This window comes from Argiope bruennichi, chromosome 4, assembly GCF_947563725.1.
Source record: "Argiope bruennichi chromosome 4, qqArgBrue1.1, whole genome shotgun sequence".
NCBI lineage: Eukaryota > Metazoa > Arthropoda > Arachnida > Araneae > Araneidae > Argiope > Argiope bruennichi.
The window spans coordinates 45146020-45206967 of NC_079154.1; the positions used below are offsets into that span (position 1 = coordinate 45146020).

Sequence of the window (60948 nt, forward strand, 5' to 3'; positions counted from 1 at the left end):
GCACCCAAAAAATCGAATTTGTGTTTCGAACGCGTTCTTCCCAACCGACTGAAACAAAAATTTGACATAAAACTATATTTAAGGTCGCAAAATCATTTACCAAATTTGATATATTTGAATTATTGTGTTTACATACTTTTTAAAGTACAGACCGACAGATAGCCATCCACTTGTTGGATTTCGTTCAAAATTTGATGTGCGTCTGTACTAAAGGTGTTAAATATGTGTACCGAATTTTATCTATCTAGCCATCTTCTTTTTGTAATTATCACACTAAATATTCGAATAGCCGGACAGACAGAGCACTCTCAACGGATTTTGCTCAAAATTTAATAGAAATCTATAAATTTGGTTTTAAGTCTCTATATAAAATTTCATCTTTCTAGCTCAAAGCGTTACAGACAGACGGACAGACATTTTCCAAAAATGTATTTTTCGAACTCACGGAGGTCTATGTGGAGATTTGTCAAAATCTCCACACTTTTTTCTACAACTACTATACTTTATACTTCATATAAGAGAAAGTAAAAAATAATAACGATGACAATAATAGAGCATATTTATTTTCAAATAATGCTTTCAGTTATTTCGCACTAACTGTAACTGAGAAATTAAAACATTCCAATGAATAGACATAGTAATTCAAAAATTGTAATTATAAAATATTGACCGTGCAATAAAATTACCCAGCAGAAATATATTCCTCTCGATTTTCTCATGTATTCAGACAACATACCCACGTTGTTGTTCTATATATATATATATATATATATAATATGCTCTTTATAAAAATCTGCACCCCCTGAACATATCATAATGTTAAGAATGAGGAGAAAAGAAATAAACTTCCCAGCGTCATGACAAATTCACAAAAACAAGTCCCTGATCCAAACCAACATTTACATTTCACAGCTCAATATACAGCGTTTTGAGTTCCATCATATGAAAAATGTCGAGTATGATTTTCAAAAACTTTCCTTTCAAGCGACTAGGTGTAAATTTTAATATAAATCAAAATTCCGGTCTCAAAATGGCACACCGCATTTCATTTATCTAAGTCGCTGCATTTGTTGAGTTATTGCGTACACATACATGCGAGTGCACAAGCAGTCCAATGGTAATTCCGTAGATGGATATTGTCAAAAATTTAATACATGTCTACATTTCTGATGATGAAATGATGAACCAAGTTAGGCTTATCTAGCTCTTTGTATTTTTGAATTATCATGTTCCCTCCCATACACGCAGATAAACAGACTTTCATTGTATATTTCATTCACAATTTAACCATTTTTCAAATATGGTACTAGGACGCATATTAAGTTTCATTTCCTTAGCTCTGTGTGTTTTTGAGTTATCGTGTTCAGAAAAGGACATAATTTCGGATTCGGGAGGTTCTAAACCTGAAGATCGATATCGAAGAAGATTTTTATATGTTTCGACAAAATAATTAAATTTGCCACTTCGTGATGTAGAAAATACATGGCACAAGCATAGTCTATAAGGCAGATTGTTGGATCTAGTGCAACGAATTCGACATTTAGTTACTTCTTGGATAGTCTAGGCACTCAGAAAAGCATTTTTGAAATAGAATTTTAATAAAAAAAATGAATCGAAATTTTAATGTTCTTTCTCAATAACCTCAGAGCATATTTTCTTACAAAAACCACTTTTAAATAAACTTAATTAAAAAAAAATCATGATTTTGCAAATGTCAAGGCTATTAAAAAAAATTTTTCTTCAGAACAGTAACATTTAAAATTAAAATTTTCACATTTATTAGCATGATAACATATTTAGACAGACCTTTTTCCTGCAAACGGCGTGATGCCTTACATACAGAATGCAATGGCTGATGCAATCAAATTAGACGAATCATGTTTAAAATGTTATCGTACAGTGAAATTTCGAAGAACTTCGGAATTAGAGATTTTTATTTAAAGAATCTACCTGTTAATTAAAAGAAAAATTAAAATTAGGTAATCAGTTTCGAAATTAACTGGTTGTGAGCAAAAAAAAAAAAAAAATGGAATCTATTTATACTCGTCAAATGTGTTGAACCAATTCAATTTCAAAATTCATTGCAACCAACAGAAATTGATATTTAAACTAACATTTAATATGTGACTATGACCGTGCCCCTCGGGAGGGTCACACTATTACGTCATTTCAATGTATTCGATTATTGCAAAAACACCATTGAACTGTGCACAATTTATAAAGCCCGCTGCAGTGTCTTATAAATTACAAAGAACATTTTCTTTTTGCCTATTTTCTTCATCTTTATTTTCTTTATTTATTCATCTGTATCTTCTTTTTTCTTTCTACTTTTGTATTTCCTTGTCCATTTTAATTTTAGCTTTATCAGTATTTTTTCCTTTACTTTTATTTATTTCTTTATCCGCATTTTCTTATTTTTATACTTATATATATCTCTTTATTCATATTTTTTTCATTATTTATTCTTCATCCACGTTTTCTTATAAGAAAATATATATAACAAAATATTTCTTTATACGAATTGCGCTTATCATGTGACCAAGATGTGGCTTGAACGATTCGATTTCAATTATGGCGAAAACCCTATTAAATAGCCTATAATTTATTGAGTTGCGGTCTTCAAAATTTAGAAGTAGAATTTTTTTTTTTTTCCCCATACGTATATAATCAGTTTGTAAATATTTATAATAGTAACTGTAATACAAATCATAAATATTTATTACAATGTTTAGTATAGCTCAGAAACTTAATGATTCTGAAAATGTTTCTAAGATCCTGTAATTTAACAGCACGTCGTTTCATTAATGAAGTAATTAAGTTTCAGACACTACATCGAATAGTTAACAAGCTTAAGCCTAATTAATGCGAATAATAAAAAAAAGGATTTACAAGTGGTAATGAAGGCTAATCACTAGTTTAAAACTATAACGATGACTACAACAAATATTCAAGATGATATTACCATATAAGACGAAATATCGCAATATTAATGATTTTAACTACCCATTCTGGTTGGATTCTTTGTTAGATTTATGGTTTAGAAAGACTCTACAGTTAAAAATATAGTAAACGATAAAAATTTGAAATGAATGAAAAGTAATAAAATTAAATTTGAATTAAATTACATTAAAAGTGTTAAAAAATATGTACGAAAAAATTTATGTAATAAGTTTTTTTTAATTAATACTAACTATTGTTTTAATGTCAGTTGATAAAATAGATCGATACTTGAATAGTAAGATAAAAAAAAAATATTAATTTAAAGCACTCTAAAAAAATAGTAAGAGTAGAATAATAAAGTAACTAACGAAATGGAATTCCCAAAAACGCTCTCGCACAGACTCTAATTAACGCGTAATATCGTAATCTCTCCTCTTCCTCAGTACAAAAATTGTGAATTTTGAATAAGACTCTGAAAGCCGTTCCTCAGATTTTTATTTTCAGATTACCGTTTCTTGCTTCGTAGCATAACAAACCAGAAGGAATGGGCTCCTCAGAACTTTCTCGCATACTCTCAAATAAAGATCTTATCCCAGAGAAGGCTTGCATAGCATCGGCGTACAATAGTTACGGAATATTAACCTTTGGCGCGGATTTAGCACTTTCACTAAATCTATCGTATTAAACTTGGCGAATTATTTGACCATTCATCCCTGGTATGCGGTTAGTAGTATCCGAAAATTGAATTAGTGTTTTAGACGTGTATTTCCAATTCGATTGAATCCAGAATTTGACACAAAACTACACTTGTAGTCAGAAATTTGTAGTTATATTAAAATCACCGTGTTTTTGAATTATCGCGTTTACATGTTTCTGAAAGCACAGACCCTCAAAATGTTAACTCATTATTGAATTTGACTCAAAATTCCATAAGAGTCTACAATATAGATATTAAATCTGTGTACCGAATTTCATCTATCCAGTTTTCTTCGCTTTGTACTTATTGTGTTAATTTATATTCGAACAGATACACTTCCTCTAACGGATTTTGCTCAACATTTGATACAAATTTATGCATTCCGCATAAAGACCATTACCAAATTTCATCTGACTAGTTCAAAGCGGCTTTCAGTTATCTTTCGTCACAGACAGACAGACAGATATTTTCCACAAATATGTTTTTAGTACTCAGGGATATCTAAAACTTGGAGATTCAACTAAATTTCGAGTTCGAATTCTTTGACAATTACCATATTTTCAATGCCCCGTATACGAGAAAATTTTAAAAATTGAACTTGCATTTTGAAGGCAGATTGAAACCAAAATTTTGCACAGATTTACAACTTGGGTTACAAGATAACAAATTTCGTTCATTTAAATCGTTGCGTTTTTTAGTCATCCCTTTTGCATACATGCAAATGGACAAGCCGACAGATGGACAACCCTTTGACAAACTTGGTCCCCAATTTGATAAGGATCTAGACTTTTATATGTTAAAACTGTGTACGCCTGTAGAGTTGACAGTTATGTTTGCGTATTTGAAAACCAGTGAATACGATATTTCCTAAAAATGGATTTCGTTCAACATTTGATGTAAGGGCCGCCTCGTATCAAATTTCATACGACCAGATTAAAATGTTTTTATCATATTAACAGACAGACAGAGCGACAAACAGGCATAATTCTAAAAATTTCTTTCGGAGACTCGGAAAGATAAGTTGGAGATTCGTCAAAATCTGGAGATCGAATTTTTTCAGGGTAATTATACTTTCTCCTTGTATACAGAATGTCCCAAAAAGATTGAAATGCAGTTTAATTCTTTACTTATTAGAGATAAATGGGCAGTGCATAAATTGCAAATCAATACAAAATAAGACTATGTTAATGTTTTTATCATTAATTATCCAAAAGTTGCACTTTTTAAATTTTTATGCAATCCCTATAGATAAATTGAGTCGATTAGAAAGCTTTCGTTTTTAATGCAATTACATCATTACAAATAATCGCATTAATTGAATGAATTATACTTAATTAAAAATAGAACGCGCTGCATAGGGACCATATACGAAAATAGGAATAAAACTTGAGACATATTATAAAAAGATAAAAATGTATGATAATATTTAAAACCCTTTTTTGTCTATTAAAGGCAAATTCGCGACACCGGCAAACACTTTGTGGACTGCGTTTTTACAATTGTATCTATACTTATATAGCTTAATGTGTGTGTGTGTGTGTGTGTGTGTGTGTGTGTGTGTGTGTGTGTGTGTGTGTGTGTGTGTGTGTGTGTGTGTGTGTGTGTGTGTGTGTGTTGGCGCTCTACAGGCCAGGTCATTTGACTTACAGCTACCAAATTTGATACATGTATACCTTAGAGGTCGGGAATGTGCACCTGGGGTCCCTTTTTTGAATATTTAATTAGAATTTTAATTATTAATTAAAAACTAACTTTCCCGCCAAAAAATCTTCCATTTTCCCCACCGCCAAATGAGTAAGGCTTCATTTTTTTTTCCCCAACAGTAATGAGGATAGGGTTAACATTTTTCGGCCGATTATTTCAAACGATTCTGTTTATTTTCTTAATGTTTAATGCATTTAAAATTAAACATTGTTAATTAATCGATGATCTTTCAGATTCATTCTAAAGTACTTTTGAATTAAAATAACACAAAATAAAGGAAATTAAAAATGTCTAATCTGCGTAGCGTTACCCCAACTGGCGTAGAAAAATTCACGCATTTGCGTTACCGTAACTGGCGTTGAAAATCCACACATGCGCATTGTGTTCTGATTGTTGACAATATTATCAACGGATGATTCTTGATTTAAATTATGTTTAGGTTAGTTGCATGCTTTTGTAGTTAAATTGTATTTATGTTAGTTATGTATTTTTTTTCTATATGCTTATAGTTTTTCTAAGTACATCGTTTTTAAGTAGTTTTTTTAAACCTGTTTTCGACCGATTATTTTAAACGATTCATTTTATTTTCTTAGTGTTTGATGCATTTAAAATGAAACATTGTTAATGAATCGATCTGTTCATGATGAATCTGAGTAAATTTTGTTGACAAATTCTTGAGATATTACATAAATTAAGAAAGATAATTCTTTAGTACCCATAAAGTTTAAACGCTCAGTGACTCTGTTATCAGTAATCATATTATAAAAACAATGCTTTGTTTCAATAAAATAATATTATTATATTAATTGCAGATTAATTCTTTCCATTTTAATTTAAAGCATAAATTCTACGGGAGCTAACTGAAAATTAGAGAGATATATATTACGTTATGACTGAAGGCCTTTATAATATTATGAGTGAATTATATGACTATCAAAATTTGAAGTTTTAAAATATTTTGATGAAGAATCTATTAAAATAGGAATTGCGTAAAATATTTAATTATTAAAATTTAAACGAACATTAAGATTGGCGAACCAGCTGGTCGCCAAAGGCGACTAATTTTTAAATAAATTTTTCCCCATTATATCACTGTTACTTACTACAACTTTTTTAAGATCCAAAATTTAGTATAGAAGTGAACTTGAGAATGACGCTGCCGTGTTTGCAGTCATACGTCAAAATATTATAATAAATAATTAGCAGTGAAATCTTTAATAAATGTAAATATCAATCATACGATAGGGCATAAATGTGAGAAAATAAAACTTGCATAATAATGTTAACAAGATTAGCAGATTTTTCATTTGTCTCACGAGATCTGTATTTCATTTTTATTATTTTACATCAACTGCCGATAAAATTACTTGACTAGAACGTTTCGAATTGCTTTTTACACAAGACGCCAAGTTCGAAACATATTCTAAATTATAAAAGTATGTTCTGCCTTATTGTCCGTTCACAATTTTATTGTATAAGAAATTAAAAACAATCACAAGATCTTTCTAAAACACTTTTTATAAAACGCCTATCTATTTGTATGCATGATTTTTTTATCATGTGCGCCAACTGCGAAACCGCACAAAATGAAATGGAAAGCTGCGTGCGTCCCACTGCTCGCAGACAGACCACTGTTTTATCTAAAGGCATTCAGGATTTTTTTTTTTTTTTTTGACACAGACTATCGCAACATCGATCTAAAAATATCCAATAACAATTTGTATACAGTCCCTATTTTTACTGAAGAAAGGCATTTTAAATGATACGAAAAATGGTGCAGATCAATGTTTTCTTAATCTTAATTCATTTGGTTTTAAAGATACAGTTATGCGGGCTTTTTTCTAATGATTTTGTTGGATAGAAAGGAAAAACTTTATAATTGACCGAATTTGTCAAGAGGGGTCGCATAAAAATTTAAGAAGTTTAACTTTTTGAAAATTAACGGAAACACTTTTATTAACATGGTTTTATTTTGTATCTTATTTCGAACGACTCTGCAATTTACATTGTTCAATTATCTCTAATAGATAAAGAATTAAACCACGTTTCAATCTTTTTGGGACATTTTGTATACTTCGTGTATGAGAAAATAAAAAATTCATGACAAACAACTCTTTGCTTAAAACTATGATAATCAGAAAATAACCAATTTTTCTAATAAATTGTACTCAAAATACATATGATCTACATTCAAATTCTGTAAAATTCAGCAACTGCTGTTTTTTACAAGTTCCGATCTACTAAATCTTTCTCTAAATAAATGAACCGCTCATATAAATACCATAAGACATCTGAAAAAAGAGACAATAGAAATGAAAATCGCTTCTAGCCTCCTTTTTTCCCCTTAACCACAATCGTCAATTAACTTCCTCTGAGGTCTATATCGTTCCGCTAAAATTATTAGTGGCCGTAGGTAAGCTGTACTGTCACTGTAGTAGCTCATCTTGTTCACTCTAGCAAGCTACTTTAGGATAATGCTATTTCGTTTCCTGAGACATAATCCGCTGATCTTCCAGCCCTTCGTTATTTACAAGAATTACTGAGCAGGAAAAAGAAGGAGCACGTCATAGTCTCCATAATTCTCTCGCCTGCGTCAAAAAAAAAGTAGTAAAGCGAATAAACTCCGCTTTTGATAGCCTTATAAAGGCATTAGAGCTTTTGTAATTCTCTTCCTATCTGGATAACAGAGCGTTCCCGAAATAGCATGGTAATTCTTTTTGATAATCTGAGATGATATATCGTTTTCACATGCTTTCTCGCTAACTTAATTCTTCTAGACGTAATGCTTTCGTAATCGATTTTTCGTTCATTTCCTGGAATAGTAAGAGGTCTGGAATTTTCATTTTCTCGTATACTGACAGCGAAAATAATGTAGATGTCAAAAATGTTAATACTCTACAATTTGGCCAATCTACACATTTCAGATCGCTCCGAGTTCAAAAATAACATTTTTGAAATTGTCTGTTGGTGAACACAGTAGCTTATATACAGGGTGTTCAGCAAAGAGCATCCTGATTTCAAATCTCAAAAGTTAAAATCGATAAATGAATTAAACAAACGGTATGTTCAGTTTGGAAATTAATTGCAAAAGTACCTCCTAGATGGGGCTGTACACTATATACAGCTTTTTAAATGAAAACAATCTTCAAATCAAACAACAAATCCTGCAAGCAAATTTTTGGAACCAAATCATAAATTATTTAAAATACACAACAGAATTGGCACAAGTGGACAATGCAATTTGTCATCACACCCTGAAGTGTTTCAGTGGAAATGGACGCAAATGCCGCACAGATCGATACTTCAAGCTCATCCAATGTCTTGGAATTGTTCCGATAGACAGAGTCTTTCAATGCACCTCATATAAAGCAGTCACAAGGTGCTAGATCGGACGAGTAAGGAGACCAATCAACGCCTGCTCCAGAGTATTGGAATAATCCAACACATTAAACTCAGTATTCCTCCAGGAAGCAAACAACTGTTCGTTCTGTGAATGCTTTCCCATTCTGCATGAACCAGTCTTGCTGGTGGCGTCAAATCGTTCCAAAATTGCAATGTAACGCTCCCTAGTGATCGTGTCACGCATGGAAAAAGGCCCAATGAATCTGCTGCATACCGCAGCCCAAACAGTCACTTTGAGAGAATGTAGCGGTTTCACCTCAAGCAAATGAGGGTTTTCAGTTCACCAAAACAGCCTATTTTATTTATTCACAAAACCATTTAGGTGAAAATATGCTTCATCTGTAAACTAGATGAAGAAAACATCGAATCCATCCCGATTATTCATTGTGACCATTGTGTTCGCAATTCCTTATGTTGCACAGCTCGAACAGGTATTGATTGGCGAATTTGAATATTGAATGGAAACACGCTAAGGTTGTTTTTCTGTATTTTGAACGCTCTGGAATGCTTTAAACCACTCTGCTGCAATGCTTCGAACGCATTTCCTCGGATGTTCTTTCACAATTCCAGAAACAATGGCAACATTTACATAGGTAATTACCGTTTGAATGCTGCCAACATATCTTCACTGGATCATCAGCCACATTGCCTGTCCTTTAGAATTCATCGAAAAGTTGCGAACAACCAAGGCCTTTCCCAACAATATATCGTGTCTGGAAATTACGCTTTGTTGCAATAGAACTGCACTCTATGATAGCTGAGTGCCAGAAATACATATTGTTCAATGTAAAACATAGTTTTGTTGTTATCTCTAGATTTGCTACAAGTTTTACGAATCTCCACAAGAACTGATCGCTCAGAGCATTGGCGGCTATTTATAGAGAATTCGCAATGCATACAGGGCCATCTGTTAGCAACTTTTAAAACTAAATTCCAAACTTTTGTATACAAACTTCTACTGCTTTCACATTAAACATACTGTTTCTTTCATTCCTCTATCGGTCATAATTTTCGAGAATTTTAATTTTGAAATCAGAGAGCTCTTTGCTGGACACCCTATATCTCGGATAAATAAAATTTGGTACACAGTTTTATCATCTTTCTCAAATTCTGAATCAAATCTGTTGTTTAAAGAGTTCATCGTTTGTAGTGTTGTACTTTCGCTTGCACATGATGCAATAACGAAAAAAAGTAATAACATCACTTTATTTATCTTGTTAGCAAAATTGTACTTTTGAGTTAAATTTTATTTTCAAATCGTCTCAAAAATAGGCATTCCAAATACATATTCCATTTTATTCATTCTACTTTGAAGTACAGAACTCCGAAAATAAAGGTGTGGATTTCACAGCCTTGTCAATGTCTACGTTTTTATGCAGAGGAAGAGAGTATACCATTATTAGAAAGCATATGGAAAATATTTGAGTAAGGTCGGTCCCAATAGGTTCTTTGTTACTGTTTTTGCCTTGTTTTTATAACTTCATTTTTTTATGTTATTACTGTTTCAAATTCACTAGTATTCATCCTATCACACACAACATGCAAATACAGTTAATGTTTACTAATTCACGCTAATCTATTATCTACTTTCAAATATTATTATAAACACTGTATTAAAATATTAAAAGAAGATTATTAAAACTTAACAAAAAACATTTAACTTACCTTAACTAGCTGTCTTTGCAGACTAGCTTATTCGTCCAAAACTCGTGATAAATACGGAAGCGATAAATAAACTAAACGATAAATACGGAATACATTTATTAATGATTCGTCTTATTATTTACTAGCCGCCTTTGGCGACCAGCTGGTTCGCCAATCTTAATGTTCGTTTAAATTTTAATAATTAAATATTTTACGCAATTCCTACTTTAATAAATTCTTCATCAAAATATTTTAAAACTTCAAATTTTGATAGTCATATAATTCACTCATAATATTATAAAGGCCTTCAGTCATAACGTAATATGTATCTCTCTAATTTTCTGTTAGCTCCCGTAGAATTTATGCTTTAAATTAAAGTGGAAAGAATTAATCTGCAATTAATATAATAATATTTTTTACTGAAACAAAGCATTTTTTTTTTATAATATGATTACTGATAACAGAGTTACTAAGCGTTTAAACTTTATGGGCACTAAAGAATATCTTTCTTAATTTATGTAATATCTCAAGAATTTGTCAACAAAATTTTCTCAGATTCATCATGAACAGATAGATTAATTAACAATGTTTAATTTTAAATGCATCAAACACTAAGAAAATAAAATGAATCGTTTAAAATAATCGGTCGAAAACAAGTTTTAAAAAACTACTGAAAAAACGATGTACTTAAAACTATAAGCATATACAAAAAATATATAACTAACATAAATATAATTTAATTACAAAAGCATGCAACTAACCTAAAAATAATTTAAATCAAGAATCATCCGTTGATAATATTGTCAACAATCAGAACATAATGCGCATGCGTGAATTTTTCAACGCCATTTGGGGTAACGCTATGCAGATTAGACATTTTTAATTTCCTTTATTCTGTGTTATTTTAATTCAAAAGTACTTTGTTAATTAATCGATCTTTCAGATTCATTCCGATGTTTAATTTTAAATGCATAAAACATTAAGAAATAAACAGAATCGTTTGAAATAATTGGCCGAAAAATGCTAACCCCAGCCTCATTACTGTTGGGGGAAAAAAAACTGAAGCCTTACTCATTTGGCGGTGGGGAAAATGGAAGATTTTTTGGCGGGAAAGTTAGTTTTTAATTAATAATTAAAAATTCAAAAAAAGGGACCCCAGGTGCACATTCCCGACCTCTAAGGTATACATGTACCAAATTTGGTAGCTGTAGGTCAAACGGTCTGGCCTGTAGAGCGCCAACACACACACATTGAGCTTTATACAAGTATAGATTAAAACTAAAACATATGAATTAAATGTTATCAGTATATAACATGTTACTTTTGTGGCAATGAAAATCTGTACAAATTACCATTAAAGGATATAATTCAGCTATTTCATGAGACTAAATTTATTTCATATACATATATATAGAGAGAGAGTGGTTTATAAGTTATTTCATAGAATTTCTACTTATTTTATATTGTATGATATAATGGGGTTCCATTCTTTACTTCATTTTATTTATAGATTCTCAATCAGATTTGATGCAGTATAATGTTGAATACTTATAGGGAAAAAATACGTCATTGAAAAGATTTACCTTTACCTTACGTTAATATCAATAAAAATAAATCATATAAAAAATAGTATATAATTGAGGGTTGTTCTTAATACTGATCTGAATCAATAAACAAATGTTACTTTTTTTGTCTCTGAATCACACAAATCAAAGAAGCACATCCTACGGATTCGATTAGACCAACAAGGCTAGATATTTAACATTTAAAAAAAATCATTTTTTTAAACATTCTTACTTTGATATTTAAAAAAGAAATAATTGAAAGCTAATTGTAAGGAATAACTGAACACTACATTATTTATCATGCAAAAAAAAAAACCGATTTTAGATCAAATTTAAGAGTTTTATTTTCTCTTCAATTAAGGAAGGCTTTCTCCGCAAACCATGTACAAAGTCATTATAATTCAGCTTTCAAAAAGATGTAAAAAAAATACTAAAGGGCCACTGGTTAGAAAGACCAGAATAAAGAAAAGTGAAGGAAGAAAATAGTTTAAAATTTAAACAGTAAATGACGCTTTATACGGCATAAAATATATTTGGATTGGAATACTGGCAATCCAATGCAACGACCATTGTGTACTTGCAATTAAACCAACTGCATTGGTCATTGGTTATTGTAATGGTTTCTTTAATGAAAAATTCGATTAATAAAATAATACATTTGCTAAATGATTTGAGTCATTTTTGGTTGAAAACCTATCTGCCAAGAAAAGAACAAACAGCTGCTGTCTTTATTCCAAACTAGTCTTCACGATCAACGGATCTTAATTCTTGCGATTTCTGGGCGAGAAGGTTATCTGAACATTGTAAACTTAGCTGAATTGAAAACATGCTTTGCACAATACATAAGCATAGATATATTTCAACCTATTGTGAAATTTCTCTGTTTGAATTTGTGTCTAAAAACAGTGTGCAGCATTTAAATAATTTCTTAAGCAATTTCGTGATAATTAAAACAATTTCGTTGTTGCCTTTCCTGCAGTTTTGAGCTTAAGACAATTAAAAATCAACTTCTATCAGATGTAGCAACCACCTTATAGTTGATGCATGGGTTTTCAACTGAAAGTGCCCCACTGTGATATTAATTGAAAATCATTGTTATATTCACAAAATTTTTAACAAAAAAAAAAGTTAGTCAAGCACATTGAACAGTACTACAATAGTTATCACATTGGATTGCCATCATCCCTGGTATTGGAACTTACCAGGGATTTCATAACGTTACATCAGTAAAGTTAAAGTGTCATCTATCCCAAATAACTGAATAGAACTGTCATAATTACAAATAACTGATATCTACCCCCCCCCATACATTTTCTCCAAGTCATCATAATAAGTGTTTTTTTAAAAGCTTTAGAAAATTGTATTGGGATTATAATTACCTTCATTTGGCGTCCACTTCAGCGATTGAATCGGTGCTTTTTTTTACTTATAGATAACATCCAAGTCGAAAATGAAAGACCCGATTTTTAAGGATCATTAATTTCGTCAAAGTTGTTCCAACCCCACTAAAAATTCTTGTACTACAGTTTTGAAGTCAAAAATTGGTTTTAGATGAAAAACCAGACATGTGCTAAGAGCTTTACGATATTTTGTACACTTTCGTATTTGAGAAAGTCATGATTGTTTTTCAAATAATTACGAGTTTCATTATGGATTAGAAAGATTCACAGAATTTGTGTTCATTCCTATGCTGAAGTCTATGCTTTGATCATGTAACCATGTTATCAAGACAATTTTCCTTTCAAACGGATCTGTCTGATTAACAATTTGAGTGAATTGTCTGATTAACAATTTGAGTGAATTTTTATAAAATAAGAATTTTGTAATTTGCTTTGTTTCAATGGAAAAGACTTGATTATGGAACTACTGCTAGAATCACATTCAATAGATTTCACAAATTTACTTTCTCATGAAGGATACAATGCATCTACAAAATCCTGATACTTGATATATAAGAGGAAAAATAAATAATGAATGCAAGGAAATATAGCTTAAAAATTATTTAATATATTTAACATATGCTTCCTTTCATAATGCACTTCAAAGCCTGAAATAAAATTAACCAGGATTTTTTTTAAATTTAATATTCAAAAATGATGTAAAACAATTACGTATAGTATCATTTCTAATGACTGTAGAAAATAACCGCCATACTATCTAAGAGGATAAAAATTACCTTAGTTGAAAAATTTGTTTTGCATCTCCAATGAAATTTGGCAGATTTTTAAATAATTTCTCAAAACTTCCTTTACTATTTGTCATTTTAAAAATTAAAATTCCTATATGTAACATTCCGTTATCTTTTTCTTTTTTTCCCAATTTTTTTTACTTTGTTTTCACGTTTATTTTAAGATTTTAATTTTGCTTTCATTCATTATGTGGGTTCTGCTAATCAGCAATATTTATGAATTATTCAGTTCAAGAATAATACATGCTCCGTAAAAAAGAAAACTCATTGCTTTTATGTATATTGAAACAGTTATATACTAAATAATAAAAATGCATTAGCTGAAAATTTAAGTTCTTAATAAAAACTTTTAAAAGAGAAACTGCAAATTATGCTTACAGAAACTAAGCTGGATAAGGCAAGAAATGCATTAACTAAAAGGATCCCCTAAAACTGATCACTGAATCAAATATATTTATTTTTTCTGGTTAGATGCAAATATCTAAAAATACATTGGTGTTCCCCCCCCCCTATCTGTTTTATAACAAAATTTAAAACTATCATCATTTAGCAGTATTTAGTAAAATCACAAGTTCTTTAGATTAAAGAGATATTTTACTGAAATAAGCTTAGTTGCATACATTTATTTCACTAATCAGCCTTAAATAGGGTTTTATCAAGACGACTATAACAATATTAATATTCCATTTTATCTTTAAAAAAATAAAAATAAAACATTAAATATAAATATTTTTTATATAACTAGTACTATAGTGTGATTATTCAGAAAATAGAGAAATCAAGCATCCAAATGCACAATTATATCATACACTAGCATAACTCACAAAATAATGAATGTCAACAAAGTCGCAAAGTAAAGTTATAAAACCAATTATTTTGCATTTTTACTTTCCTCTATGATAATGATGCAAGTGATGAAATTGAGTGACTAGTAGGACAAAAATTACAAGTAACTAAAAAATGAAATGAAATAATTAAAAAATAAATAAAATGAAAGTTTACTTGAAACCATATTAGAATTTATAGTAAAATCAATTTCATATTCGCCTTTTTGCCAAAATAAATGAAGGGAAACTTCTTTCAGATCTACATTTTTTTTATCTCTGGATCAGCAAAGAAAATTTGTGATCTCATCAATGAAATAGTTTTTTTCAAGCATTCTTATTTTAAATTAGAAACATCCAAATAACTTCAAAAATTTTAAAGACTATAGAATTAGAATAAAGAATATAGGAACTTTAGCTTTAATTTGTAAAATGTTATAAAAAGGCCATATTTTTTTTTAAAAAAATTAAGTAAATTGCTACAGGAGTGAAAAATTTATATGTCTGTTCCCTTTGTCTGTAGGTTGACTTTTTTTTTTTTTTTTTTTTTTGTATTGGTAATATGGATATATTGAGATAAAAAAAAATCTAAAAGACACAAAAATATTTAAGTTTCCTATATCACATTTTGAAATTAAGGTTTGGACATGTAACGAGTTAAATTATAACTGTGTATGCGTCAACTTCCAAGACTGATAAATTAGTCCAAAACCTCTGGTTTGAGTCTTCATGATAAATCATTCACAGGCTGGTTATCCTGTAAAGATTTAATGATTTCCAGGTCTACTAGCACAGTAGATTCTTAAAAATAATTAGGTCAAAGTTATGACAAGCTAATCTCCAAGATTATCCCAAATAGTTTAAAAAAATTAATGTTTGGTTTATTTTATTTAGAGGAATATTTATCAAATAACTGTCTTTGAATTTAGCAGAATTGGAATTCTATTCACAGGCCAATACATTATTAAATTTGGAGTAAAGATATTTCAAACTTATTTTTCTATGTAATAATATTAATGAATCAATAATTCCATGCAGTTTTCAAAATATTTAAATCTGTAAAAATGCACAACGCTATGCTTTAAAGATGTTCTAAATATGTTTTTTTTTTTTTTAATTTTACAATCACTAAATTATGAAAAAATAACTAGTGATACTTACAGAATCATTGAATAAAGCATTGTGATGTAAATGAATGCAAAAGAAAACACATTTCCAACATGGCAGCTTTATTACAACCTGAGGAACATTACTTTTTCAATATAAAAGCAAACAATGTAGAAATGAGAAGACTTCAGTAACTGAAACTCTCAATTTAGAGTCAAATGTTCCTGACAATCTTCTTTTTGTACACAGAACTTCGTTTCGTTTTCTATAATCTAGACTCCCTTTGCAAAGAGGATGTCTTAATATCCCAATAATGAGGATATCACAGTTCCTGGATAACATGACACTTTCGGGACAGGGAAAACTTGCTTATGTCTAGGCAACTAAGTCCAAGTCACAGTATTGGTATAAGTAGTACTCTCGCTGGATCTGCCACACAGAAGTATTCTTCTCTGGTTTGGTTTATGTCACAATCTAGATTTATCGCCTGAAATGAGTGCTTCAATTACACTCTGGAAATGCTCAAGGACTTTCATCAAATGTGAAGAGCCTTCAGACATTTGTAAGCTCTTACACAACATAATGATGTCACAAATTCAGATGCACTGCAACTTACAAGGTATGTTTCTGTTTCACACTGTAGACTAGAAAGGTGCCATGTTCAAGGACTATCTCTGCCAATTTGTTTTTGGTAAAACACAAACAAAGTTGAGAGCAATTTCTAAAAAATTATTGCTTCTACAAAGCCAAAAGCAATTATTTACAGGCTTTGTTTTCAGCAAAGGAAAGTGATTTCATAAAGTGTTGCTGCTTTATTGAAAGAAGGACAAAATTAAGAAAAAATTTCCCAAGGTCACTATTATAAGGCTTATCAAAATTAGAAAGCCAAAATAAAAAAGGAGTACATATTTTTATTTACAAGATGTAAATTGTATACATTTGCTGAAATAACTTGAATTCGTAAATAAAAAAAAAACCTTACCTAAAACAATTCAAATTTAGAAGGGAATCTATTTTAATTGGGCTTAAAAGTGGGGTTAGAAAACGAGTTAATCGTAAAGAAAATAACATGCTTAATCAGCAAAGAGGTGAAGTTGAATGATACTATCAACAGAAGTGAATATACAGCAAGAAGTAATAAATAAATTTATAATGGCAGAATACCTTTCAAAACATTGAATTTAGATTAAAATAAAAATAAAAGGAAAAGGCAATAGTCAATGATGTCCACGCTGGAATTCCCTTGCTGCTGATCAAGACAGTGATGGTAATAAGGAATTTCAGCAGCTCAATCTTCACTTAGAGCCTTTAATGCACTGTTTATTAACTACTGCCTGCTGCTGCAAAAGGGAGCTCGCGCTCTAGTTGATAAGTGATCATACACTTCTCATTATTCAGCTCTTAGTTTCAAGAGACATATCAGGAAATATGGACATAAGTGAGTGGGACATCTCATGATAAAATTATCAGCATTTGTATTTAAATAACATCTGGTCAACAACAGTGAAACTTAGGTTAGTCCAAGTCAAAATATGAACAGCACTATATGAAAATGCCGTCTTAATTTTCAAGGTAAGGTATCAAGTTGTAAGACTTCTGCTGGTGCTAGCAATGTGGTCATTTTCTGTTTGGCAGTCCACGAGAACTATTGTCCCCACCTCCTCGTTCCCTGCCTCGACTAATGCCACCACGATACGAATTGTGTCCACCACGTTTGTCTGCATTACCTATGAAATCACTCAGCGTTGAAGAAGGATGATTACTTGTACTATTGTTGAAGCGAGAAGAGTCGTTTGCCCATCTGCGAACAGGACCAGACCCTCCACCACGCCCTCTTCCTCTGGGAGGTCCGCCACCACGAACTCTACCAGTATCATTCTCAGAATTGTAATTTCTTTCTGGACCAGGGCGACGAGGGACTGGGAAGTTCTGTACATTTCCAACTTGACTCCTAAGCTGCTGATCAATTTCTAATTTTTCTTGCCTTAGCTTTTCTACTTCCTATAAAAGAAAATACTTTTGTAAAAAAGAAACAGGCTCCACCAATACAAAAGCTACATGCATGCAAAAGAATATAATATTATTTTAGTACTCCTAAAATTTCCTTCCTTTAGTACTTCTAAATTTCTTAGTTCTAAAAAATAAAAATTACTGCATTAAATTTGTCTTAGGACTTTGAAGAAATTTTAAAGAATAAAATCTATCCTTAAATAACCAAGATAAATACTACTTTTATAACTCTTATTTACCATTGTTACACAACTTTAAGATGAACTTATTAACTAGATTTGATATATCTTTTTATTTCCTCCAAAAATCTGTTTGAAATACTATTATGTTCATTAGAGAAAACTCCAGATAGTTAATCTTCAGCTTTCTTAATGTATAATTTTTTTTTAAAATATTATAACTCTAAAAATACATCAAATTTATTTCAAAAAGTACTGAGAAAGTTACTTTTAATCAAGTTACTGATTCTATAATAAAATAACAATCCTATTTATAAAATATTTTTCAAAAAAAAATTGTCTCCCAAAATAACATAAGGAAATTTGTGTTATTGCGATTAAATGTTGAAAAAGAAAAAAAAACTAAATATTTAAAAAGGGATTATTTAGTCTAAACAATCAGTTATATTATTAATCAACAAATTTATGCGAGTTAATTTTTTTATTTAAAATAAGCACAGAAATAACAACTTGTGAAATCATTGGCCAACTATATTGTTCTCTATTCAATAGATACAAATATCTCTGAGCTAATATTTTTATTATACCTATTTGATATACCAAATATTATTAATTATGTTATTGCAATAACCATTTCACATAAGGAATAATCAGCAGATGCCAACTGTGAATTATTACCAGTTACTGAATAAAGCTGTAGCTCATGAGTAATATCACTATCATTCAGTGATTGATGATAATTTACAATCATATCCAAATTATTCCATTCATACATACAAATGGATCAAGCATTTTTAAATTAAAGAAGTAATAAATTAATAACCTAAAGTTGTAACACATTTGACTTGGATTTATCTAAAAATAAATTAGGATCATCTAATCAAATATTTGTGCTTTGGATAATACAATAGTAAAAAAAAAATTACATTCACATAAAAACTTCAAATGTTGACAAATAAGTTTCATTGTTAAAAAAATATCAAATATTGCATTACATATCTATCAGCTAGGAAATACAAAAAAACTTTTTAACTGCATAAAATATTTAAAACTATTAGAATTTTAAAAAAAATCTCAAATAAAACAATTTAAATTGTACAGAATTACTTGATTAAAGAAGCAACTATTAATTTATAATTATTCTAATTCAAATAGATTGATAGATAATAAAAATACCTTCAAATGAGCCAGATGATATTCCAGTAAGATTTTGGCATTTGTTATACTTTCAATTGTTCCCACAAAAACGAATGGCACCTAGAATAATAAATGAATTGCTCAAGCTACATAAAAATCAAGCAAACAATTTTAAATATTTTTTCAGTTGAAACTTGTCCAAATTAACGCAGCAAATTAAAATTCTGAGGGGGATTTAACAATTTGCAGATTGCATGTTACACACAGCAAGCATATCTACAATAAAGAATTTACAAAAGTTATACAATTACTTATCAATAGATATAATTTTAAAATATTCCACAGAAATATTAAATATCTTGATAATCTTCATTCCAAAACAAGTATGCATGTTTACAGATGAATGAAAATTGGTCAGTGAATAATCTAAGAATAGCAGGGGTGTTTGTGGGACCCCAAAAAATCCCCTGAAACTTTTACGGGCTTACTACCGACATTTTGGAGTTTCGAGAAGGGGGGGGATGAAAAATTACAATTATGAAGTATTGAATGACCTAATTATAAAAGTTCAACGAATTACTTTTTTTGCAAAATTAAGACCTTTGAACCCAGGTCACGTGATCGCACATCTGGTCGAACGAAGTCTCTTCCTTTTTTTTCTGCTGCGCCTACTTGCCGAAAAGAATCCAGAAGAGAATGTCCGAGAACCGGGGGAATGAGTCATAACTCGCAATAAGGAAAGAACAAAAAAGAAGTTTTTTCCCCCTTTTCACGCATTATCACTGCCTTTGGAGAAAGAAAGGAAAAGTTTTCACCACACACACTGACCTTGCGTTTTCTGCTTTCAAAGCAAACAAAATTACCCAGATCAAAATAAATAATTCATTATTATTCCTACTTCCTTTTGAATGACGATCCCCGGAATTTCCGGGTATCGAAGTTCAAAATCCCCGGAATTCCGGGGTTTCCCCGGAGAACAAACACCCCTGGAATAGTAAATACAGCAAAACAAAAGTGTTAAATTTAACAAATATCACGCATTTAAACAAATAGTTACATTAACATATTTTGATTTGTCTTGGATATTTGTCCTTTAAATTGAATCAAAATTAAGCAGATTTTTAAATAATTTTCTAACTTTCCAAATAAATAAAAGACAAGATTTCACATTTTGCCTTTAAAACTAAGTTCTGGTCAATCTTATTTCGAATAAGTGTTATCATATAGCACAGAATTTACCCCTTGCTATTTTCATTCAGTAAATATAAGGGTAAAATATTCAAATGGATTTAACAATTGTTACAATAAACACGAAATATACTTTCACGAAAGCAAATGAGCTTTCTCCATTATATTTATAATTTAAAGAAGGGCATATGCATTTCCCGCACATATATGTATTTTTATCTGAACTTGATGAAGTTTGATAAAAGGATACTCTCAAGAGAGTAAAAATATTGTCAACTTTTGAAAACTAAACAAAGCCTATGATTTTTGAAAAAACTACAACACGAGACAAACACATTACATCATCTAAAAAAAAATTATAATGATATTCATTTAAATTAGGCAAAATATTTAGTAGTAGTTTCCCCCTCCCCAAAGAAGCCATTTGGTTCAGTAGTTTAAATTTGAAATCATTTTATTGCATGATTTTAATACCAAATGACAATTGTCAACTATAATCCTAACATTGCGCTATTCAAATATTGTGCAAAGTTTCTATTCATCAATTTAATAGCAAAAACCAGATAGCTTGTCACTGAAAAGTGGCCAATTTCCTTTATAATATAAAAAATAAATATTTAAAGTGTAACCACTTCCAAAAAATATTAATAACCAAAAAAAACCTAATACAATAAAAAAAAACATGCCACTTAAAAAATGAAATTATGTAAATGGTTTCAATTTCTCTGCAACAAAATAGTATGAATAATTTTTTTTTAATTTCAAAATTTTAAACTGCTAGAGCAATCAAACTAATTAAAATAAAAACAATTTCTAGAGTGTGGGATAAGATTAAAGTATTTTTATATGAAAGGTCGTGGAAGTTACTGTGAATAAGCCCTTTAACTGTTCTTTCAGATTTAAATTAAAAGTACAATAAGTAATTTTGGCCTTCAAATAATAAACAAAATCTTCTACCAATATCAACAGATAATTACACCATTATGCTTTAAAAAATATGAAAATGAAAGCAATGATACCAATAGTTTCATATAATTCAAATTTTTATACAACAAACTGCAATATATTATTCAAAATAAATTGTTTTCAAATAAATGATTTTAATTTTTTTTTTAAGGATATATAAACGGAACTATAAAACTTTCCTATTTTGGTGTATTTATACACCAGCTTATAACTACAATCAAAATAATATCAATTCAAATAAATACATAATTTATCATCTATCATTCTTAGAATAATCTGTAAATAGGTTAACTTCAAATCAACACCTTTCACCTATGATAATGTAGTGATGAATGAGACAAGAAAAAAAAAATAAAATAAATGTTAACTTTACCAATATAGTTTGAAACACACCCAAATAAATTTTATTCAAATTAAATTAAGAGCAATTGAAACTAAAGCCAAATGAGGAAGAAGTGTTAATAAAAGGAAAAATAAATTTTAAAAAAAGCATTTCTAAAATATAACAGCAAGCAGAAAGAATAGAAGCCATATTACCGGAATCAAGCCTAAATGAAAAAATAAACATGCCACATCAGCCATTAAATGAAATTAAGCTGGTAATTCGAAGCAAAGAAAAAAGGGCACAACAAAACAAAGAATGTAATGTACCATGAAAGACCACACATAATAAAAACTATCTTGCTTTAATTCCTCAAACTAAAGCAGAAAAAAAATCTGGAATTTTTTTTTTAATGTAAAAAAAAAAAAGTAAATCATAATTTCAAATTAAAAATAGGCTAGAACTAAACATAACAGAACAAAAGAAACTGAAGAAATCAAAACTAAAACAAAAAGGTTTCAACACATCTTCTTAGCCATTTGGCAAAGAATATCCAAACACTACCAATTCACGAAATAAGGGAACAGTCCAACAACTGTCCCCACAGGTATAATACCGAACCACTTACACTGAAGGTTCTCTCTGTAACAGAGCCTTCCACCATATGACCAGAAGTTCTGTCAGTCAAGCTGGGATGTGATGTAGGTTTTCTATGAACTTGCATATCCATTGATCCTTTACCTGTTCTATGTTGCGGTGGGCCTCGCCCCTCCTGTATAACACAGGAGGAAACAGACTATAATACAGATTTAACTTTAACTCGTTAAAAAATTTGTAATCGATGAATCCTCTTTCATAGATCACATTAAAAACAACAAATTTAATAAGATCATTTCCCAGAAACTAAATGAATAAATAAAATCAAGAATAAAAGATCCATAACTTAAAAGAAAAATAGTTAATATTTCCTTAATTAGCAATGCATTTGTGATGTTTCCAACCAATTTTCTTTCACCTCTAAACATTTAAATATCCAAAGAAACTTAAATTACTCCAAAATAAATCAAATGTTCCAGGAAAGACGTCAAAACACTTACAAAACATTGAATTTTGCCAAAATTAAATCCACATCAGAAAAATGCAGATTTTAGTAAATTATTTGAGTTAAGATAAGCAAAATTAAATAGAAGATGCATAAAAAAAAATCAAAAGACGCTGGTGCAAATACAGATGTCCATGACAAGCAAAGAAAAAGTAAATTTTGAGCATCTAGCACACGAGCATTCTTCTTGCAACAAAAAGATTGTGATAAGAATGCACTACATGAAATACAGATTTGAACATTTGAAATATGCAAATGTAAGTTCAAATATATGAAAAACTGTACCGACATTAATTTCGTAAAGAAAAATGAAATCTTTCAACTCTAACCATATATTATGCATAATACATGCAAACATGAATGAGCTTCAAGAATTTTGTATCACCAGTCTTATCAGATATCAGTTCCTTACAAAAATACCATCTCTTAATATCATCTCAACATTATATCCACTCTATTTATTACATTAAAAAGATAAAAGAAAACTTTATTTTTTTGCTATCTTTGATACTGTATTAACAAAACAATGTTGGTAACTGTCAGAGTTTTATTTTATGTGATGAAATATCTACAAAATATAACTTGACTATAAGGAGTAAACTTTTTTTTTCCCATTGAAAAAATACATTAAATGACAATTTTTAAGCTTGATCACAAATAAGCTTGATGCCTTTTATTTTATCAAAACTTACTTCTTTCCAAACTGTTCTAAAGAGAATTTCATCTATTAAATTCATTTTAATTCTATAAACAGCAACAATATTTTACAATTTACAGAATAGTTTATACATATTGTATAATTTCTAAATATACCAAGTTGAAAATATTCTTAAAATTTCAAAAAAATTATCTGCATATTAAAAATAGTTTATCCTTTAATAATAAAGTAGTGCCGAAATCATTTTCAGCTTCTGTTTTTAACTAAAAGAGCACAATTTCATTCAAATACAATTAAATTAGAAATATCCATTAATTTATTGACATACATTAGGTCCTGAAATAATTCCTTTAGAAATGGTAGGTAAAAAGTTTAAGTAATAGCAGTTGAAACTAGCTTGAAGTATTAACTTATACCATAGTCAATACTGCAAAAATCATTTTAATAAGAAGAAATATGCTGATAAAAAAGAATCTACTTTGAATATCAACAGACATTATGAAAAACAAGAGTAGCATATAAGCCTCTTATCACAAAGTGAATTTCAATAATGCAACATTTTCAACTGACAATATATGAAAATATTAATACTCACGGCAAAAATTATATTAAAAAATTTAAGATCAATTCCAGGAGATTTCATACAATATATTTCAATAAATCAACTGTGTTTCAATGGGTAATAGTATGAATATTTTATAAAAATTATTTTGATCTTTGAAAATATATTTATTTTCATCTGATTAGTTTACAGTTATACCAAAAAATTATGAAAAGAAAATTTTGAAAAAAGTAAAATTATAAAGTTCCGTAAGAAAGTAATTAAAATATCAAAGTTCATATTAAAATAAAAAGGGAAGGCAACATTCTTTTCCAAAAGTTGAATTTTATTACACATAAAAAAAGAGACAATTTTAATGTCTTGTTGTTTAACAATTACAAGTAATATCAAACCTAAAGCAAATGATATAGAAAGCATTTCATACATACCTCCTCTCTTGGAGACTGATTTTCATTATCACCTTCAATCTTTACTCTCACAACACCAGATTTATCAACAATTTCTTGAATTATTCTTCCATTCTTTCCAATAACTTTTCCTATAAAAATTTTTAAAAATCAATTCTCACTGATCATGAAATAACTTCTCGTATAGGAATTTATATATAAAATGAATAAAATAATTCTAAAATTAAACAGGGAATATTTATAGCAATGCAATTTACATCAATTCCCCCATCATGCAATTTGAATCCTAAATCTTAGTCCTTTTTAAAGTGTTGATCATATTTAAATAAGGAACAAAGGATATAAAAAATAAAACATTTTATGTTATTTATCATATTTTATTTATTGCAGTGTTAAAAAAAAATATTTCAGTTTTAATAATCAAGCAAAATATGCATTAACGATTATTCGTTCTCTGAATCCCCCCCCCCAAGACATCTTCTTAGTTTAAAATTAAGAGAAAAACTTCTTTCTGAAGTAAAAAACATTTCTGGAACATTTTCAATGATCCTGCCAATTTCATGAATTTAATTTTCTTTTTCCCTGCATTAAATGAATGTAAAATTAAAAATTTTAGTTGATATTCAAACTTAATAACAAATACAGCCTTGCTTTAAATGTAATTAATTCCTATTATGTACCATCTGTACAGTATCAGCAATTTAATTATTTTGATTCATAAACAAGTGACATTTTATACAAAATGTTTACTGACAAGTAACTGGAAACACATCCTTAGGATTTTCATTTCATTGTTTGACTTCTATCATTTACACCACCATAAAAAAGAAGCATTTGCTATGAGCAATTAAATGTTAGTTTTATTTTAAAAATACAGAGATAAATGCATAATGTGTCAAGTTTCTGAAACATACAATATTATTCTAATCCATAGTTAACTAGCATTTATGTATGCTAGTTAAGTGCCAAAAAATTTTATTCAATACCATTATTTTTTTTTTAAAAAAATGCTTTCATTTAAGTAATTTTTAGCAAATATATGACATTTACAAAAAAAAAAAAAAAAAAAAAAAAAAAGTTTTTTTTCATCAATTAGCTTCAATAGCAGAGCGAATTTTCTTTTTGAAGAGTTTTTTTCTTCTAAAGCTACATTATCTCAATTTTGTACAGATTACTTTGTGCTGCTTGCTTTTTTACTAGGTCATCCTTTATAAATTTGTTCCTATTTCAAATGAAGGATCTTAATTTAAGAAATACAACTGTGTTTGACACATGTTAAACTCCTTTCTGTTTTCTAGGTTAAAGCTTCCCCCCCCCCAAATCTCCTATAACAACATCAGATCTACCTGGTTTTAAATAAAATATTTTCTTGGAGAAAATTTGAAAGCTCTTATATACTATTTCTGTGGATAAACATACTTAGGATAAAATAATGCTTCAAGAAGCATTTCTCGATTATTCCATATAACAGAAATGCTGCATTGCATTAGGGTTAATTGTTAATGCAACATAGAAAAACATGTGCACACACATACACTAGTAAATGGACCTGCAGGATCTTTTGCATCCACTTGTTTTATATATTCAAAAAAAAAAAGCAAAACACAAACTTAAGTTATTATATTGTAAATTGTTATATTCTTCTAAGTTTTTATACTAAACACAAAGTCTTAATGCCATGAATTAGAGCAAAAGAGATTAAATCTTTCAACTACTTTTTAATGGAAAAGATAACAGTATCACTAATGGCTTTAATAATTGTTGGCATCATATGCTGTTATTAGCAAAAATAAAAAAAATTAAAAAACTTCCCAATTAAAATAATGGAAAAAATACTCTTCTATAATCTCAGGAAAAAACTTTATGAGAACAGGGAAGTGCAATAAACAGCACCAAAAAAAAATTAGATGAGGATTTTTCTTTTTCTTTGAATTTGTATCAAAACTACAAAGGCAATAAATATTAAACTGCAAAAAGTAACTTTTTAAATAAATAAATTTCTTAACTATATATGTATCTTTAAAGTATGCAACCAAAAATAAATTTATAGCCCCCACGACTTTATCCTTTTTATTGATATCTTGGAAAGAATAAGCATTTTTGCCATCACAACTAAAATTACTTTAAATTTTCTATAATTCTTTATGAACACATGACATTCAATAAAATAGTTCCTAATTATTGCAATATTGTCCATATTAGTAATCACATGTTATAAAATTCAAACAGAAAAAGTACAAGTGAAAAGAAAAAAACCATTTTTAAAAGTAAACCAAAAAAAATACTTATCTGAAATGATAATAAACAGCTCAATACTTCAAATGTTTTTAATGAATATGAAAGAAAAATACATACCTACAAGTATTCTAGGCACTTGAACAGACTCTTCTGCATACTCTAGCATACTTCTGGCCTTTTTGACAGCCTCCTGAGTCTGGAGTAGAAAAATATGCCATTAAGTTCATTTTAAAAAAAAGTATTAAATATTTCCACATTTGAAATAATACATTAGTAATTTTACAAAAAAAAAAAAAAGTCATAAAACTAATTGTAAACAGAAAAACAAATTTTTAATTTCAGATAACAAAAATGTATACCGCATTTAGTCAATTTCTTCACAATAATTTGTTTCGGAACTAATTCAATCACATTAGATATTGATGGTGATTTAAAAAAATTATCTAAATTACAGATTAGTATTACCGATCTAAATTACAGCATTCAAAACAATAATGGATGTAATGAATAGGAAGTAATCTTTTAAAATGCCGAAATGTATAAAATTTCTTTATTGTAAATACCACCACACAAAATTTAAAACATATATCCACTAAAATTAGAATTTCGTTAACTATTGTATGTCCTTTATATATTATATATATATATATATATATATATATATATATATATATATATATATATATATATATATATATATATATATATATATATATATATATATATATATAAGGAATTCTCTTTTGTAAGCAAATAAAAAAATAACATACAAAAAAAATCATAAATCCATATAAAAAAATATTGAAAATCAGCATGAAATGAAAATCTGACACAATTTCAAATAATACAGAATATTAATGAGATGCACATATATGCATATTTTTAAATAATTTCATTATTACAGTTAGAGAATAACTTCATAAAAATCGGAAAAATTACAATTAATTTTTAATAATTTTGTAATGGTCATATTTTCAAAAAATTTAATTCAATGAAAAAGTGAATTTTGAAACTGCAATACATCATTTCTAAATATTACTGAACATTATTAGTTTTAACATTTTTAAAGAATTACCAAATTTAGCCAGCATTTTAGATATTGCAGTATTTACATCTTTCTTTGCTAATAAGAAAAAAGTTTCAAAACATTTAAATTTGGATTTTATGGTTACAACTGAAACTGCCTGAATATTTGGCAAGATATTGTTTGAAAAAATTCTAATTTGGCAATCATAATGAAATTTTTTAAATCTATACCAGATAAAACTGTAGCATTTTCAGTAAAAAATCCAGATATTTTGGATTTTAAAAAGTAAAAAATAATTCCATATATCCATTATAATTTAATCAACATTTGTATGTCTTGATATAAAGAATTCTATAGGACTGACATATGAACAAAATATTAGCTTTAAAATATAGTGAAACTATATATAATATATAGTGAAAAAATGTTAATAATAAATGTACGAACTAAAAAAAGACAAAAGTTTAATTACATCCAAAGAAGTATTATGGATTGTGAACAGTTTATTTGGGAAATACTTTCTTGCTTAGCTGCTTTATTGCTGTAATAGCAAATGACAAAAAAAAAAAAAAAAGTATATTTCAAAGGGGTTTTTTTTAATATGGTCACTTTCACCAACCTAAGAAAAACAGTTTAATCTAAGAAAACAGGTTGATTTTTTTTTAATTTACAATTTTAAAATTCAATAAATTATAATATTGGATACAGTAATTATATTTTTAAAATTTTGAAACAGTAATTTCAAATGGAAATTATAAATATTTGCTTTATTTTATTTTATTTGGAAAATATAACAGCAATTAAAATTCTCTTGAAAACACAATCAAACCATTCATAATTTGATAACAAGGTGCGTAGTGAGAAACTACTCAAAAAATTAAGTACTTTTAAGCACGGTTTAAGCACCTTAGTCCCAAAAATTAAGCACCTTTGTAAAGTATGCATAGTTAAACTATGTATTTTCTAAGCATAGTATTATTTTTTTTTCTATTTTATAATAATAAATAGTTTTTATTAAAAAAATTCTTTAAAAATTTTAAATGCTTAATTTTTAAAATTTCAATATTTATTTCTGTATTTGCAAAATATCTTCTATTGTAAAATTATGCCTTTTTGGATTTGACAAAAGCATAGAAATGATCAAAAAAAATGAAAAACACCTATTAATACCAAAAAAATTAAGTCAACTTTTATAAGATTAACAATAAAGATCTTTGAGCTATTTTAATATTTCTTAAAATCAAAATAAAATATCAGATAAATTTCTGAAACAAACAGTGAAACCTTTGTTGGATTTGGCTCAAACTTTGAAGATGTTTATTCAATAGATATTACATCTGTGTACCAAAAGTTAACTATCTAGCTCTCTTTGATTTGTAATACCATGCTAACTTATATTCAAACAGTCGGACAAATAGATTTCCTCTAAACGGATGTTGCTGAAAATTTGATCGAAATCTACAAGTTTGGTATGAAGACTGTATACAAAATTTAATCTATATAGCTCAAAGAGTTTCTGTGTTATCTTTGTCAAAGTCAGACATTTTCCAAAAATGTGTTTTCAAATTCAAGGAGGTAAGAAATGTGGAGATTCATTAAAATTTCCAGTTCAAATTTTTTTTACGATTGCAATATTTTCTCTAAGTTTTGTATATGAGAAAATAAAAATGCCAAGTGAAGCTTTTTTTAAAAAATCTTTCTTGAAGCCAGGACAAGACAATATATCACATTGCTTCAAAAATTAAAAAACTTATCAAATGAAGAATTTTATTCAATGAGCATGCTTTACAATTTTTTAAGTTTAAATAAAAGCAAAGAAAGCATTTTTTAAACTAAAATTTTAACAGCTGCAGAATGTGATTTAACAATTCGAAGAAGCAACATCATTTTGAATTGCAATATAATAAAAATCTTTGTTATAAACTGAGCCCAAAATTAATTTTTCAGAATTTTTTTAAAAATTGCATTCAACCAAACAACTTTTATTATTCAAAAGTTATTTTTTTAACCTTTAAAGGTGTTAAAATAATTTTTATGCGATAATATGCTTTGATGTTATGATGAAAACACATTTAAATTCTATTTTTTAATTAAACTTCAGATTAAAAGTTTGAGAAATCTGTTCTTAGTGTGCCTCTAACGCCCAAAAACTAACTTCCTGAATTTCGTGCTTCTCACTTCAATGGCTTTATGCTGGGAGTTGCTCAGGACAAAACTTTATATATAAAGAGAGATTTCATGGGGGGGCGGGGGATTTCTATAAAAGTTATAAAAAGAAAAATCATTATAGAAGGACTAAATCTAAATCCTAAAAAAAAAAAAAATTGTAAAAAAAATTTATTTTTTTAAAAATATTAAAGTAACAGATCCAGCAGTTTCAAAACAAATTTGGCAAGATAAGTCCAACAAACAAAAATGTTCGAATGGATGGGGACATACATAAAATACTGTGGAAGATATCATGATTATTGAAAATTTAAGGCTTCAAGTTAAAATTTCCCCATACTGGATTTTACGCGATCGACTAATGTAATTTCATACCACATTTAATTACAATTCAATATAATACAGTTGAATACCTGTAGTAAGTCGTTCAAGGAATTGCTCCAAAACGATATATTAATGAGAATGCTGATCAAATGTGTTTTTACCATGTTCAATATATCATTTGGCACATAAATTTATCCTGTTATTTTCATATTTTCCATTGATCAGAACCATATCACATATTCATCTTTAACAACACATAAAAGTGTAAATATATAATTACCAGGTATAACTTAAATAAATTCATTAACATCTAAAACATTAACAATTGAAATTGGAATGTTTTTCGATTCGCAATAAGGTTGGCAAAGTATGCATTTCATACTGCCCCTCCCAATATTTTAATACATGGCAATTAGGGATTGCAATACCGGATCAAAATTTCAATACCGGTATTCGGTATTTTTTAGATCTTAATACCGGGATACCGGTTTTAATACCGGTATTAGAAATTTTAGAAAAAGAAAGAAAACACAGGTGTTTGTTTTATTTTCCAGTTTTTTTAGAGAGTGTAAATATCACAATAAGTAATTTGTAACTTATAAATTATAACAGTCTATAATCACAAAAAAGTAAAGGAACATCTTATTTATTTAAATCACAAAAAAAGTGTAAATATCACTATTCAGTCTGTGGTATTATTACAAATTTTTGAAATGTGATCTTAAAAAAACATAATGCATCAATTGTACTGTCATTAAGCCTGAAAAGTAATTTTGTGTAAAAATTACCAGCTTCGAAAACGCTCTTTCGGCATCTACGCTAGCTGGTGGTACTGTTAGCAATGCGCGATATATTTTTTTCAAGTATTTACCTCTAAATCCCTCATCTTCAAATAAATCGATTTCTCGTTGGATGGTTTTGGATATAGCCGATTTCTGTATTGTATTTTGGTTCGTTGAATTTTTTTTTTTTTTTTTATTTATCGCTAATTCTAATTTTTGTTCAAGAGACAATTCCTTTTCACTATCGACAGTAGTGACAGCATAATCTTCGATAATTGAACCGAATTCTTCCGAATGTGGATAAGTTTGTGGGTAAAAAATTTTAAGAAAATTTACTCTAAACTTAATCAGATTTGAATTGGTTCTTTTCTTCTTTTTCATTTTCATTTTTAAAATCATTATAATTATGTAAATACCATAAGACATTTTCTATTTCGGTATGCCTTTCTACTGTGCGATTTTTCAATGTAATATATAATTCTTTAGATAGTGATGTGTGCTGTTCTTTCAGTGACTGCAACATGAAATTTATTGTTGCATTAGCTGTTATTAAATTAGAATCTTTCCGACATAATGCCTCAATAGTCAGTTTTATTGGAAGTAGAGCTGATATAGTTCTGGATATTAAGTCGAATTCACTATCTGAAAAAATAATTTACAGGTTTAAGTCGATTATTGCTTTTTGGATTGGATTTCTCAGTTTCAAAAATCGTTCCATCATTAGGAGTAAACTGTTCCAACTTGTTTTAGAATCTAATATTAACATATATTCTGTTTTATTTTCAGTTAGTATATATTTTAGTAATATATCCTTTTTTATAGGGGAACGTTTAAATATATTAACAATTTTTTGAACTTTATAAATTATAGGAAGCAATTCTTGATAGATTAATATTTCATCGTCATTAGTAATATCTTCTTCAACAATTACATTGTCATTATCTTCATTGTCAATATCACTCTCACTCTTACTCTCTTCAAAGTTGGAATCCGAAGTTTCTATATCCACAGTATTTGGATTCTTCTGTTCTTTATTTTTTTGGTATAATACATCTAATTGAATTCCATGTGCATAGCACAACTGCTGATTTGCACCAATCAACTTTAAAACGTTTTTCATAATTGTTGCTCCATCAAGTCGTTATGGATATAATATTTTCTTTCAGGGATAATCCATGTTTCGCTAATTTAGATTTAAGCAATTAATTAAGCCAATAATTAGCTAATTAATTTCACCCGTTAGGGAGACATAAAAATAAAAATGTATACTATTTTGCTATGTTCGCGATCCCTGAACATATAGTGGAGACCATTTTAAAAATTTCTAGTAAATACCGAAAACCCGGTATTTAAACTTGTGAATACCGGTATTACAAAATTGTATAAATGGCTCAAAATACCGGTATTCGGTATCCCGGTATACCGGTATTGCAATCCCTAATGGCAATGCATATTATTGAAGAAAAAAAGAGGAGGGGGGGATTAAGCGTTATCTTAATATGCGCTGAAAGCCCAGGAATATTTCTTCGAATTCTTCCCCTTTCTTGGTTTCCTTTATTGATACATCCGGTAAAAGAAGCCTTTACGACCATAATTTCTAAATGTCATATTTTATCTTGTGGGAAAACAAAACAACCTTCATCTTCACAAGAAAATTAAGCACTTTTTAAGGCCCTTTTCTGAAAATTAAGCACTTTTAATGTGCTTAAAAATGGTTTTCAAATTTAAGCACTTTCCATTATGCTACGCACCCTGAATAACAATACCAGTCAAATACATCTTATTTCAGATTCACTCAATGTAAAATATTACAAATTCATTTTTTTTCTTCCAAATAACTACAAAGGAGGAAAAGCTGGAGTGTTCTTCCTTTAAAATTGTAGAATTCTCCTGAATAAAAATAATTTACATGTTTGAAGTTTGTTCATTGATAAATATAATACTGTACAATGAAGTCATTTCTAGAAGTCTTAATATGCATATATGTACAGCACAACCATTTTTTTTTAATTAGGAGTGGGAGAAGCAATTACTTCAAATAAAAACAAACTAATAAAGGGATTGAAAGAACGAAGAAATATGAAATTTGTATATTTTTTAATATTGTTATTTAAAGATTAAAAATTCAGTAGATTTTATAAAATATATTTCTAAAAAGACATTTCAAAATTTCAGAAAAACTAAAAGAAATCAATAGAAAAATTAAGAATATAAAATTCAATGAACATAAATAATTCCATTTTACCTCTCCAAAAATTTTAAATGTACAACTGCATTCTTCCAGATCAATTCCTGTAATACCCTCCAGCTTCCTGGCATTCTGAATATTTGCTCCATGAGCACCTATTGCCAAACCCATCAAATCCTCTCGCACAGTGAATTCTTCACCATAACCAGAATTTGAATGTAACCTTGTGCTCTAAAAGAAAAGGGCTTTTTTTCAACTCCAATTTTATATACAAATATCAAAAACATATACAAAGTAAGAATATTATTTATAAATAACAAGTTAAAAAAATCAAAAATTATTACAGTTCAATTTTTAAAACAAAGGCCTGATTTCATGAGATTATAAAATCATAATTTACACCTACATTTTCATTATTTGAATAAAATCTTCAATTTGAGGAATTATATTTTAATCCATTGTGAAACAAAATAATGAGCACTTAAATACTAGAAATAGTAAGGTATAACAGAACATACAAAATTTATAACATATTAAATATATGAACAGTAATATCAAAATATAATATTCAAGCATACTACTAGAAATAAATACTAGAGAAAATTAATATTACAGATCATATAACAAAGGTGAAGTTAAAAATAAAACAGGAATAATCCTTTTCTTCAAATTTATTATTATGGCAACGGAAATGGTCTGTTTTTTTTTTTTGAAGTTCAATGGAGTGACAAAGTGGTCACGAGCACCTCCACATCATAATTTGAAATAACAATTACAATTTGCAAGTTTAGGGAAAGATTAAAATTAATTGAAACTCATTTAGACAATTTCATAAAGCACTAATGTGATAAAATTAGTTAAAAATTAAATTGATATTTTTATGATATAATCATTAATATTAATATTTTGATTATTTATGGGGGCAAGAAAACTTCAACGGAATACGTTGCATGTGTCTTTTACTATGTAAACTGAATTAACTATCTTGATTAGTTATTTTTGAAAATAATTCAGAAATTTCATGCATGTAACTCATTGTGGATATCTAAGGACGAAACAGGAATAATTTTAAGAGATTTTAATCCGGCAGATTGGTAATAATTCTCATTCTTTTTACGGTCAGAAAATTAATGTAATTATTGTGGATTGCAGTTCTAGATTTTTTTTTTTTTTTTCCCTGGAGCTGGGCACAGCCAGATCATATGCTGGCAGTTGAAGTAACTCGTTGCAAATCTGGGGCAATTTCATCACCCAATCTTCCAATATAAAAAATATACAGTAAATTATTTTTTTAATGTAAGGAATGACAAGTTTTAATTTGATTGCCTTAAAAAACTCAGCTGCATTAAAAAAGTAAAATTATTCAATTCATTAAAACTTGCAATGCATTTTTTTTTATCAACATATTAAATCCATTAGAAACAGACTTATTAAAAAAGAATACCTCAAGCTGGCGGGCTGCTTCTTCTGTTCTGTTTAATAGCAGGACTTTTTGACGAAGATTACGAAAATGCATATCACTAAGCATGCACGCTCTTTTCTTTAAACCTTCATGCCTGCCCTGAGAGGAAAAAAACTAAAATACATTTAGCAATTATTTTTAACACAAATACATCACACACATACATACTTCAATATTCCAAGGACATTACAACAAAAATCAAAATATGGAAACAAATTACTCTGTCATCATTAATGGTGAAAGTGCTTTTATAGGAGAAGGGTTGTTTGTACCAATCAAAAAAAATTTCTCAAATCGGTCAAAGTAGAAATTAAATATAAAAGTTAAATCAACATTAGTATTCATATATAAAAGTACAAGATTAAAATGCTAATTTTTATATACATGAAGTGACCTCATACCTGATCTAATTATCAGATATGTTATAGTTAAATGCATTTTTAAATATAATGAATATGAATGATAATTCACACAAAATAAGTGAAAAAAGTGCATTGGGATTAAAAGCATACAATGATTTGCTTATCACTTGAATGAATCAAATAACAAATTGCAAAGAATTTCATCCATGAAAATATCAAATAAAGTAAGAAAAAAGTTAATAAACTAAAATTGATGCTTATGCATCATGAATTAGGCAAAAATATTATTGTAAAACAGAAGAAAATTTGTGATTTCAACAGTTACAAGATGTTCTAGTTCTGATCAATGAACCAAAATTCTGCAAATAAAAAACATTGAGACATACACCCAATAAAATAATTTCTTAACTAATGTCAAATTGGTATATAGAATGCAGACAAACACAGGTACTTGAATATCATGCCAGATAATGGTCCAGATATTAAATTGTGTTAATCTACTTGCTTGTAACCATTGAAAGAATATACAAATAACACCATGGACATGGCAATGAAACTGATTAGTAGAGAGATGAAAGTGTTTTTTTGTTGTTGTTGTTGTTGTTAAACATCTGATTCAAGATGCTAGTTAAAAAAAAAATTTGAACTTCATATTCTTTTCATTTATTTTACCTCTCCAAATTAATACCAACATTGTAAAACCAGTCAGAAAGTTGGCCATTAGAGCTGAGGTAGTGGTTATAATCTAGGCAGGTATGAAGTTAAAAAGGTATACATAACTTTACATCTTGGAAAGTTGAACTAAGGATATATATGTTTATTGACATAGTATAAAATTTCATACACACAATTTTCATTGTATTGTTAGAAATTATCCATCTTAATGAATGATAATACCAGCCACCATTGTGTGGGATACATTGATGATAAGTGACGAATTTTATTGAATGAGTGCTTGAATATAATTCCATAGAACAAATATACATGATACATTTAGAAAATGCATAAACTTTCCTCGGACAATTAAACAGTAGAGATAGAATTTTCCTCGATTTCTGCTAATTAATCTGATATAGAATACGCAATTATCATTTTAACCATACTGAGACATCATATTAAGATTACATAATAAAAATTTATAATTATTTTTTATAATCTTGTTTATTGCTCTAAAATCCATAAATTAGTTGTTTCTTTTATAATCAAATATTTCTTGTATACTTCAATAAATTTACCATGTTGTAGCATATCTTTGCATTAGATTTCATGTATTTTATATTTATAAAAAAAATATTAAATACATTAAATATCCCCCCCTCCCACTAATATTGTTGACACCAGTTAATTTATCAATGCAGTTATTTTACCAAAACGCGCAATTAAACATTTTCATGTTAAATTTTGAAATATATATTTCAAACTCATTTACTCTCTCATATGATTCAGTTTTTCTCTCTCGTAGATAAAGTATACAAAGAGAAAATATTGCATTCCTCAAAAAACTCCAACATAAAATTTTGATGAATCTCTGTTACCAATCTCCCTTAATCCAAAAATGTATTTTTTTAAAATTACATATGTCTGCCTGTGTACTCAAAAACAGTTGAAAAAATTTGGTATATGAATTTTACATCAGATTTTCAAAAAAAAAAAAAAAATCTATTCAGAGGAAGTCTGTCTATAATTTCAGCAGCTAGCATCTAGATCCATATATCAAATGAAATTTATCTATCAATGTTGATTCAGACTTTTGCACAGATGTAAACATAATTCAAAGATTAAAGAAAATGAAGTTTAGTTCCCAGATTTAACATAGATACTTATCAAATTTTGAACTAAATCTGTCAAAGAAATGATTGCCTATCAATCTGTTCTTAGCATTCAAATAAAAACAAGAAAAAAACAATAACTAAATGAAATTTGAAATGTATTCTTATGATTAACATGTGTAATATTTTGGATTTTTGGTATATATGCATTACAACTGTATGCCAGCAATTAATAACCAAAAAATTAAAAAAAAAAAAAAAAAACAGTTGCTAAAGATTACTTGTTTGCTAAATGCTTAATAATATGTATGTGGTTAATTACACAAGTACCACTTTTATTTACTATACTATGAAACATATCTCGTATGTAGAGGACTGTGATATTCACAGCCTTGCCCAAGATTCATCATTTTATGCAAAGGAGATATATTTAGATTAGATTTTATAAGAGAGTATACTATTTCATTCGTTTAGAAAGAAAGTTACCATTTTTTAAGCAAAATAAAGTTTTGCATTCTCACAAACTATGAAATGGCACTAGCACAGAGCAATGACATAATAAAGGAATTTAATTTTGCGTTTTTTAAAAAACTCCAATAATGTTGTTTAAAATAATACAAATTCTTTAAATTTTTTAATTCTTATAGGAATTTTTAATTAAAATTCTTATAATTATTGCACATATTATATAAATTAGTATAAAATAGAAAAACAATTCAAAGTATTAAAAAAGTTCAAATATATTAAGTTTTTAATGTCTGCTAATTTAAAACCTAAAATTAAAAATTAGAAAAAAAAATGCTGGTTGTAAAATACCGCTATTTGTCATTCTGGCATCAGTTACAGCTAAAGTCTACTTACTATAATTTGTAGGCATTTTTTATCTTGATTGTATTTACAGACAGCAGCACCTATTGCTTTTTTAAATTCTTTATGAGCCATTTCTAATTTGGAACTGTAAAGGAAAAAAAACAAACATCCATTAAGATAATATGCATTTCAACTACATCTGATGTTAAATTCAATGAACTGCAGAATGTGAATTCAATCCTTTAAACTTTTCAATTTCTACATTTCATGTTTGATTTATAGAACTAATGTTTGTTTCAATTTATAGAACAAATATTATGTCTGAGAAAATCAGCAGAACTTGCACTGAAGAAATAACTTGAATAAAAATACATTTTATACATGATTAACTAAATTATATAATCAAATTGAGGCTGGAAAAAGTAAGAAATTTGTATAAAAAGATATTTAAAAAGTTAGATAAAATAATTTTTAAATATTTAGAATTTTACATGGCACCTCATTTGTTCAATCTCTATTCTAAGAATTCTCTAATATAATTCAGAAAATATTTTAAATTGTCTAATTGTATGATGCAAATAAACACATTCCTAATTCAATCTGTACTTGCATTCAACAACATTAAATGTAATAGCTTATTTGAACAGCAACAACACAATTAATATGAAAGGAAAAACAAATAGATTTTCATTTCTTAGCAGCATAAAATTTTCAAATATGATTTATAAAAAGAAATATACATGATTAAAGAAAAAAATTCCAGTAATAACAGGAACAGACAAGAAATTAAATATAACAGACAATCAATTATGTAGAAATTCATGTTAAAACTGAAATGATTTAAAGATTCAACAATGTCATATAATATGGCTACTGAAAATGGCAATAAATCAATTTAGCTATATCTTGCAATATTCAAAATATTTCTTGAAAAACAATTACAATATACATTTTGAAATTGTTCTATGATAAATAATGTTACACTAAATTTAACAAAAAATATAACCAATAAGAAATCTAATTTCAAAAGTTCATGTAATAAAACAATTCATTAAAGATGCTTTTTTTTTTTTTTTTTTTTTGGAAAGGTACCATTTTCAAAAGCCAAAATTCCATACTGATCGATAATTGCAATTCAGTATCACTGCATATATGGTGTGTTACCCATCTTTTTGACATAGGAAAATTTTTGAACACATAATATTCAATTTATCTCAAAAGGATTAACCACCCAATTTCTATAATTTTTGGGACCTCAAATTATCAAAATGCTTGAATTTCACTTTCAAAGACAAATTCTTTAACCCCCCCCCCTTCTCCAAACAAAGTATTCAAAGATCTTGTATTCTTAAAAAGTAGATTTATAAAAAAAAAAAAAAAAAAAAAAAAACTGCTTAACCAATGGCTATTGAGAAGATTTTTACTAATTCAGATAATTCTGAAATATTATTCCAAATATATTACATATTAATATTCCAAATATTAATAATCTACCTGGGAATTTCAGAACTGCAAACTAATAAAATACCGTTCTAAATACCAGAAATTAAGCTGTAATATGTCCTTAAACATCCACATACTGGATACTAATTAAATCTTTTTCTTGTAAAACTGTGACAAAGTTAATGATGAAAATGCTGAATTTTTTTGGCTTTAATTCAGTAATAGTACTAAGGATAGCAGTCAACTTCCATGCTTATTGATTATTAAGACACATAAGGCTGAATACACTTAATAGAAAGGAAAAAAATAAAACTAGTAACTGAACAGTCTTTTTCATAAAATTTTCATCAAGAGTATTTCACATGTTTCTTCCTCATGAATATATAAAATGTTTAGCTTGAATTATTTCTTTTGCTTAAAAAGATACATGAACATGTCTTAAAGTTAAATGAAATCTTATTCAAAAAAATATTACAATATTTAGTTTTAATCACATAACAATTATTTGATAAATTCAATTATATTTATTGTTTCTCATTGTATATTATTTAAAAAGTAATATAATGAAAAATATGATATACAGTTGGATATCATTAAATTGTTCATATAACTATACATTAATCAAATTAATAAATTGATTATACCCATTTCACTATTTTTAAAAGTTATATTGTTCAACACATTGAACCAAAAATTACTTTCATACTGATGACTTCATTAGCCTTTACTGTATAATGATTTCAAGTTTGTCTAGCTTTTTTTCATTTAGACATTAATAAACAATAACTTCATTTAACTGAACCCTTTTTTTTTCACTAATAATAAATTTTTCTAACAGTAATTATCCCATCATTTTGATTCAATAAAGAGTGTAAAGAATTCTTGCAATATTTATGGATTCAATTAATGAAATTAAAATAATTACAAAGAACACAATTAAAAATTAATTTTACACAATATAACATTAATAGAATGCACTTGTGATATACAGCAAATAAGTTAGATGGTTAATTGAAATTTAAACAATTCTGAAAAGAAACTTACTACTCTTGCACATCTTCAGGTACAGGAATCTCGAACTGATGAAACGTGCCTTTTGTGATGGGTTGACTGCAAAAAATAAATTTTATAAATATGAAAATTGATATCACATTTTTATAAAAAAGTTTAATTTCTTATAGTACATTTCTATTTATAAACATCTAATAGCCTAGAATTAAATTAATATATTTAATATTAGGCTTTTAATTTCCTTTTTCTAGCTCACCGACACCAACAGACAAGACTGAAGGTATCTTTTTTCATGCATTTCTATTTTTAAATTGTGCTGGAATGAACACCGTCATGAATTTAAGGAATGTAAAGCAACAAGGAATGTAAACCAACATAAACAACAGAGAATTGACTGAACTTCGACCCCCCCCCATCATAACATTTCTTTTTCAATTCCATTACATGGTTCTTTAATATGTGGCAACTTTAAATGGTATTACCCAATTCTCTGAATATCTCAAATATTGAAAGTACAAATACTTTATCTGCTATTCCATATCTTACACATTTTTCTCTTATCTCTAAAGTAAATGGAATATTTCAGCATTACTTTATCTTAAAGTCAGTTCAAATATAAATTGAAACTGGTTTTTATTTTTTAATTGCCTTCTTGCAGAAATATTTGATAAATTTACAATTGTAGGTATCAAGTTTGATTGCATCAATACAACTTTTTTTTTTAATCTAAAAAATTTCAACATTAATTTTATTGTTGAAATCTACCGATTGATAATTATTAATTTTTTTGTTGCAATCTACTGATTGAAAATTATTAATTTTACATTTATTACTCTAGATATTTACCAATCTTTATTTCTCTGATATCTTTTGATGAATATTTTAAGAATCCCCGTACTGCCCTTTTCTTCTCTAACCAATCCTATACACAAAGTTTTTATTGCTTACATAAGACTTATGTTAGGTAAAGTAAAAAATAAAAGTTTATATGGGATTTTATCCCATCTTTTGTAATATTGTTTCAAATACATAAATAAATGAAAAAACACTTGAAATAATTTTGCATTCATTAATGAAACAGAGTATCAATTGCTGAGTTATAACTATTAAAAAGGAAGATAATTTTAATGCAATCCTTGAACATATTTTATGAAGCCTAGTTTTATAAATTTAAGTTCTAATGAAGACAAGGATATCATATTTTCTCATCTTTCACAATTATAAAACAGACTTTCAGACTTGCATAATTTCCACTTTATTTACAAATGCAGTAGGTTATAAAAATTTTATAACCTTTGTTCACTTCTATTTCAATCCCTTAAAAGTTCTGTTTTCTGCCATTACCAACATCTTTATGTACCCATTAGCAGTCCAATGCATTTTCAGAGGTATATGTATCACAGATGGGGAATTTCAACTAATACATTAGGATAAATAAACAATTAAAAATAAATCACTAGTTATATTTTATAAAATCATGTGCCAACATATAAAAAGATGTTTTTTTATTACAGTCAACCACTGGTAATATTTTTTATACTGGGAAATTTTCTTGGCAACCTTGTTGACATTTGGCTCAAATTCATTCCCGATGCCAGTTGAAGCAAATCTTACACCAACACATTTCTTGCTATTATATACTACATATTTTCCTGCAATACGCTAACACAGCTTCTCGCTCCAACAGCGGGCAAGCTATAGGTTTGTTTTTTAATTCTAGTTGTTGCGAATTTAAGATACTCCAGTTATTGGATGCATGATTCACCCTATATCATTTTTCAGTTCAAACATAAGCAAAATAAAACAAATTTTTATTGAACATATATTATTTATGAATCTCAATTGGACATCGGGGAGGATTTTCTAAGCTAAAAAACACTGATGGTTTTACTAGAAAGCCTTATATATACAATCAAGGTACTATGTCCTCGTACAGAGAATGTAGCTTTGCTAATATATGAAAAAATAGAGAAGTCTGGAAAAAGAAAACTAAAGTTTGCCACAAATGTGAAGTGTTCAATGTAGTCTAAAAGTTCCTATAAAATTTAAATTTCAAAACATTTCAAAATATTCATGTTATACAATTTTAAGACATTCCCCTTCCATAGAATTTGATAAAATATTAGCATATGGTTTGATATAACTTAAATTTAATCTAATAATGAACTTTAAAAATATCCAATACCAAATCAAGTTACTAAGAAATAACAAGAATCACCGATTCTTTTAAGAAATTAAAAACAAAATGATCATTTAAACTATACACAAATTAACTTTCTGATAAATGGCTTAACTACTACAAATGCCATAAATAAACCAAAAATAAATCAGAAAAATTACTAAAAACATTTCAAGAAAATCCAAAATTTAAGTCCAAAAGAATTTTAAATGAATAATATTTTATTATATTTATGTTTTTAATACAATAAAATTACTATTGATAACATTTTCGAATTGGAAACATTAAACCCTTTACATAAAGACTATCAGAGGTTGACACAGACAGATTCTACCAGAGATTGAACAGTTATTTTGACTAGTTTGGTAGTTCCAATGTCAATAGGACTAAAATTGGAGAACCAAATTTAAATAAATTTTGTTTAATTGCAGGAGGGATGTAGAAATACGAGAATAAAAATACTTCATTTCAAATCTTTAATTCTTCCTTTCACGCAAAATATGTGAGAAATAATAACATAAGATTATGAAAATGAGAAATATTTATCCCTGTGACCATTTATTACACTCATAATGGGAGTAGTTATAAAGGATTAAATAAAAGTAACTCAAGTCATCATACAGAGGTTATGCTAACCAGAATGTGCTTACTTACGAGAATGTTTGCAGAATAAAACTTCTTACAAATAATCTATGTACATAAGACCTTATAATGGAATTATTTAATAAGATACGGAAACTATACAAAAAGGAAAAAGTTAAGATTTCTATGAGAAATAACAATTTAAAAAAATTGCTGATATGAATTCTGAAAGTTCAACAATGAACAAAGTAAAAAATGAGTAATACTTACTTAGTATTTTTTAAACGTAACCTGTCGCTAGGTACAATTTCTGTATATGTAGTTTCCCAACCAAGGTATTCAACAACATGAAAGTCACCTTTTGTCATCTTCACCACAGCACGCCACCACCCACATGCCTCTTGTTCATTAGCTCGAGAAAACACCTAAAAGAATTTTTTATGTAATATTTATAAAATATAAATCAGAATTATATAAAAATAATTCACTTAAATTTCATTTTTAATCAAGGTATAATAATCTACTTATTTCACATTAAAAAGTAGTAGGTATTATCAAACTCAAAATTCAGTAGGTTTACATTTAACTTTTGAAATGTTTTTACCTAATTAACATTCATTCTTAAAACAAATCTCTAGGTTATTGAAAAAACACTACAAAATAAAAATCAAATTTTTGATTTTGTCAAAAGATTTATTAACGAAAAGTTGCAACAAATGGCAAATAAAAAAATGCAAAGCAATTTTAATCTCCGATTGATAATTGCTTTCTCACAGATATTTTATTCTCTGTAATAAAATTACTTTGATAACAGTAAAAATATTATTTATATAGAAGAAATTGCACCAAGCAATAAATTCATGTTTGCATGGCACATATTAAATGCAATGAATCCAATTTTATTTTAATGTGTGTAATAATCTATTGCATACATTTTTTCAATTCCCATTCATTCAATTTGCATTTTTGCATTGTATAAAAGGGGAAAAGATCTAGTAATAAGCAATTAGTTGTCAAATGGCATTAGTTATGATGGTCCTATGTCCTTGACATGTAAAATAATTTCATTAAATTTGTGTAGAAATAAATTAAATTTCTAGAGATGCTTTCAAAATATATAATCAACTGCATATCTTTGGTTAAATTTGTCAAAATAACTTTCTCACAAAATATTATATTTCAGTTACTATCTTATTATCAACTATTCTATCTTCTTAAATTAGATTTTGTTCATGCAAATGTAGCTTAATGCCAAACTTGACAATCTAAAAATCACGGGAACCCATTTACTCACCCTTTCGGTCGAGTCTTTTTTAGGGGTTCATTAGAACGTTGACTCCCTGCATCAGCTCCCTAGCCACTGCAGAAGCTGTAAACAACCTCAGTTTGCAAGGCTTAACCAAGCCAATTGCAATGCAATGCCACAAACAGCCATGTATTATATGAACTACTCACCACAAAAGGAGTGTATATAGTTGTAAATAAAGAAGTTAAACAAAGGTACAGTCCACTGCTCACTTCGATTCACCAGATATTATCTTTGCTTTTAGAAATTGTCATTTTGATTTAGCAAAGATTCGAGACATTTATGTTTTATGGATTTTTATCAAATATAACATCTACAAACTATTCATTTTTAATTTATAAGTTTTAAAATACATTTTCATTAATATACGACACAAATGCAAATTAGAAGATTAAAAATATTTATCACAAAAGATTTTCGTAAATTTTTAATGCAAATTTAAGAAAAAACTAAATGGCTAAACTAAAATCTCATGAATTATAAGTTGTCACAGGTGGAGTTTTTCTTTATTTTGTGATGATAAAGGGCATTTTAATCCAATAAATACAGCTTACAAACATTACCATTTTCATTTAATAGAGAAATTTGAAATTCATATAAAAACAAACATTAAATACCAGGTACAAGAATGAACACAAAAACACCAAAATATACTTTTTTTTACTAAACACAAGGCCTTACATTCTTGAGATAGTAAATAGAATTTAAAGACTTTTTTATTTGATAAAATTTTATTTTCTAATTGCAATAGAGACATGTTTTGATATGTATCACATATTTCAAATTACAACTATTAGTAAGAAGAATAACAAGATCTGTGAAAATTGAAAACAATGAATATATATAAACTGGCCTTCAAAAGTTCAGGTCAACCAGCTTTTAGTGTCTAATTTGAGAATGAATGAACATAGATACATGAAATTAAAAGGAAATGTGCATTAAACAGTTCTTTAATGAATGCAACATAGAAATTTCCATAAGTTCAACAGGAACATTATTTACAATAAAGAAATGCAGAGAGTTATTCAAGGAAAAAACAGTATATGTTTTATACGGAAAAATATTGCGAAAACATAAGAAATGTGTCCATCTTCAGCTGCAATGCATTGGCAGCAAACCTTTCATGTTGAGAAGTTATCAGACACCAAAATATGATGTGAAGACCAGAATAATCTTTGTTCCAACTCCTTTAATGATCCTGCAGGAAGACTTGAAGCAACAACCCGACTCCCAAAACAGTCTCAAAAAATGTTGTATTGGATTCCACAGGTCTGAGAGATCAAGCTGGTCATTTCACTTTTGCCATAAAATGATCCTCAAAATAGTCCTTATGCTAAGCTTGGTGTGGTCATACACTGTCTTCAATCAGAAGAAAATCATTACTAACAGTAACAGCATATGGACAGACATATGGATCAAGAATCTTGTATCAATATTTCATAACATTCAAACTTCCTCCATAGAACAGATATAGGTCAGTGTTACTACCAAGAACAATGTCTGCCAAACTATTCTTTCACTAGATCTGTAACTGCAGTTTTCATAATGTTGTGTTGGTTGCATTCGATAGATTGTTCCCTCTAAATTATTGGACAACCCAAATCACTCCCATGTGAACCAGGACTCGTTTGTGAAGAATATAAAAGCACATTGGCTGACTTGTTGAGGATATGTGTTCTCTTACCTAATGTAAATGAGCAGCTCTGTGTCCTAGCTTTAAGGAGAGACAAGCAACTGTTGTATTGCATACAGACCTGTATTGTAAAGGCATCTTCGCACTGTAGTAGAAGCAATTTTTATCCTTGTTGCCATAAAATAATCTACCATAAGCCGAGACACAGAAATGTTTCTTTTATTTCAGGTCAAAAGAGCTAAATAATTGTCTCCCTCAGTGCTGTAACATGTGGTATTTCACCACGCTAAAAGACATTAACATGTCTAACAGCATCAGCTTGAAACACCCCCCTTTTCCACCTATCTACCCACTCTTACCTTAATGAATTGGGCAAGCAACTTCTCTTGGATATTGCTAGTCTCTCCTAGATATTGTCAAAAAAACTGCCAATAACAACTGAAGATCTATAATCATGTACAAAACTTACAAAATTAAGAAGGTTAGATTTATGCTTATTTTCATTCACTCCTATACAAGTATTTATTTTTTTTTTTAAGTTATTTACTATCATGTATATAAACAAACAATTTTAATGTTACACACATTTTTTAATAGTAAGCTTTAAAAAACATGCAATACCTTGAGACCAGTGTATTACAAGGAACTAAATAAAGTTTATACCAGACAAATATAATCAATAACAGTAACACTAATAATTACATTTTATTAACAATTTCATGTGTATAATCATATACAAAATATTAATACAGAATAAAAATAAATTAGAACAATTTAAGAATTTGTAATTTGATATTTGAAAAGATGTAAATCATTTATTTTCTTTATATCCATTTAATTTTAATATACTTTTATTTCTTTCAGATTCATGCATCAAATTCCAGTTTTTATAATTTTAAAAATGTTTTCTTCTGGAGAAAAATATTTACTACTTCCAAAGAACTTATAAATAATAGAAAATACATCTGAAATGTTTTCCATTTCTTTACCAAAACAAAATATCATTCATATAAGCAGAAAACTTTTTACATGACGATTTCTACAGTGCAATTTTGAACTATTTTTCAGAATTGTATTTGATAAATGATATCTGAAACAATTTCAGATCTTTTGAGGTGATATGGCTAAAGAAGCATTTAGATTAAGCTAATATTGTTTTATTATTAAAACAATGCATACATAGAAAAGAACTGCATATAGTTGTTACTTTAGGACAAAAGATTTATTATTGTTCAGAAAAAAAAAAATTTCTCCGTGTGTCTGATCTTGTTGTTGCAACAATATTAGTTTCATGGAATAATTGCTTTTAAAGAACAGCTTTTTAAATACATTTAAAAATATGAAACTATAAGGTTGCCCCACCTTTCTAAATGGGACATTTGATATATGGTCTCATGCCACAGTTCAAAATTGGTCAAGACTTTCATGCATAGAAAATAAAATTTATTTCATAAGCTAGAGAAAAAAAACCTTATTCATGGAAGATTTTGAAGAGATGTGGACTAACCACAACCAAAAATACATAAAGAATATGATAAAAAGTTTGATTTTACAAATCAATAAGAAAAAATTAGAATAAAATTAGATATTATGAATGATATAAAGCCACAGTTTATAAAAAAGGCAATTCTTTACTTTATCTTAATTTATCAAATGTAATAAATGCTATGAATCAAACAAAATATCTTCTGAAGAATGATATATAAATAATTCACTTTATAGTATACCTCAACTTCTTGACCTTCTATCATACTTATTGGTTTATCATCTTTCGGTGGAGCAGGTGGTAACCTTACACGGTTGAATGGAAACTTGCTTTCTGGCTGCCAACTGCAATTAATAGTACTTAAAAAAATTAGAAAATAAAAATACTTCAGTAGATATAAAAACAATACACAAGATATTCTGAAAAAAATAATTCAATAAAAATGGCAAAAATTTAAATAAGACAATCCATAAAAAATTGAGTCAACCTAATATTCAGGATAAACTGAGCTTTTCTTAACTTTTATATTAATTTTGAAAGTAACAGCCATTAAATTTGAAGGAAAAACTATGCCAAAATATTATGAAAGCAAAATTAAGATACTTAACAAGTATAAAAATGGTCTCGCTTCACTTAAATTAGAAAATTTCATCCGATACTTTTTTTTTTTTTTTAAGACTCAGAACTTACTTCAAATAAAAATTTGGCTAAAATATATATCACAATCTAAAAAATTTTACAGATCAGGGTACTACTGCTAGACAGTAATTTTTTAAAGGCAATAAATAGCCAAATTTGGTAACCTACCAATATTTTCAATATTTGAAAATTTTGTGTTTAACAGAGATTGACAAAAAATCTGTAACATGTTTTTTTAGTTTTCCCATAAAATCAAATTATTCTTAATTATTAATTTATTAAATGCAACATTACAAAACTCTTAGAATCTAGTAGAAACAGGTCACAAGATTGAATTTTGCCAGAAAACTTAATTATTGAAAACTTTTTTTTAGAATAAAAATTTAATAATTTCTCACTAGCTTTTTTTTTATCAAAAAAAATATTTGTCAGACAAAAATATTAAACAATACTTACTCATTTTCAAAAGCTACAGTTACTTCATCTTCATGAACATCTGTGATATATGCCTGTAATAAAAAGCAAACCAATAAATCATAATATTTTTTTATGTTTTTTCTAAAATATTATACAAAAAGCACATAAACTATTAAATTTTTTCACACTCTCCTTTAAATACTTCTGATTTTATAAAAATGTGTTTTTCAGAATACATAACTTATTTCTTTTACTGAAATGTAAAGTTCTAGAAACAATCATTTTCATGTGACAGCTAAGAATTCTCATAGAAAATAAATTATAAAAATTATACTCTAAATTAAGCTTTCAATTTAATCATCTCAGGCCAATAAGCTACTATATCAAATAGTTTAGACCAATCATAACATTTCTTTTTGGGGAGTCCCCCCCATCTTCTATTCAGATCAAAAGGGAATAGCAGTAATATCAAAAAAAATTTCAAGGCCTCCACATTATAAAAAACCATGTTCTCTTCTGTTTCAGTTCTTTCATCATGTTATTATACATTATAATAAAAAATAACAATTTTTCGGCACATGTATAAAATCCCGTTAAATCAATTCATTATTGAATAAACCTATTTTTCTATGACAGAAAAAAAAATAATAATAATAAACTTTCCTGTGAAAATATCTTCCAACATACTTGCCATTTGTATTTCAATTATAACAAATAACATAAACTAACATATAACATTTTTCAACATTAAATACAAAAAAAAAAAAACTTTCTATTATAACATTTTAATTAAAAGAAACCATTCTGCATTTAATTTCAGCACATCATTTTTCAAATTTAACAAGAAACCCTACACAATAAAATCAGATACAAAAAAGGTTTCCCAGAGGTATATAGGATTACTATCATATTAAAAAACTGAAATTCATACAATGACCAATTTTTAAAAATTACATTTATTCACATACAATTAAAAAAATTTAACTACACTCAAATTTAAAATCTACATATGAAAAAACATTCATTTAACAGTTAAAATTTAACAGCACTAATAGAAAGTAGGATAAAATTTTTCAAATGTTTAATTTCTCTGACAACATTCTACACATGTTAATGTTTATAGCTAAAAACAAATTTCTATAAGTTAAACTTAACAAAGCGTTACTAAATAATTTATAATTATACTAAATTAAATTTCAATGTATAAAAATTTCATATTTCGTCGATATCAAATTATTCGATTAATCATAAAAACACATTAAAATGCGTCCAATAATAAGTCAAAGAATATATAATATGGATTAAATTCAATTTTCCATTATACCATTCACCATTTCAAAAGTTCATTCGATCTCAAAAAATCTTCAACTCAATTCATACCCGTCAATGTTCATATTAATACGACAGAATATGAATTTGAAGTATTTAATTGAAGTTAATTCCATAAAAACACAGTGCGAAATTTATTCTTTGATACGCTAATCGTGCATATCATAATCTAAAAAATTTTCCCCTCACTAGAGATAACCAATTTCTTTTCGATTTTTATAAAGATTAAGAAGCATTTTGCTTAAAAATAAAACAATAATAAGAAAGGGTCTGAATAATTATTAAAGCTGATCTTACATACCAAGAAAAAAATTTATTTTAGAAACAAAACGAGAAGAATTCAAAGATCAAAATATCCAAGAAAACGCCGATTCGAATGCCGGCAACAAACATGCAGTTTTAAATTAAAATTTATGAAACAATAAAGACCAAATTTTCCTCTAAAATAATATATAAACATAATCAAACGTTAAAACAAGCAACAGTGTTACAAATAAATATTTTATTAAGAAGAAACTGTCACTTTTCCAAAATCAACACAAGCCTCGTGTATAACGGCAACCACGTTTCGATGTCAAAGGAAGACAGTGCGGTATAAAATAAAAATCCGCGACTTCCATGATTGGAATGGAATATACTTAAAGAATAAAACTCATTAAAGTGTTATTCTTACAGCAAAACAGTTCAAGAACAAACCTTATAGTAAGCGCCATTCTCGCCGCACACTTCAACAGCGACGTCCTCCATTTTGCAGCAAGCAGAATACAATTACGGGGGCTGTCTACTGAAAACTTACTCTCCGGTTCTTTGCCGGCATCGAAACATAAACCATAAGACTAAAAAGAAAGATCTGTGTCGCACATAATAAATGCAGATAAATTATATAAAAAATAATAAAGCAAAAACGCTCCAATATCTTAAATTCTATGCAATGTAAAAAGAACTATGATTTGAAAACGAACGTCTCCAGTGATGGTTAACCTTTTGCGAGTTTCATAACCGCAAGTTAAATTATAAAATTCGCAAATTTTAAAATCAAGAATTTTTTTAACACTTTAATTATAAAGAGGTTACTATTATTTAAAACTAAAAAAATATTATGTAATTTTAGTTGTATTCTACACATAAGAAAATAAATTTCAAGATTTACATATATGTTAGTATTCGGATTCGAAAAAAAAAATTAGATTCAAAGTTTTACTTATTTAATATCCATTCCATTGTATCTGTGTCCAACTAGAGCCTCCGAATATAAGGCAGGTTCAATGAAAGATCTGAAAACATCACAATTCACAAAACAGCCTCAAGTATTGAGAATATATTACCGCCTCAGTAGCATAGCGGTCTTAATTCAATCTCCTTGTCACTGTAAAAAGATATATATTTGACTGCGATGTCAAAGTAAAATGAATTTATAAATTTAAATATTCTATTGCTTCCTGAAAATTTTATCTTTGGGAAATGAAAAGAATGATTTTGAATGTAGATACCTTGCATTATTTGAATATATCTCTATAGTTAGATTTTTCTTTCATATCCATGTGCTCTCGACCATAATACCTTTCTATTCCCTTATAATTTATCATTAAATGGAAGCATTAATTTCTTAATTCCAGATAATGGAACACTTTTCTCTGTGGTTTGAGAGAGAATTCGTTTTTTGATTTGAAAGATATAACGGTCTTTTGTTTATAAAAAAGCGAAGTTGCGTTTAAAAATACTTTACGGTGGATTTTGTTTTTGCATCTTACTCTCAAGCTTAGACAAGTTTTTTATTTGTTTCTCCTCATACTTCTACTCTGCTAAATTCATTTTGTACGAGGTAAGATTGTTCCTTTATATTTTGTGAATTTTTTCTTCATTGCAAGCTGAGTCGCACATTTGTATCAGTGCAAGACTTTAGTGATGAGTCCTTTCAATTGAATTCTGAAACTCTCGCCTTCAACACGATGCCTCAAATTACTGACATTTATTTTTTGAATGAAAAACCTACCAAGGACCTTGTGCTAAATTTAGGTCAGAAACATTACGAGGAAATAAACGTTATTTTTTCTAATGCGAATGCTTCTTCTCAAATACCGCGCACAAACCCCATTCTGATGCAAACTTTCATAAAGCAAAATATCGACAGACACTCAAATATCATGAACATGAGATTTACCCGGCAAGGGAAACTAATTTTTACTACAAAGGATCCGGGATGCGCAAAACAACTTCTTAGCTTAGAGCAGATTAACGATACTAAGGTTACTTCAAACGTTATTTGGGAAGGAGTTACTTCTAGATTTCTGCTTATTGATATGCCCACATGTGTTCCACTCAAAGAAGTTGCAGATGAACTGCGACAGTTTAACGATATTGAAATCAGAGAGATGAGACGTTTTGTCAAACAAAATTCGACACAACAAACTTCTCCAATTCTCGTAACAATTCTGGGTACTTCTCTTCCAGATTCAGTTAAACTTTGGCTTACAATCCAGAAAATTCGACCTTTTATTGATCGGCCTAGACAGTGTTCAAAATGTTACAGTTTCCTACACCCATCTAGGATATGTTCGAAAGACCAAGTTTGCCAATTATGTGGAACAGAACACGTTGGAAATTGTCAAAACCCAGTTAAATGCATTAATTGTCAAGGTTCTCATGCAGCAACATCTAAAGCATGTCCCTTGTACGTCAAAGAACAACAAATTTTGGATCTAAAATGTCGTAACCACCTCACTACGGGGGAAGCACGACGCATATTTAATGCATCTTCTAATACAACTTATGCGACTGTTACTAGATCGAACACGGAACCCATTGACTTTGAAAAATCTTTAAACGACAAAATGGAATCCATCATCCAAAACATCAACAAAAAGATGGAACAACATTTCAACGACAAAATGGAATCCATCATCCAAAACATCAACAAAAAGATGGAGCAACATTTCAATGCTCTATTGGAAATATTTCAAAAGACGGTCGAGTCTATGGTGCAACAGTTAATTCATGTGATTGACAAAGGTGAAAAAATTAAATCTCCATCCAGGAAGAAAAAAGCTTTACTTAATGCTTCGAAAAACTTCGCTAGTTCTACTAGTCAACCCATGCAATGGGACGCTGGTGGCCCTGCTGGGACTTCGGATTAATAATCTTTTTTTTGCGCTTTGTTTCCTTTTTGCTGTTTTATGTTTCCTCTCCCACTTTACTGCTTGTTATTTGTTTCTCTTCTTTGCAAAGCGCTGCTTCAATTTTATCTTTCCCAAATGCTTGGAGTTTTTTTGTTTTTTTGTTTTTTGTTTTCTTTTTGTGTGTGTACGTCACCCCGGTGTTTGGTTGACCTCTTGCAGAGTTTGCAGTTTGCTTTTTCCTTTTCTGTTGGTTTAATTTATTAGGATGCGTTTTGTTCAGTGGAATTGCCGTAGTATTAGGAATAAAAAAATCTGGCTTGGTATTCCTCCCTTCTCAATTTCAGATTTCTGGATTTTTCAAGAAACTTTTCTTTATGCTGAAGAAGATTTTAGTTTCTATAAAAAAAGGTTTTTTAGATCTCACAGGGAAGGCAGACTGGGAGGGGGCCTTTTAATTGGAATCCCCGATCATTTGTCGGCATACATAATCCCTTACGATGTACCTCAAAATTCGGACGTGGAAATACTCACCGTTAAAATCATTACAGCTTCTCTAAACTTTTGTATAGTAAACATTTACGCTCCTACAGGTTTTGACATTGAAATTTTCGGAAACTTTTTTAACTTACTTTCTGAACCAACGTTCATCTTTGGTGACTTTAATTTACATCACCCTTTTTGGGGCTCAACCACTTCTTCCAGACTCAGCAACAATTTTGTCGATTGGTTAACGGATTCAAATTTTGTCATTTTAAATACTTCGAACCCGACGCACATTACTCCTGCAGGTAACCAATCACTTCTGGATCTTACCCTTTGTTCCAAATCACTCTTCTGTAGCTCAGATTGTTTTGTTGCTGAATCATCTTTTGATAGCGACCATTTCCCCATAATTTCCACCTGCAAAGTTTTACACAACAAACAAAGGTTCCTCACAGAAATTAAATGGCAATCTATTCTTTTTCAATCGGAAAAAATTTTTGAAGATACAAATCTTAACCTAGACTCAGTTTCATCAAACATTTCAGAAATCATATCCAATAATACTAGAAAAATACCTTTGAATAACAAACAATACCCACCCTGGTGGGATAAAACCTGTCACAAACTTTACAACCTTAAAATCATATATCGGAAGAAAGCATTAAAATGCATATCAACTAAATTTTGGATTCTTCACAAAAAATTCGCAAGCAGATTCAAATTTTATAGTAAACAAGCAAAACAAAAAATTTGGGATAACTTATGTAATAGTGCAAGAAATCCTCGTTTATTTTATTCTATCTTAAGAAAAATGAATCAGCAATATGAAGATAATAACTCCTTCAACACCATTTCTGTTAACAATTCTTTTATCACAAACCCATTCGTGCAAAGTAATCTGTTCGCAGAATTTTATGCCAACAATTCCAGTACTCACGAGCCATTACCAATCCAGTTTACGGACAATCAGGAAAGCGAATTAAACGGAGCACTTCAAATGGAAGAATTAGAATTCGCAATTAAAAAATCAAAAACAACAACCCCAGGTCCAGACAATATTCCCGCATCCTTTTTCAAAAAACTTAACAAAAATGCAAATTATTACATCCTTCAATTATTTCAACAGATTTTTAACACAGCATATGTTCCCAAAACATGGAAACATGCACTTATTATTCCCATTCCAAAACCAAATAAAGACAAGCTTCAGATAACATCCTATAGGCCAATAGCTCTAACATCTGTTTTTTCCAAAATCTTTGAACGTATCTTATGTAAAAGAATTACTGATTTTCTTACAAAGAACAAAAAACTTCATCCAAAACAATTTGGTTTTTTACCATACAAGGACAATAGGGCAGCCACTTACTCATTATATTACAGCATTTCAAAAGCAAAGAGGGAAAAAAAACATTTCATTGGTATTAGTCTCGACATCGCAAAAGCTTATGATTCGGTTTATATTGACGGATTGATATATAAATGCTTGGAATTGGGCATCTGCGGGAAGATATGCGCTTGGTTGCATCAATTCCTTAGTCACCGTTCGTTTCAAGTGCGATGGAGACAAACACTCTCCGACATAAGAATTACAAACAAAGGATTGGCACAAGGTAGTGTCCTCTCGCCAATCTTATGGGCAATTTTTATATCGGATTTTTTTGAAACTCTTGAAAATGAAGTTGATTGTTTGATCTTTGCGGACGACATATTTATATTTTGCTCGCACCAGTCTATTGAACTTATTGCTAAGAAATTACAAAAAACAATGGAAAACGTACATCAATGGTGTACGTATTGGAAGCTTTCAGTTAATGCAGAGAAAAGTTACATAGCCGATCTTTCAAACAAAATTAATTTTACCCACCCAAATATCTCACTAGCAGGAACGAACATCCAATGGAAAAACTCAATTACATTCCTCGGAATTCCTTTTTCAAAAAGAAATCAAAACGGATCGATCTTAAATAAAATTAAAAATAAAGCTTTAAAAAAAATCAATGCATTAAAGGGTTTTGCATATAAACATTATGGCCCAAGAACAAAAGATTTAATCACAATCACAGACAATAGCATTTGCAGCTTATTCTTTTACGCCAGTCCCATTATCAACAAATTTCCAGAAACTCACATGAAAGCATGTAATATTATTCAGACCAAAGCACTTCGCATTGCACTTGGTGTTCCACAGTGGACACCAAATAAAGCTCTCCTTTACATCTCCAATCAGGAAATTCTCAGTGAAAAAATCAAACGTTTATCCTTACAATTTCTCATTAAGCAGATTTCTATCAGTTCCTTCTCCGCCATCTACAAATTAGATGTAGAACATTTCAATCTTGCTCTTATTGAACAGGACAAAATTTTTCTGGATAAAATTTTTTCTGATCTAAACATTAATTGGAATCGCATTATTTCTGATCAACATTTTTTGCAACTTCCAAGAGAAAATTGCAATATTATTATTTCAAAATACCCTTTTCAAAACAAATCTCTCCCACACTCAGCTATTAATGGCAGTTTTCAAGAAACGCTTCAAAAGGACTTCAAACAGTGTTTCATTATCGCAACTGATGCATCGAAATCACAAAACTTAACTTCAATCGCCGGCATTTCGGATCTGTCTCAATTTGCTTTTCGAACCCACAACATCAATTCAATTTTTACAGCTGAAGCTCTTGCAATTTACCAGGCTCTGGACTATCTTTCCGTTCCTGAGAAACATTTACTTCTTCTTACAGACAGTCTTTCAGTTCTTACAGCACTTCAAAAATTTTCATATAAATCCCCATCCATTATTCATAAAATTGTGGCCAAAATTGTGGAAAAATCTCAGATTAACCAACATATTACTTTTCTTTGGATCCCAGGGCATTCGACAATTTTATGGAATGAAAAAGCGGACTTGATCGCAAAATCAGTTACAGAAATCAGCCCATGCATTGAATGGATCGCATCGGAAGACATCATCTCACGCATCAAACAAATCTCAAAAAGAAAAACAACAGACAGCTATAGACAGAGCAAACATTATGAAATTCTTGGTGAAATTCCAGACGTAAAAAATATTGCTAAATGGACAAGAAATAGAAGAGAAGACATCATTTGCGCTAGAATATCTACCAAAACACTCATTACACCTGGCCTTCTACATCGTTTTAACCTGTCGAATGAACCAAATTGCGAAACATGCCACTCTTTGAATAATTTGGATCATATCTTACTGCACTGCCGAAAATACTCAAGCGTAAGACGTTGCCTGTGGTCGAAGTTGGGCCTCAACTCTCTTTCAAGCTGTAATTTCAAACAACTCACGTGCAAAGCATTTGCAGATAAACTCTCTCTCCATATTTTCCTTCAACACTTGAAATTTTTTGACATTTATTGATTGAAGATATTGTTGAACGCTGGGATGACAGCCTTTGTAGCTAAAAATCCCTAAATCCCCCTCATTCAAACAAACAAAAACAAAAAATCAAAATCTGTGGTTTGTGGATGACTTGTGGTCTCTATATGTTCTGTGATTAGGAAAAAAAAGGTTGGAAAATTTGAAGAAAACCGTGTTTTTCTCAATAGTTCTTTTAATGTGAAATGCTGCTTTTTTTTTCTTTTTTTTTGACATACATCAAAATTGATATTAAAATTATAGTTTGGTTATATAAGTTTATTCACTTTATGTCTTTAAAATATTCAGAATATTTAAGAAAAATAGATTGAATCACAATGAATACATTGAAGATTTAAATTGATTGAATATTTTTTTTTTTTTAACAAAAGGATGTTATGAATTAAAACTAAATTTAGGGAAGGTAATGATTAGGAGAGTATAACATCAGGAAAAATGTGATATTATAATCACATGCCAAACATAAAAGCGCTTGTCATCTCGGCATGTATCATATAGTACAGCATCTGTACCTGTATCAACGTCTTGCGGCTTATTTGTATTTTTTAGTAGAACAAGTGCATTATCATTCATCTTTTTGGATTTTTATAAAGTAAAAGAAAAAAAATTGTTGTGCAAAAATTTATTGAAATTTCAACTCAACAAGACTGAATTATTAGGATCATGAATGATAATTAGGATCATGAATGAATTTCAACTCAACAAGACTGAATTATTAGGATCATGAACCTTAAAAATTCTTAGAACTTTTTAAAGCCGATATTAGATTAAGGAGTATTTTATTACATTAAGTAGGGTTTAGGAGTACTTTGAAAACAAGGTTAACAAGTAGATATAAATAAGCACAATTTCTCCTGGCGTTAGAATACTATGTTGTACCTAGTTATCATCATTTGCGCTCAACACGTAATGTACCTCTTTGTGAGAGCTTCAATAAAAAGATTCACGTTCAGAAAGAAAATTAAGCTCAATAATTCAGAATTAGCATGAGAACATGAATAATTGATGTTTTTATTATTTTTTATGAGACCACATTGCAGTAAAGCAAAATTGTTATTTAAAGAACAATATTGACCATGGTAGCCACAGGCATGCACACATAAAATGACACCCAGAGCAAATAACAATCCAATTTTTTTAACTGCGATCTTCATATCCCCTTGCCCCCCCCCCCCAACTGTCATGAAGAGTAGGTGTTGACATCTGTATATAAAACATTTTTGAACTAATATAATTTTGCAGTTGGTCAATACATCTAAATTATTCAAATAAATTAATTAAATTATTCATAAAAACTAAGTAATATAGAAGTTATAAAGACCATTATTAACAAAAATATTGTTAAAAATGTACAAAAGCATTTGAATTTATATTTTAAAACATAATGACTTACAAATCGAAATGTACATAATATGTTATTATTTCAGGGAACATCAGTGGGAGGGTCTCTTGGCAAACTTATTCCTACTCTGACGAGATCAATGCATATTGACTTTATATTTTTTAATATATCAGAATTTTCACAAAAATAACTGTTTAAATTTTTTCATTAAATCATTTTAATAGTTTAAAATATTAATAAATCAAACATTTCCTGAGAAAGGATAGTAAAATTTCATTAAAAATCTTTCCTAAGTTTTTCTTAAAAAAAGAATATTCTTATGGTATATTACTATAACATCTTTAAGACGAAAGAGCCATCTTTATTTAATGCTGTACAGTATATGAAGTTTGATTATATCGATTAATACTAAAAGTCTAAATATGCCTACTGTCTGTCTGTCCGTTGACGCATGACACACCAAACTATTAGAATTAATGTCACTAGACTCAAATATGTTTTAATTCATTTTTAATTAATTGGAAATAAAGAGAAATTTTGATAGTTTTTAGTAATCTAACAATATTTTTCTTTATGCATACCATGGCTTGTTTTATCACCGCGATTTCTATTTTCCAGAATACTCATGAAATAAAATGACATTTCGCATTACCCAATTAAATGCGCTCCATTCATCATATTCCTACCTGACGATTACCGTAATCGATTACAGTTTTAATCAGAAATTTTATCTGCAGTGCATAATGAAGATAAGATATCAAGCGAAAATGGCTGAGAACATCGATCTGATTGCTTTGTCAGAGAACTTAAGGAAATCTATGAACGCTGGGCACGAAGAAATGCGACCTGCATAAGAGAAAATACAGGCTTATCAATGCGTAATGATAAATAAAATGGATCGAGCACAAGAAGAAAAGAAAAATCTAATCCGAATTAGAAAAAAAGAGATGAGAGTACAAGAAGGAAATAATTAAAGATCATATTAAAGGAAACATAATAAAAATAGATTTCTGAGGTATGGAAGAAGAGGTTGAAGAAATAAAAGACGAATTTCAAAAGTGAACGACAACGAGAAGAGACAGTAATCTTGAGGACAAACCAAGCAATTTCCTCTCAAACTGGTTTTTGTTAATGTTAATAAATTGAAATCCAAATTTTATTAGACTTGAAGAAAAACTTGATATGGATAAGATAAAGGAACATTCCTTTGTTTTTAAAGTACTTGAAAGTATGATGAGTTTGAGATGTGTAACATTAATGGCAATTCCTTTGTTTGCAGACAGTGTACAGCATCGAGAAAGAAAAAAAAAACTTGTATGAAAACATAGTAGTCTTCTTTCAAATACCATCTATTGAAAGATGCAAACATTGCTTGAATGCCGAGAAAAACCCTGGAACGGACTAAGATATTTGTGAAAGCTTTAAGAATAACTCTGGGTCCCTGGTCTTCAAGTCAGATCTAAAAAGCGTCAATGGAAAAACCCAAATATTAAACCAATTTTGGAAAAGAACCTAATCCCATCAAATCGATAATTTTCAAAAGAAATCGCTCTGGAAAGTCCGGCAATAAAACGATACTGGGCTCGTATATCTAATTCTTATGTCTAAGACTTATATATGAAGAATAGTGTTTTATAACGTAAGTATGAGAGTGTTGATGGAAACTCTTATTATGGGCAACTGATTCTCCCGAAATGCATATTTCAAAAACTCCTAGTGCCAGAGGGCATTTTGAAGTCATGAAAACTTTAAATAAAGCCAGAGAGTAACTTTATGGGGTGTGAATCGATGCTGACGTTAAAAGTAAATGCAGAACCCAACACAAGAGCTATAGGCCGTTTGTAGCGCTACAATTCATTATTCGAAAGAATGGCTATGAACATTATAGGTCCTTTTCCTATAACTTCAAAGGATCATTGGTAAATCTTAGTACTGATGGACTATTTCATCAAGTGGCCTGAAGGAATTCTCCCAAATTAAGAAGTCTGTAGCTCAGAAATTCGTTCGACGTTGGATTTTGCATTATAAAATACTTACGATAATTTGGATCAAGATACAAATTTTAACTCCACGCTCTTTGTTAGGCTTTGTATACTTCTGTGAATTCTGAATATTTGAACGGCAGCGTTATATCCCGTGCCCAGTGACATAGAAGATTTAAATTATCTGCCTTTATTTGTTTCAGATAGTCAGACTACACATTTATCAATTTTCTCTTGGCCTATAGGAGTGCGGCCCATTAAGTAACACGCTGGATTCCATCGGAGATATTTTTTTGGTCAAAAATCGTGATTTCATTAACATATTTTCTTTGAATGTTCCGTTCAATGAACGAATGAAAACTCGTTATGAATTTAGTGTAACCTCCGATTTTACAGAAGGTGATCAATTCTGAATGTATAACGCAAAACGGCAGAGAAGCATGAATAAAAAGTTACAACACAACTGAAAAAAAAAAAGACTATGTTAGTGGCAAGAAACTGTATGATATTGTCTACAGAGCTCAGAGATTGCCAAGCCCAAGCCAAAAGGTTTCACATTAATCCACTAGCTCAACATCGGACAACAGATTATTATTCTATATAATTAGATTGCCGTTTGTGCAGTATTACGAATCTGTAACACTATTAATCTTATGGGATTAAACTGAGATTAAAAAAGAATTCTTATTGAATGCAAAAAAAAAAAAAAAAAGAAAGAACTGTGATCTTAGCGACAAAAATGAAGGTCCTGGATAATGCAGGAATCATGGTTTTATTAGAAAGAAAGATCCGAAGATTCTTCAGGAGAATTTCATGTTGCAGCATGCCCATGTCAAAATCCGAGGTGCTCAAATAAGCTATTTT

The 60948-nt window shown here is 28.7% G+C and overlaps 2 protein-coding genes across 8 annotated transcripts; one reads left to right on the forward strand and one right to left on the reverse strand.

Annotated features, from left to right (window-relative positions):
• Positions 1-16172: 16172 nt before the first annotated feature.
• On the reverse strand, positions 16173-50735 carry LOC129965767 (fragile X messenger ribonucleoprotein 1 homolog). Of its 7 annotated transcripts, none has more exons than XM_056079937.1 (13): positions 50452-50735; positions 48466-48518; positions 47612-47714; positions 43216-43370; positions 40218-40283; positions 37782-37875; positions 34772-34888; positions 33385-33558; positions 26958-27036; positions 24624-24733; positions 22502-22645; positions 19437-19517; positions 16173-18072 (listed from the first exon to the last, which is right to left on the reverse strand). In XM_056079937.1, the coding sequence occupies exons 1-13, from the start codon at positions 50500-50502 to the stop codon at positions 17689-17691; spliced, it is 1611 nt and encodes a 536-aa protein (XP_055935912.1). In that variant the 5' UTR covers positions 50503-50735; the 3' UTR covers positions 16173-17688. The 7 variants fall into 7 exon arrangements, with proteins under 7 accessions (XP_055935912.1, XP_055935910.1, XP_055935911.1 ...); XM_056079935.1 differs by having other exon boundaries at positions 34772-34903; XM_056079936.1 differs by having other exon boundaries at positions 47612-47729.
• A 1170-nt stretch (positions 50736-51905) lies between these two features.
• LOC129966235 (uncharacterized) lies at positions 51906-52889 on the forward strand. Its single transcript, XM_056080650.1, has 2 exons — positions 51906-52532; positions 52620-52889. Exons 1-2 carry the CDS (start codon positions 51906-51908, stop codon positions 52887-52889), a joined length of 897 nt encoding a protein of 298 aa, XP_055936625.1.
• The last annotated feature ends 8059 nt before the right edge of the window (positions 52890-60948 follow it).

Bases quoted from the DNA above. Each gene is read 5' to 3' on its own strand.
- LOC129965767 (XM_056079934.1), bottom strand. From the start codon at position 50,502: ATGGAGGACGTCGCTGTTGAAGTGTGCGGCGAGAATGGCGCTTACTAT. The intron at 40,284-43,215 runs GTAAGTATTACT...TATTTTTTGCAG, and splicing joins TTACGTTTAAAAAATACTAA to TCAACCCATCACAAAAGGCA. The intron at 18,073-19,436 runs GTATTTTTATTA...TTTCTTTTATAG, and splicing joins ATCATCTGGCTCATTTGAAG to GAAGTAGAAAAGCTAAGGCA.
- LOC129966235 (XM_056080650.1), top strand. From the start codon at position 51,906: ATGAGATTTACCCGGCAAGGGAAACTAATTTTTACTACAAAGGATCCG. The intron at 52,533-52,619 runs GTTACTAGATCG...ATCAACAAAAAG, and splicing joins CTAATACAACTTATGCGACT to ATGGAACAACATTTCAACGA.